The 69,893-nt window shown below is 32.5% G+C and overlaps 10 protein-coding genes across 14 annotated transcripts; 6 read left to right on the forward strand and 4 right to left on the reverse strand.

Moving 5' to 3' along the window:
• Positions 1–1,345: 1,345 nt before the first annotated feature.
• On the forward strand, positions 1,346–8,560 carry LOC108326087 (ACT domain-containing protein ACR12). Its single transcript, XM_017559356.2, has 10 exons — positions 1,346–1,592; positions 2,987–3,041; positions 4,167–4,289; positions 4,818–4,912; positions 6,159–6,243; positions 6,433–6,492; positions 7,621–7,676; positions 7,810–7,915; positions 7,993–8,061; positions 8,202–8,560. The coding sequence occupies exons 1-10, from the start codon at positions 1,456–1,458 to the stop codon at positions 8,262–8,264; spliced, it is 849 nt and encodes a 282-aa protein (XP_017414845.1). The 5' UTR covers positions 1,346–1,455; the 3' UTR covers positions 8,265–8,560.
• Positions 8,561–9,193: 633 nt separating this feature from the next.
• On the reverse strand, positions 9,194–10,324 carry LOC108326086 (uncharacterized). Its single transcript, XM_017559355.2, has one exon. It carries the CDS (start codon positions 10,198–10,200, stop codon positions 9,265–9,267), a length of 936 nt encoding a protein of 311 aa, XP_017414844.1. The 5' UTR covers positions 10,201–10,324; the 3' UTR covers positions 9,194–9,264.
• A 4,126-nt stretch (positions 10,325–14,450) lies between these two features.
• On the reverse strand, positions 14,451–27,133 carry LOC108326107 (tubulin-folding cofactor D). Its single transcript, XM_017559383.2, has 17 exons — positions 26,744–27,133; positions 26,112–26,659; positions 25,664–25,766; positions 23,828–24,004; positions 23,039–23,224; positions 21,880–21,996; positions 21,607–21,711; positions 20,782–20,952; positions 20,475–20,690; positions 19,683–19,881; positions 18,740–18,945; positions 18,398–18,622; positions 17,743–18,318; positions 17,393–17,662; positions 16,612–16,656; positions 15,259–15,444; positions 14,451–14,935 (listed from the first exon to the last, which is right to left on the reverse strand). The coding sequence occupies exons 1-17, from the start codon at positions 26,924–26,926 to the stop codon at positions 14,645–14,647; spliced, it is 3,804 nt and encodes a 1,267-aa protein (XP_017414872.1). The 5' UTR covers positions 26,927–27,133; the 3' UTR covers positions 14,451–14,644.
• Positions 27,134–29,076: 1,943 nt separating this feature from the next.
• Positions 29,077–32,374, forward strand: LOC108324305 (uncharacterized). The gene is made up of 2 exons (XM_017557223.2): positions 29,077–29,763; positions 31,831–32,374. Exons 1-2 carry the CDS (start codon positions 29,217–29,219, stop codon positions 32,007–32,009), a joined length of 726 nt encoding a protein of 241 aa, XP_017412712.1. The 5' UTR covers positions 29,077–29,216; the 3' UTR covers positions 32,010–32,374.
• Positions 32,375–33,733: 1,359 nt separating this feature from the next.
• Positions 33,734–35,818, forward strand: LOC108324971 (ferredoxin, root R-B1). Of its 2 annotated transcripts, none has more exons than XM_017557933.2 (2): positions 33,734–33,891; positions 35,133–35,818. In XM_017557933.2, the coding sequence occupies exon 2, from the start codon at positions 35,154–35,156 to the stop codon at positions 35,622–35,624; it is 471 nt and encodes a 156-aa protein (XP_017413422.1). In that variant the 5' UTR covers positions 33,734–33,891; positions 35,133–35,153; the 3' UTR covers positions 35,625–35,818. The 2 variants fall into 2 exon arrangements, with proteins under 2 accessions (XP_017413422.1, XP_017413423.1); XM_017557934.2 differs by having other exon boundaries at positions 33,749–33,891; positions 35,146–35,818.
• Positions 35,819–37,802: 1,984 nt separating this feature from the next.
• Positions 37,803–39,261, forward strand: LOC108325513 (replication protein A 14 kDa subunit A). Of its 2 annotated transcripts, none has more exons than XM_017558593.2 (3): positions 37,803–37,957; positions 38,345–38,603; positions 38,882–39,261. In XM_017558593.2, exons 2-3 carry the CDS (start codon positions 38,348–38,350, stop codon positions 38,944–38,946), a joined length of 321 nt encoding a protein of 106 aa, XP_017414082.2. In that variant the 5' UTR covers positions 37,803–37,957; positions 38,345–38,347; the 3' UTR covers positions 38,947–39,261. The 2 variants fall into 2 exon arrangements, with proteins under 2 accessions (XP_017414082.2, XP_017414083.2); XM_017558594.2 differs by lacking the exon at positions 37,803–37,957 and adding an exon at positions 37,979–38,026.
• Positions 39,262–42,960: 3,699 nt separating this feature from the next.
• Positions 42,961–44,705, forward strand: LOC108325242 (uncharacterized). Its single transcript, XM_017558280.2, has 2 exons — positions 42,961–43,227; positions 44,256–44,705. Exons 1-2 carry the CDS (start codon positions 43,131–43,133, stop codon positions 44,543–44,545), a joined length of 387 nt encoding a protein of 128 aa, XP_017413769.1. The 5' UTR covers positions 42,961–43,130; the 3' UTR covers positions 44,546–44,705.
• Positions 44,706–45,629: 924 nt separating this feature from the next.
• On the reverse strand, positions 45,630–49,055 carry LOC108325263 (ribonuclease H2 subunit A). Its single transcript, XM_017558305.2, has 8 exons — positions 48,829–49,055; positions 48,687–48,758; positions 48,419–48,542; positions 48,247–48,334; positions 47,700–47,837; positions 47,530–47,617; positions 47,314–47,434; positions 45,630–46,003 (listed from the first exon to the last, which is right to left on the reverse strand). Exons 1-8 carry the CDS (start codon positions 48,908–48,910, stop codon positions 45,820–45,822), a joined length of 897 nt encoding a protein of 298 aa, XP_017413794.1. The 5' UTR covers positions 48,911–49,055; the 3' UTR covers positions 45,630–45,819.
• A 10,991-nt stretch (positions 49,056–60,046) lies between these two features.
• Positions 60,047–61,795, forward strand: LOC108325241 (putative B3 domain-containing protein Os03g0621600). 3 transcript variants are annotated; one of them, XM_052874808.1, is made up of 5 exons: positions 60,047–60,347; positions 60,604–61,108; positions 61,197–61,336; positions 61,440–61,513; positions 61,735–61,795. In XM_052874808.1, exons 1-5 carry the CDS (start codon positions 60,264–60,266, stop codon positions 61,754–61,756), a joined length of 825 nt encoding a protein of 274 aa, XP_052730768.1. In that variant the 5' UTR covers positions 60,047–60,263; the 3' UTR covers positions 61,757–61,795. The 3 variants fall into 3 exon arrangements, with proteins under 3 accessions (XP_052730768.1, XP_052730766.1, XP_017413767.1); XM_052874806.1 differs by having other exon boundaries at positions 60,051–60,347; positions 61,440–61,795; XM_017558278.2 differs by having other exon boundaries at positions 60,060–60,347; positions 60,604–61,069; positions 61,440–61,795.
• Positions 61,796–64,394: 2,599 nt separating this feature from the next.
• Positions 64,395–66,809, reverse strand: LOC108326629 (uncharacterized). The gene is made up of 3 exons (XM_017560232.2): positions 65,860–66,809; positions 65,501–65,655; positions 64,395–65,027 (listed from the first exon to the last, which is right to left on the reverse strand). The coding sequence occupies exons 1-3, from the start codon at positions 66,431–66,433 to the stop codon at positions 64,773–64,775; spliced, it is 984 nt and encodes a 327-aa protein (XP_017415721.1). The 5' UTR covers positions 66,434–66,809; the 3' UTR covers positions 64,395–64,772.
• Between the last annotated feature and the right edge of the window lie 3,084 nt (positions 66,810–69,893).

Genomic DNA, 69,893 nt, shown 5'->3' on the forward strand with positions numbered 1-69,893 from the left:
AAATTTCCATTTAAATCTAGTTACTTTAACCTCCAAATTATTTAAAATTAAAAAGAAAAACTTTACCTTCAAATTTCCTTACTTCTTCAGTTCATTCTCTTTCAAATTCATAAGTGGAACTTAACAACCGAATTATATGCATCTTTAAAGTCAAATTTTTATAATTAAAGCTGAATTATTTATAGTTCTTCTATCATTAAAAAACTCCACAATAGTATATACTTACATCTTAGCCGGTTAATATAAATATGTTAAATATGTTTTTAATTTTTAAATTTTTATGTGAAATTAAAATTCATTTTTGTCCATTGATATATTTTGATCTCAAATTTTAAGAATGATTAAATATACTCCTTTAATATTATTCTTTTTGCATGTCTAACATATTTTTAGCATTGGAATTATTTACAAATTTCACAATAAAAAACTAAAGGAAAATCTAAAATACTTTTGAAGGAAATAAATATTTGATTAGAATGATTAATTTAGTAGATAATCAGATTTTTTTATTATATACTCAAACTCTTTTAAAACGTAAATGACAGTATGTAATATTACGCGACGAATTAATGAAATGTTAAAATTCATATGCACTGCATTATAGTATTCTGAATGATAAATTGATTATTTATTCAAAGTTTTTGTAATCAGAAAACGTTCTAAATAGTCTAAATAATTCAATTACCAAACTATTTATTTTCAGAAAAATTTAAAAGTAAAAAACAAGTAAAAAATACTGTAAAAAAGTACACTCAATCATATATATATATATATATATATATATATATATATATATATATATATATATATATATATATATATATATATTCGATTCTGTACTACAATCAGTAATAACGTATAATCTGTAACACTTGTGAAGGAATAATACATCACATTTTGTTTAAATTTTTATTTTAAAAGTTATTTTTTAATAAAGTAATCATGTTAACAATTTTCACCGATAATATTAATTTAAAAATATAAAAACAGAATTTGTTTTTAAGAAAAGTACATTTTAGAGAAGCAACAATTCAGGTACTTCTTAAAAGCTAAATTTTACTTTCCTTTCCCATTTTTACTTTTACACCATCACTTTCTTTTTAAATACAAACAAAAATATCCAATATTTTGGTAATATGTTATCCAACTCCACCTTTTAAAAATATTAGTAAAATAAGACATTTTATAATCATTAGTGTGAATAATTAGCAAGTTGTTTATAAAAATAAAATGGTGACGTCGATGAAGCAACAGTAGCCGTTGGATCCGACGTGGTCGTCTCATCCGTCCCCCTCGAAGCGATCGTCAGCACCGAGCAACTACACTCATCAACCAGACAAAGCCAAACAACCAAATAGCCAAAGCACCGAGTTTACTATATATATAATAACGTAGCTATAATATACACGCACCTCTTACCAACTCAACTTCCACTCTCGTCAATCATCACAGACAATGGCTTTCACCAATGTTTTCCTCGCTCCTTCATTCGCCCTACACGGTGGTAGGGTTTCTGATCCGCGTTCCATTCCGCTCCTCTCTCCTCCTTCCGACGTCGTCTTCCGTTCCTCAACCTCCTTCTCTAGGAACGGGTGAGAATTGCTCTTCGCCGCACTTTACTTTTCCTGTTTTTTTCTTTAGTAGTTTTTCAAATCGGAGTGTTTACTGAAGCCAATTATTACGGTGTCTTAATCCACTGCGATTCGAGTCACGTGTGGATAGATGAAGACGGAAGTGATCGGATGAGAATAAGAGTGAGAACGAGAAAGAGAATGTGATGTTCCCTAGGGATGGAGTGAAATCTGAAGTGTGATGCTGATTATCATGAAAGAATTGAGTAGGAACTAGAAACCGAATATTGATAGCTGACTTTTGCTTTTTAAATTTTGGTTGTTTTTCTATTCATAAAATTAGTCAATGTTCTTAGGAACAAAATTTGACGGGAAAGTGGATTTTAGTGGAACCAGTATTTAGTTGTGAGCTTATACTGTTCTTGAGTTCAGTGACTCCAGTGCCCGTGTCTAGATATTTTGGTTGAACCTACTCTTGTTGTGTGTAAATTCAGTGGGAGTGATTCGAGTGAGCAAATGTACGGATGTATTTGAAGTGTTTGACTAAGAGTCAAAGTTGGATGACTTTGTCATTCATGCTCCAAGTTATTTATCTTTCCCTTTGACCATTGATCTATTATTTTATTGTCCTGATGTTTTGGAAAAATTTTCACGTCAAGTTCTTTCACCCAATTTGTCAATGCCCCCTTCTCAAAATCAAATTCCGCTTTCAATTCATGATAATGCTAAATAGTAAAAGTTTGGTAGTTCCAAGGCAGTCACCTCAATGCATTGTTGTGATTGAAGCTATCCCTTATTCATTTCATTTGTATATACTGAAAAATTGATGGTAGTATCTTAGTAGTCAAAACTATAAATTCTTTTCTTTGATGGAGGTGGAGGCAGTGGCCTTGGTACCTCAAGCCATTACAGTTGGGCATGTATGAAACATATATAATTGTGACAATGCCTATGTTAAGTCAGTGAGATGATACTGTAAACCTTAAAGCCATGTATCAATCAATCCATACAGTAATCTTTCTCTTATTTAAGGGCATTTCTTTTAGTACCAACGTTTAGTTAGGAATGAACCATTTCACTCCTGCTTTGAAAACCCTTATTCTTGAAAGCTTCCATTTAGCATCCATTCCCCATTATGGGTAAACTCTGTTTATTCAGTTTTTGTTATTGTTTTTTGCTTATTGTGCATCCCTTTGTATCCTATATGTGGGTTCATGATCCCATATATGATTTTAAGATCAAGATATGTTTGATGGTGCTATTTTGTTTAGTTAATGAAGGTTGGTTTGGCCACTTTTATTGATAGGGTTTGCATTCTAGTCTATATCCCTAATGGAACTTTAATATTCTAAGCAGTAGTCACCAGGATGTATCTATACCACTTGTCTCTTATTACTGGTTGGCACGTTTTGCAGGAACATTATATTTGCTTCTGCATATCATGTGAATGCAGTTGGTTCCGCTTCACTGGTCAGTGTTGTGTTTCTTGCTCCCATTGCATTCACATATACCATTTGTTTGGCAGTTGTAAAATCTGATCAGTAAACATCGATTTTATGTGTGATCATCTTTGTTATTATCCGTAAATTGTATAATTTTAATCCACAAGGAACTGAATTGCAAAGAATAAAATAAAAGTGAGGGACTGCATTAGAAGAGAAAAAGTAGTTTCGGACTCAATAGGGCTATTGTGTCATAACATTATAGTACATAGTGTTTTCTGTTTCCTTCCTGATCTTAGAAAGATATCTTTTTTGCTATCATTTTTGCCTCTTTTTCCATTTTATATGAAATATTTTTCTTTACTAGCAGCCAAATGGAGCTGTGAAATATACGTTGAGGAACCATGACTAAAGTCGGAGAATTTCCTTTCCCTTCCCCCTTGCACCTTCTGATATTTTCCTTTGTTACCAAAACCTTTTAACTTTCTGAAATTTGAGTATGATACTTTTAAACAAAAAAAGAAAAAAGAAAAAAAAATCATAGCTTTCTTTTTTAGATTGTTTTGAGCGGTGAGCTATGTCTAATGAAGGTTTTTACTTGAGTCCCTGAGGATCTGCGTGTAGATGATGCAGATCACCTATCTTAATGTCCAAGAGGGATAAATATAAAGTTTAGCTCGGTTTGAAGGACTGCTGCACAGGAATCTAACTTTCTTGTGGGCTTCCAATTATCAATCCTCCAATCAGTTGATCTGTGTCGTTGTAATTTTGTGATGATCATGTTTTCTCAAACTCCTTTTGTTATTGAGAATGTTATATGCGGGTCTCAAGCAATTTCTTTTTTCTTTCTGGGAAATTTCTCTCAAATGTGGATTAATATCTACTGGACTAGATGTCTGTTGCACTACAGTTCAGCTTATTCTTTACATTCGAAACTCCTGTGTATTTTACAAGTGTATTATATTCACCTAGTGTTGGGTGTGTTTGTGCTGGTCTAATATTGTCACTGCTATCATTGATAGATATATTTGCCAAGAGTCTAGGCTTTTGTTAACAATTCACTACATAGGCCCTGAGCCCTCTGGTTTTGTATGCTATGCTTATACATACATCTATTTGAGACTTTTTTTATTGGTTAATTCACACTGTGCAGAAATCCAGTGACAATCCCGACAATGTTCCTATGCCAATAGTTCTAATTGACCAAGACTCAGATTCTGAAGCAACAATTGTGCAGCTTAGCTTTGGGGATCGCCTTGGAGCTCTTCTTGACACGGTGATCTGGCTACAGGAAACTAAATTATGCAATTTAAATGTTTTCAAACCAGTTGGATCTCTACAATGGGCTATCCTTAAACTGATATTTTCTTGTTTAAGTGATGCTGTCACTATTTGATTGTTAGACAAGTTTTATCATGTATATGCAGGTCCCAAGTTTTTCTTCGTTTATTTATATTTCTTCATTGCATATGTCATTGCCCCTTAGTAAACAAGCCTCATTGGTTTATTTCAAGTTGGTTTTATAAAATTCGCCCGAAAGTCACAGAGCATTATAGTTTAGTTTTTAAAGAAAGAAAAGAAAATGGAATCATCATGAGTGTTGAAAGGCTTATTATAATCAATAATTTTTTTGAGATTATATTGGAAAAGATAATATTTTAGGGTTTCAGATCACTGTTTTTTTCTGTCACAAGAGGGCTTCATTTATATAGAACTGTATTAGAATTTTTAGCTCATTTTCTCTCTCAACGTCATTTCATGTTTACCGTCAATAATTGATCTTTATTTGTTCATATCAAGGCAGATGAAAGCATTAAAAGATCTGGGACTGGATGTTTCAAAGGGAACTGTCTCTACGGAGGGATTAGTCAAGCAAACGAAATTTTTCATTACACAATCGTAGGTCTCACTTTCTTTTTCTTCCAGTTCTTTACAGTGTTTTCTTTTTATTGAGTAACAATTTCTGCAGTAAATGAACAACATGAGTGAATTTGCTATTAACTGATAATTATTCCTTTTCTTTGATAAATTAAGACATTGTTCAGTCTTTTTCATCTTTAACTGAAATTTCTCTTATCTGTGAGTCATGGTCATGTTCTCTCTAAGGAGACGTGTCTGGGTTCAGGAAAATCATACTTTAACTCAATGGATCACCCTGTGTTCTTGGATGTTAGTTTGGAAGGTGATTTATTTTCCTTAAGTGGTGTTGGAAAGCTTCCTTAGTTGTGGTGTCACCTTTAGCCTGCCTTTGTTGTGGTCTCTATGCGGGCTCCTTAATTACAGTCTTAGTTCTGGCTGAAAGAATTGGGAAGCTTATATGGGATTTTCTTTTGTATGGGGTTGTTACTTAGGAAATTTGTTGTAGAACTTAACAGGAAATCAAGTTTATCTATTTGAAATTTGGTTTCCGAAAACTATTCTTTGGCAGACAAAATGGGTTTTTGGCTTTTCCCTACATGGACCTGTTCTTTATGCCATCAAGTTATCCAAATTAAGTGTGGCTGCATTCAGATGGGAGGGATGTCAGTTCTGTGGTCACTGCTTTGTATGTTAACCCATTGAAATTTATATCTCAAGGTTATGCTTCTTCTGGATCTCTTCATTCCTTGGATTTGGGTGATGATGGTTTAAAGTTTGCGAGAGTCCACCATGAAGCATTTCCCATTTGTAGTTTGGTTTCATTCTTCATCTCATTCTGCTACGTTCTGTAATTTTCACTTATTTAGAAATGAGCATGTTAAGGAATTTTCTGAATTACAGTCTTCGATGTTGCTAAATTCAATCAATCTTTCTCAAGAGTCCACATGAGAAAATTTGTTCTCTTGAATGCTTGAGGTGTAAGTTGCTCTTAGACTCCCACCATCAATAACTTGTAAAAGTTCTATTTTTATTGACCTAACTGTCAAATTATAACCGTATGTTACTGAGATTATTCATATCAAATCTTGCAAACATGAACAACATTAGAAAGGTGATCAAATTATTCTTAGTTTTGTATTTTCTAAAGTATGTTAAGTTAATCTCAATGTACTTGAATGTATGAAAATCATATAGATCTCACTGTTTATTGATTGTCTATTTTGTTATCAATGCTTCATTGAAGCTTTTTAGTCTTTACAGACTTATTTGATGTTCATATTCTCAGAGATACTGGGCGCAAAGTTGAAGATCCTGATATGTTAGAGAGAATTCGACTTACCATCATTAACAATCTGTTAAAATATCATCCTGTAAGTTTGTCTGGTAGATTCTTGCCTATGGGTTTTTTAAATGATTACTTTTACATACGAAAAGCTTGGTTATAACTAACAATTTCTTATAAACACAACTTTTCCTAGTTACTTTTTCCCAATATACCTTTTTTTTTGCTCTTAATTTTCAGTTTTTCTTTACTCACAAATATTATATAATTTTTGTAGGAGTCAAGTGAACTACTAGCGATGGGTGAAGTGTTTGGCATAAAGTCTCCGAAGAAGAAGGTGAATTGTACTCTTCCAGCTTTGGTTTCTTGAATAAAATAAATATTACTTATTTAATGAAGACCTCTGCTTTGTTATTATTATTATTATTATTTTACCTTTTTGAGGAAGAACGCAACTATTTATTAACTGTTTCCTAATTTATTTGATAGACCAAAGTTTTGTGTGCCTGGGTGAATGTCAAGGCCTCGGAAAAAAAAAATACTGACATCATATCTGATTTATTAATGCATCCATGTTGCCATTTCCCAGTAGATGGCTTTGCCAATCTTATGTGAATATTTATTCTATAAATTAAATAGAATGTTGTTGTCGCTTTATGTTCAGGTAGTGGATAGTTATTTTTTCACTTTTTCCTTTTTAATTATCTAGTGTTTTCTATTGTTAATTAAAATTTTTGGGAGCTGCCTCCTGATTTTGACCGGCTAGAGATCAAACATCATTATTCTGAACGCAGACCAATTATACTTATTCCTGTATTTGTGTATCTCTTTCTATTTGAAAAATTGAGTGTCTGCATTGGAAAGCCATTTGGGTTTCTCTTCTGCAATCTTGTCAGAGAGATTACGTGATCACCTCTTTTTTAGACTTCTTGAGATTATTCGTATTAAATGATAAAGATTCATTCTTCACTTCTCAGATTCCATGGCCACTGTGGCTTTCTTTATATAATTTTCCATGTCTAATTATTGCCTGCATTATCACTAGCTGACTAAGTTGGGGCTGCTACATTTATATACTGGAATGTTCAAGTTATATAACATGCCACACTTTTCGTGTTTTTGGTGCATATTATCATGCTGTATATAGATTGGATTACCAAAAGATGATTGGTTCTTTCTATATGGAACAAGGGTTTTGTTAGCTTTTGATGGGATTAAAATAACTTTTATTACTCAAGTCTTTATTAATATCTTGAGTTTTTTTATTAAATGTTTGTAATTTTTTATTAGTTTCTATTCTCATTCCCTAACGAGTGTCCTAGCTACATATTCACAAAACCCTAGACAAAGCTCGGTTCTACCAGATTCTGCTGGTGGCAAGTAAACAATTCAATGAACTGATTTATGGGTTCGATGCATGGTCTCAGTCTTGCTAATTTAAACTTTCTTTTGCTGTTTTATCCAGCGTAATGAGGATATCAAAACTCATATACAGGTTAAGGAAGATGGGCCCAAGAGGAGGTTTGCATCTTATAACGACTGGATGCTGTAGTCTTTGAGCTGTTTATTACTTGCACGCGCCAAATAATATTAGCATAATAAACAACCCAATATGAAATAGGTGTCTAATTCTTTTTAATTCAATATTTATCAGCTTGCTATGTATAGAGACGGCAGATAAGCCTGGATTGCTTGTTGAAATCATCAGAGTCATTTCAGATGTGAACATTGATGTTGAATCGGCTGAGATTGATACAGAAGTATCTTCCTCTTTGTCTATGTCGCCTTCTGTTTGCCCCATTTACCCTTAAGTAACTTTACCGCTCTTTTCTCTCAGGGTTTGGTTGCTAAGGATAAATTTCATGTCAGTTACGGTGGGGCTGCATTGAACAGTTCGATGTCTCAGGTAACCCTTTGTGTTAAAAGAAATGAAAACTATTTAAAATCTTGATTTTATACAAGTCGCCTTACCTTTTATCCAACACCATGTCATTCCGCAGAATTTAATTGCACAACAAGTTCATTTTTGTGATTTTGAATGAGCAGGTTTTGGTGAATTGTCTTCGTTACTACCTGCGGACGCCAGACACAGATATTGATAGTTACTGAAGGAACCACCTTTACCTGCTAAGCAAGCCACTATAACTGTTCGCACACCAAATTAGCCGTGACCTCGTGATCACGAGCTAGAGTCATACGGTAGCTTTACTGCTACCACATTATGGAACGGGTACGTGTTGCTCTTGTTGCTTATGGAACCTATGAATGAATACCTGTAACTAATTATGGAACGAATAGATGTTCTGTTGCCTATGGTATGGGATCTATGGATACCTGGAACTTACTGATCACCCCTTAAATCAGATATGAAAGCTAAAAACAATCGGAACATGAATTTTGCCTCATTTGTTTATTGGTTTCTACGATTTTCATAATTTCATTTTGTAGTGAAACACAAGCATTGCATTAGTTTCAATAGAATTTTTTTAAGATCAAAAGGAAACAGAATTGGAGAATTTAGGGTCCCTTTGAATACTATTTTCAAAAAGAGAATATACTTTTCTGTGTAAAGAGTAAATAACACTTGCAAAAAAGAAATACATCAGAAGTCATAGTTAAACACCATCTTGCAACCAACAATCTTCGCTCTAGATTTGTCATTTAAAAAACAGGTAATTGCAAATGATACAATAGACAAACTTCACAAAATCCTGCGAACATAGAACGAGACCGGGGTTATGTTATCTTATGTTTGGTTGAGCTAAGACTTGTGTGCTTTCACTTATCATTGTCTTATAGTTGAGATGTTGTCTCTTTCGTTCTGATAGGCTGCTATGCTGTGCAAGTCGTGGTTTTGTGAATGGAGTTTTCCTAATTAACATTAAGTATACTCGGAATAACCGCATTGTCACGAATAATTTATCTCAAAGTAGAGTTTAATTTAAGCAATATATTTGCACTCGAGTTAATTTGTTATCCTACCAGACAAATCTTTAGAGACTACAAGTATTTTTCAACGAAAACAATAAAATTATTAATTTTTACAATAATTATGTTGAAAACGGACCACTTACACCAGTAATGCCTTTGGTTTCACAAAGTGCTCTATTTAAATATGCTCTTGCTTGCTTTTCTTTGGAGATTGGGATTCAACGTCCATGCTATTTTCAACGTTGTCTATAGAGCCCTTATGTTTCACAAATCCATCTTCGTCACGGTAATGTTCCTCCTTTATCAATGAAACATACTCCACCTTTTCACCATATCTTCTAACAATAATCAAGTAGAAAGACATGGCGAAAACGGTGACTACAATCAACAAGAAGCTGAATTGAATGTTCACCAAGGAGATAGCACGATGAAGAGACTCATCGTCACTGCATCTCACCACATATTCATCAGATTCTTCAAGGTGCATGAAACAACCTTTGGCTTGAAATCCTGGTGTCCAAAGCAAGAACCCCATGATCATAAGCCACACACCTTGGAAGACAATGCTCACAGAACGTACAAAGCAGACCAAGAAGCTCTTAGGCCTGCCAATTCCCATGAGGGTTGTAGCCAAAGAAATAAGAATCAAAAGTTGCAACAAGAAGTGGTATTGGCCTTCTGGTCCCATGTGATCTCTAGAGTGAAGGTGGATAAGAAGAAATTGCTGTGTAAAAGCTATGGCTCCCAGCAAATGAGTTAGCTCATTTTGAGCTTTGCTGCATTTTCTATCAAGAACTATGGCAAAGATGGCATACACCAAGAAAGCCATGGCCATGGAAGAGTGTTCAAAGTTGTGGAGATGGGTGGAGGGAATGGTTCCATCAACGTCAAATGGTTGGTGATGAATGGGAGCAATGAAGAGCTCCATGGCAATAAAGATGGTGCAGCTTGCCATGATGAAGTGGAGCTCCAAGTATCTGGATATTGTGGTGGGAAACCATAGGGTTGATGTGTAGGACTTATAACTAAGGGCATGGAGCTTGACGTGGTTGAAGAAGTGCCATAAACCAACTACAAAGAAGCCAAACCCCAAAAGTTGATGCCCCTCTAGCATAGTGCCTGCTAGGCCAACCCAAGAAAGAAAGAGGAAATGAAAATTCCAACACAGTAACTAAAGAAAAAAAAAAGGAAATGCAGTATCGAGTTAGTTATGACGAGTAAACAAACACTAACACAAGTGTTTTATGTTCCAAAGGTCACACCAAATGAGAGGATCTTTTATAGTGCTGTTATTTTGGAAGTGGATGAAGTTAATTATGATGAGTAAGTGAAGCCAAGTGACACGGCCAGGAACCTCCTTTCACAAGGGAAAAAGTTGGTGTGATTGGTGCGTGTCTCATAAGGCAAATAAAGGGTTTGGTATTTTACGCCAAGTAAGAAGAGGTTTTGTTTTGGGTTGTTAAGGTGCTTTTCCATTAAGGAAATTTCAGACTAACAGCCACATCCTTACAATACCAATTGTACCATTCTCCAACTATCGACAAAACGTAAGTGTTGCATTGGCCGTTAGAGACGTAAATATGGATTTATGATTCAAATTAGTAACATAGAGAGGCTCATTGTTTCGGAATAACTTTTTAATAAATTATTATGCTCTACAACGGAATTTAATTAATATATATTTTTATAATAGTTACTGCACTCAAGTGTGATTTAGAGTGAAAATATATTTACACAAACTACCAAAATTAAACTCAACAAGATATACGTTGTTAAATAACATCTTTCAAGAGTTTATAAGACAATGACATGACCACTACTTTAATGAAACTTGCGGACTGATCCATCGATTCTTAAAACAACATTTAACAACTTGTTTTACGGCACTTTTAAGTAGATTCATATGACACTATTTGCGTGAATGTTTAGTTTATCTTATATATAAGATTATTATGATAATATCACATGATTTTGCAGTTAAATCAATATGAATTTACATTTTTCTTAAAAAATATTTTCTCTTTTTGAAAAATTAAGCTCGTTTATACGTGACGATGATTATATTTTCACAAATGCGGAGTTTAACACGGCAAGTTACTTCACGTCAGCATGAACAACTTGACTTAAAAGATTTATTCTTCAGATAACTAAATAAGGCTAAACTTTTCCCATTGAATTATTATATTATTTGTACAATCTTACTTGATTGTACCATATGCGTGAGAATAATTGCGAACGAAGTGGCAACATTCATATTTTTATTATTGAGCTTTATTACAATACAAACTAACTAGTTTTTTTTTTTTCATTAACATATGTGCAGTAGAAGATTATCTGAGTTTCCTTTTAAGATAGAAATTGCAACGTTTTGTAAGAAAGAGCCACCTTGAGAAATTTCTTAGAAATTTCGCTTGTTATAGTTTGTAGTAATGTCCATTCGACTCTTATCTTCTCAATTAACAAAAACACTCTTTGTATGCATTATTTTGGACATCCTATTGAAATACCTTGTCCATATTGAAATTTAAAAACATGTATTTTTTAAAAAGTATTTGAAATTTACGTGGCAATAACTCTTATTTTTTATGGTGGTGGAAATGAATTCTATCAAACTATTATATTCAAGTACCATAGTAACTCCTATACATAATTTAAAAACAATCAGTTCAATATTGAGGAAAGCAAAGGGGTGACATGGTACTGCATTATAATTTCTCTTTGCAAGTTTCTGAATTTAAGTCCTACAAAAATGTTTTGGATGCCAAATTCAAATCCTGAATTGAATAATACATAGATAGCATTCCGACAGCAACGAAAGTGGTAAGAGACAAACAATAGTCCAACGACCGAAGAAGGGGAATCTTCGTCCGACTCAAGTTTGAAGAAAAAGGTTATTTGAATTGTGCATTTATGCTACTTTGCGTATTGGATGGGTAAAGTGCTATGTCTTTTACACAAAATCCACATGTAATTATAATTGCCTATTAGAGTTCCAGCAATCTTCCCTGCTTTCTTATAGACATGATTTCACTCAAACAACAAATGAACATCACAAGGCACAAGTTACATTCTATACTTTGTCTCCATGCCTCTGCCTCTTACACAAAGATCACGATGTTATCAATGCCAAAACAATCTATTTCAAATCAATAGTTACACAATCCTAGAATATACAATACTAGAATATAGACGTAAACAATAGTTGTAAAATTGGTTCAATTTGTACCATATACTCTTTACTATGCCATTTTGAATTTTCATATAAACATGGATAAGAAACTCTATCATATATTTGAAGAATAACATTTCTGATAGAATAGTAAAGAGCATAAGTTAAGTTGAAAATTGTCTACAGATATCTGTTTTCTATTTGAATACCTCCTAGTCTAAGCCTACCAAACTAACTACAAAACTCTGGTAAACAATGTATCATCTGTTCAGGATTTCCTACAAAAAAGAATTATTACCTGCAATATGAAGAATTATACATTATTCCTGCATATTTAGATAGTAGAGAACTAAGTGGATTCTGTCAAATTAGATAAACATATACTATATATTAATTTATAATAAAAGGAATATGTAAAGGATTTTCTGGATCACGCATCTGAACCGATCCATCATCTACATCTCGGCCCAGTCCTTTTATACTGCATTAGCAATGTTCAGTTGAGAAACCTGAATTAATAATTCTCTAATCGGAAAAGGATTAAAAAATTGGGTCCAGTTCTTTTATACTGCATTAGCAATATTCAGTTGAGAAACCTGAATTAATAATTCTCTAATTGGAAAAGGATTATAAAATTAAATGTTTAAGTATTTAAATCTGAATTACTATATAAATTATAAGATACAAAATTAACAAAAAATAATTAACTCTAAATTTATTATTTTTTGTACTGACCTCTATTGCATTAATTTGATGTTTATCTGTCAATCTCTGAAATCCTATGAGCTCAAATATTGAGGAAATTTCTGATACAATGTCTCTTATCATTCCATTTTCGGCTAAATTAATGTTAGATTATTCACTTCATTGAGACCAAGAGTTGAATTCGAGAATCCATCATACTAACTGAACAATTTAGATGTGAGTTACAAATTTAAGTTAAAATTATAATTGAATATAATTAAAATTTTGTTCATATATAATGCCGCAACGGAAATCTCAATATGATGATGAAAAAAATAAAACATGATTTGAGTAAGATATATTACATTATTATTATATTATTATTTTGACTTTGTTCAACAACAACAATAATTAATAATAATAATTTATATTTATATATAATAAAGATTCTTATTTTCCGTGTACATTTGCTTTCTAATTTTTAATTAACCGTTATTTTAAATTAAAATAATTATATTTCAATTTCATCCAGTGGCTATTAATTTAAATTAAATTATTTTTTAAATTAAAATAATTATTCCACTATTTTATTTTTTAAATTATAATTTATTTAAATTCAGTTAATTTTCTAATTAAATTAACTATCTATAATAAAAAAATTTGAACAAACATATCCTTCATCAACTAATAATAATTAATTTATTTTATATTAATTTTAACCGTAAGAAAAAATATAACCTTATATTTTAATTTATTATTATATTTTTTTTATTTATAACAACCATCAAAATTTTCATAAAATTTATCTCAATATCTTCACTTTTACCTCTGTCTCTTAAAACAAATAACATCACAATCTTCTTTTTATCTCTATAAATATATTGATTCACTTTCCTTAAATCTATTATAGAGTCTTTGTTTTTCTCAAACTTTTTGGATGAAATTTTCATTTTTTTCCCAGATTCAGGAATTTATCCCAGCATCGCAACCCTATTATTATTTTCAACTTTCTTTAATATAGCTTTTGCTGGTAAAAAATGTGAAAGACTTTCAAAACCTCATTCAACAAGGGATAACACGCAGTGCCTAGGATGTGAGTGACTTTGGGACCCAGTAAAACACACCAGGACTCTAAATATTGTTTAATTAGCATTGTTACAAAGTGCTTTTCTAGCATTGATGTAAAGATGGAAAAGTCAGCATGTAATTCTAACATATTCTAACAGCAAATTCCATCACGAATAGAATAGATTCCAATACCTGCAAACAATTTAGGGCAAAAAATTGCACAATTGATATGTAAGAACCAAAATCACACATGTAAAAGGTGATTGAAAGTACAAGTTAGGAATTTCCAGAACAGCTTAGAGCAATGATTGATTACTAATTAGTCATTATCATAATAAGGAATGATCAACTACAAGTTAGTAATGGTCAATAAGGCACGATAACTCTGAAAATATGAATCGTGTAGGAACTACCATTAGTAGAACAAAAGACAGACAGACATAACAACTAAGAAACCCCATCTTAACCTTTAATTTCTTTCCACTCAGCTCCATGACTAAACATTTAACTTAGTAAGTGCATAACGGCATTGAGGACACGAGTGTGATTAAAAATTAACCAATGCCCATGAAAATTTCATATCAACTATAGCAAGTTACATTATACAACAGCAAGCCTGGTATAGGACCAACAAGCATTAAAACCCAGATGACTCAACTAAAGAGGAATATGATGCATTTTCATCAAGGTTTGAAGGCTTCTTACTACCAGTTTTCCTTGATGTGCCATCACTATTATTGCCAAGAGGCCTCACCTCCAGACCAACAATCTCGTACAATTTTAATCTATGTTGTTTAGCTAAATCCACATCACCATCCCAACAAGTCTCAGAAATAATTTCAAGTGCTTTATCAATCTCGTCTTCACCCACAAGATTTCCATTTTCCAAGAGGACAAGGTACAGCTGTTCAGCTGAAGCTTTTCGAATCTGATTATCATACACAAAGAAACATAGTATGAGAAGCCACAAAGCAAGCAACATAAGTAACATGACCCACTTATTCAAGATTAATAAAAAAGTAATTACTTTTTCAACTTTCGAGAAACACACTGAAACACTTAATTTAAAAAAAATAAACAATCATCATAATTTTTAAATATATTTAGTTAAATTATTTTATATAAAACAAGTACAAACAAACAATCTCCTAATTGTGAAAAAATAAACTATCTGATTTGCATGGGATTGCAGTTAAGGGAAAACAAGATGCCTAGTCGTGAATCTCATACTGGTGAATATCCAGGAATCACCTTAGGGTAGCGATGACCAAGAAAATCAAGAAGTTGAGCAAAGGCCTTCTTATTGATAGGTTCCTGCACTGAAGCTATGTAACCTAGTATTGCAATACCAGCATACAACTTAGAGAAGTCTTTTGATCCCTTCAATTCAATTGACAGACAATCCAAAACAGCAGCACAAAAAGTTGCAGTGTGAGCCTGAAAATGCAAATTATTTATCCACATGTTCTCAGCAAGCATTTGAAAAATTAAATTCAATAAATGGAAGTATAGAACAAGAACATCCCATATCACATTGTCATAAATTAAAAATATGCACTATGATCAGTTTTCACTCTATTGCATTCCGATTCTTTCCTTATCTTATTTATTCACGGCAATTCTTAATCTAATTTTAGCTCGCATGATGTTGTGTTATAAAATTATTTTACTTCTTGATTGTCCCAGTTGTTTAAGCACTGCTACCTATTATATATCATACTAGTTATGAGTACAAGAAATATTTAATTATATTATCTTAGAATATTTTAGAGTATCTTTGGCTATCTCTTAAGATTTATTGTTCCTTTATATTTTGATTTGTTTCCTTATTTAATTAGGATCTTCATAATTATAGGAATATCTTATTAGAATCAGACTTATTAGAATATAATTTACAGGCATATCATATCATGTATTTATTGTCTTCAGCTTATATATATATAAAGTGCCGTCCATATACACAGTTTTCAACATCTCTTCCATCTATTTTTTTCCCTTTCAACAATTCCCGTAACTCCTCTACCTAAAAAAATTACAGTTATCAAATCAATGTCGAAGTTACTAAAATTTTAGATATTTTCCTGTCATGATAATAAACTTTTGTAAAGGTTGCCACCACTATATACGAAAGTAAAACCATCATATTTCATAAACAACAATGGAGGTTGCACAGATAACCTTAATATGTAGTGGCTGAGTTATGTATTTATTATTTTCTTAGAGGCACTATTTTCCGACATTTCAACATTATGCAAAGTATATTGGTTTCAGTGCACAAACAACCAACAAGGTTAAATAAGAAAAGTAATTGAGAGAGGTTAAATGAACAAATTAAGTAGCTACTTTGGGTGCATGATGAAGCTTTAATGCATCTTAGAGACTTTGCAGAAAGTTTCCTTCTCGTATTAGCCATTATTCTTTTTTTCTTTTAATATTTTTCATTGTTTCCAATAAATTTAAAGGATGACCACACAGCCCACAACTAAATGTAAAGGAATACTTGATCACCAAACCAATCCAGAAATATTAAATATATATAAAAGTAATATTAGAAAACCTACTCACAAGGGATATGAAATATAAAGAATAGAAAGGCACACTAACCTCCATATTAAAGAATATTTTTTTGCTGAACAGAATCTCAATGGTCTGGAGTGCAGAATAAGCGCATCAGTATATTAGAAATTCATGAATAAGCTTATAAAAGAAGAATTAATGAGTTCATCAGTATAAACACGAGTATTATATATGAAACAAAAAGAAACATGCTGAACATTTAATGAAATCATTTTAGAATTCAGTTTGGGTAGGGCAAGCAGTTCGTTCAGCCAGTTGGCTATGACTGTTTCTGTTCCTTGTAGAGCAAGCTACTTAAAGCTCTATAATCTTTGTTGAGACAAGATTCTAAAAGCAATGAGAAATAAATACATTCTTGATTCAATTCTCTCTCCTTTCTATTCGCTGCGAACTCTAACAACAAGTACTACACCTAACTTGTTACAATAAAATAAATATGAACTTGAAACATAATTAAAATGGAGACACAGAAACATTCCTTCTCTTTCAGGCTTTCTCTCTCCCACACCCTCTTTTATATATTTCTATATGGAATTGATACTCAACTATCAGACTCCTTCCTCTGTAAAAATAAAAGAATCCATGTTCAGCCTGGAATTGACTGCTAGTCTTGCAATGCTAATATGCCTGTGGTTGCAACTGTCACATAATGGGCTGTTGGTATAGAGCTTCGAGACAGCACTTTGTTCACATTCAGAATTTTTGTTTTCTCCAAGAGAAAAAATGGTGTGTGTGTGTAATAAAATTGCTTGAAGCTTCAATTTCACAAAAGCGAGAATAATGAAGTATTGTTTAAGAAATTTAGTACCTTTAAAGTGGGTACAATAACTCTGTCACTTTTCTTGAATTGTTGGAGAACCCACAGGATGTCAGCAGATAGCATGTAAACCCTAGATGTTCTTGCATTTGGATCTTCAGATCCAACCCCTTCTAGATACTCTAACAGGGCCAAGAGTGATGCCCTCTTCAAAAAATCTTGCAACCCACCAACAGATATAACCAAACCTGATAGCACATCTCTGCTATAACAACCAAATTGAAGTAACTGTATGAAGCGTGGGTAAGAATAGGAAGGAACCTGCAACAAAACAATAGTCTTTCAACAGAAAAATTCTATGCAACCAACCCTGAACTGATGAAAGATCTACTTAAACTTACAGCCCATTGTGCATCTGCCTCCTTGGGAATGATTTCTTCTAACTTTTCTCGGAAAGGTATATAGGGAATATATATCATCCGGTTGTACAGAATTCTGTAGAGAACTTTTGCTGCTGCTTCTCTCAGCTTATCCATCTTCTCCACAGCTTGCTTACAAATAGCTCCAACTAAATTGGTAGCAAGATTTTCATCAAATAAAGAAAGCTCTCGGTTGTTCTTAAGCATGCCATCAGTCAAAGGATGTGCCGTAGCTTCATTTTCATTTGCAACTGATCTTTCAGACAAACAAATCGACTTGTCTGTCTTACAGAGCATGTATGTACATTTTTCCAGGCCATCTAATGCAGCTTCACGAACCCAAGAGCCTACATCACCTCTGTTATCAACAGAATAGTCATCAAGAGCTTTAAATAAACTCGTCATCACCTCATTCTTTATCAGTATAAACAGAGAAAAATCATCTTCGACAAAAGAGGTGGCAGTATCTTCTCTTCCATCGATTAATGTTTCACACACTAATGTGAGCCCTTTGACAGCATTTACTCGTGCTTCAGCATCTCTGTCTTCAGGGTTTTCCTGCACATGATAAAACATTGTTTAACACAATCATTGAACCTAAGATGGTGTAATATATAGCATTTGCAACATGAAGCACCTCAATTTTACACGGGCCACAAAGCTTCAAAAGCACATTTCTCCATTGATTGGCTAATAACTTATATGGCAAAACCCCTAATGCCAAAGCAGATCCTCTCCTTACAGCTACGTTTGGATCAGTTAACATACTGAGGTACTTTGTTGTCACGTCATTTGTACCTTTGTTATCTGAACCATGCATGTAAGAACAGATGAAGTGTTTCAGACCTTTAACAGCAGCATTCTGAACATCAAATGATGATATTACTCGTCAATTTATAATGCCGAATTAGCATAAGCTGACAATATTAAACAAAAGATAAAATGGTAACACAAATTGATTATATCCAAGGGATAGAACCTGTATCTGAGAATTAGGATGTCTCAAATTCTCGTTGAGAGTATCAAGTAAGCTTCTCTTTATCTTCTCTGATAACACTACTTTATATATGGAGATGCACTCAATAAATCGAGAAACAGCAGCACGCATTATCTCTCCTCCCTTTCCACGATAAAGTCGTGCTTTCTCAATGGCAGGAACAACACCAGAAAGACTTTTCTGTTTATCTGGCAATGACAATTTAAAAAATGTGACAGTTCAGTTGGCATCATCAATATTTTGAAACTAATCACCTTCATTAAAGAAAGGTTTAACCATATGACCAATAGTTGGCGAGAAAAACTAAGCCAAACTTAGCATATATCTAACCTCAACCACAACTACATATCTATCACCCAGTCAAAGACTTTTATCCATTTTATTATCATGTTAAGGAATGAACTCAAATAGTTCTGGCTATTTAATTTGAAGGCTTCTTCCTGAAAATATTTTGTTTGAAATAATTGATATTCTCCTTCAGTCTCATATAAGAAAAAAGAAAAAAGAAAATTACTCAACTCGTTTGTGTAACAAATTGTGCCTTGGTAGTCATAATAATTTAAAATTCAGAAGGAAAATCGGCACATTTACAAATGAGAATATAAAGTTGAGACAGAGAGGGGAAAGAGGAAGGAAGTGCATCTGATACTTTAGTCACTATCTGAACAGTTAAGTCACCAAAGACTGGGGCTCCAAGTGTTTATCTAATCTTAAAATCATCCCTTCAATTTCCAAAAACAAGTTTAAATTATGGACCAAACATATGAATGTGTATAATAAAAAATATATCACCATAAGGAAGACAACAATTCAATTCGATAGCCCCCATTTCTATTTTGATTCTTTGGCTTTGATAGAAGAAAACTCTTTTAATTTCATTACTAACAGGCAGCAACAAAATCAAAAGTCACAAGAAATTATCAACCTGAAGGAAGAGCAAAATTGCATTGGTGTAAAGCTAAAACAAGTTCTCCTGTTGCCAACGTTGCTCCATGGCGCATGCATAAATCAGATGAAAGAGTGCAAGGAATTAACTTTTCCAAGACAGTGCTTGCAAAATACTGAGGGTCATATTTTACAAGAGATGAGAGGGCCTCTGCGGCAAGTTCTCGCAAGCTTTTATCCTGAAGGTGTAATTTCCAATAACTTCTCTCAAAATAAATTAAGAAACAGGAAGCAAACTATAAACTGTTGATAAATGCCAAAATATGAACAAATTTACACCAATAAATATACAGAGTGACATGAAATAAGAAATAAGAAATTAAATATAATCGAAATTAATGGCTAGACCATCCTCTTAACTCTTTAGTCATACCTATGGAATAGCAAATGTGTGCGTAAGGCATGACTCCTTTTCATCCTTTGAATTTTTTTGAAGAAAAAGTTTACCGAAAAATAAAACTAGAAAGAAAAAATCTTAATGTATACTCCTGAATAGAAGAAACTTCGTCAAATATCAAAATATTAACCAAAACACATACATACACTGAAAATACCTGTCATCTCTCGTCTACTAGTGATTTCCCTAACAAAATTTTATTCTATTCAGCATCCAGAAATCAGGCTACAGTGATATATGTATGGCCTTCAATTCGAAAGTAAACCAAAAATCCATATCACAATTGCAATAGGGTCAACATAGGAGCAGAAGAATAGGCAGCTCAAAGAGAAAGAGAGAGACAGAGAGACGGAGAGAGGTTTAATCAGAACATACCCAGTGACAAATTTTTCTGTCCAGCAGGTCATCCACAAACGGAAAAAGATATCCTTCATACTCAGCAATGGAAACAGCAACATGAAGATAAGAATTTACTCGTGAAGAAAGTGAGAAATAGTCAGCAGTATTCACTATGTCAATTCCATGTGGATAATTCCCTTGTCTTCCAACATTCTCTTGAAATGCAGCTGCCGCCGCTCTTCTGCAGTTAACCTAAGTATCACAGGTTAGTCAGTCATTCTCTCCCCATGTGTGAATATTCTAAAACAAATGTCAAGAGAAGGACGTAAAAAGATATAAGGACCTCACGGTCATAGCATGCAACTGTTAGGAGGTGTGGAGCAAACTCTTCTAAGATGTTCCTCATATCTGTATGATAATACGCACGTCCAAACGCCCAACATACATAAGCAGCAGCATCACGTACATGAGAACCAACACTGTGTGGACCTCTACGAACATCATAATGTAGTGCCTAATAAACAAGTCTTATACTTAATACCACTGCTATACAGTAATGTATCTCTCAAATAAGGGTTCAACTCAAGTCTTATTCAGAAATAAAATTAAATAAAAAGTTTGGAACGGAGGCAAGAAGATCAACTACAAGATGCAAAACTACGAAGTACCAACCATAAAATGTATTGCCAAGGAAGCTTAAACTTTATATGCATTATAAAATAAGAATAAGAATAGTGAACATTTAAGGGAAAAATTGCCTTTTTTCTTTATTTCCAAGGTCAAGAACATTTTTATCTTCTCCTTTCTTCTACAGCCTTTCCCTCATTTTTTTCTAAATCATAAACATCTGTTGAATTGAACACGTGCCTATAAAATTTGGTTCAATTATATAGTTTATTTCCTATTAAGGAATTTATTTAAGCTGTTTATGTTCTGAATGTTAGGTTGTCATGGTTTTTTTTTTAATTTCAAGTAGTCAATGGCCATAAAATAAGAAATTGCAATCTGGTATAGATTATGCTCTTCATATTTAGTTACTACCCCACTTTTTAAGCCACCAATATAATAAAACATCGTCTAAGAAACAGTTGTAAACAGCCAAGATAGTTTGTTGTCACAAAACCTACAGCCAGAAACCTATGCATACAATCTATCCATTATAAACCACCTTCACAATAACAGGAACAACTTTGGGAAGACTAGAAGGTAAGAGCAAGCCTCTACGAGCAAGTTCAGCCAAAGCTAAACAGCCTCCGTGCCATGAACCATCACCCTGAAACAAGTGTTACACGTGAGTAATAACAGTGGTCCCAGACAAATATAGTTAACACAGTAAACCTATAATACAGTAACTATATATATGTAAACTTAGGTGAATGAAAATTTAACTAGTAAACTCCAGTTCTCAAGAACATAAATAAACATGTGCTTAGGATCACACCTCGCCGGGAGAAAACAGCTCCAAAACAGACAATAAAACCTCTTGAGAAAGAGATGATGTCAGATGTGAACTTATGCGCCCAATACCTTTTGCTGCAGACCAGCGGACAACGGTGTCCTACAATCCAATGCCAGCATAAGTTGTTCATTGAAGTGATAAAAGCACTTGGAGGGATAATACGATAAAGAAAACATGATCAGCTTAATTACTTAGCACTTTGTGAATTCTTGTGATGTTTAAACGAGTATATATTGGGTAATGACATGTCCTTTTTATCATCATAATTGACAATTCACTTATTTTCACTTCCCTTGCTGATATTTTTCAACATTAAAAAAAAGCATGACAAGTACACCAATTAAATATAGTCCGCATCAATTTTCAGACAACAATCCTTAAATGAAATGAGCTAAAGGCTTAAGCTTTTAAGCAAGATATTAATTGTGGTTGCTACAGCCTCCAATTCTAGTACTATCTCAAGTGAAAGCCAATAGGGTTTTTGACATGGATGAAGTACATGCTCAGAATTATTTGTAATTGTAAAGTGTTATTGATAGGGCACTAGTACCATATCAAAGAACCACTCATTCTAAGAGATTATACTGTTAAGCAACAGCCCTAAAATTTTATTGATAAAGCAACACTGTTTACTCTACAACTAAGATTATAGTATACAACGTAAATCACACAATACACGTACAGGATCTATGGAAACCAGTATAAATAGAGTAGCCAGCAGTGATATAAAGCACTACAATTCAGGAAAAACCCAGGACCGTTATTTTAAGTCATTTGAATAGACTTCTCCATTTTCGTAACTCAAACAAAGACAACTGACTTATATCAAATAATGTTAGAGCTCTTCCATATTCAACAGCATTCATCCAGTTCTATTTGTAGGATCAGTTACTTCATAAAATAGGTACAATATTAGAATAATTAAACATCTCGTACAAATTCATGAGACATCAACATCTTGGTTTTAACAATTTTTGAAATAACAATTTCATGAAGACATTAATTCAACCATCATTTCAGATGCATCGCCAGCAGCAAACATTTAGACATAATATCTTATTTTTCATTACCAGAACCGAGCAATGTAGTATAAAGCTGAAAAACAAAATTCACTAAAAAAAATCTCACCCTTTAGACATACCATATCCCTCAAACCAGATAACAACAACTCAATAATCTCTTCAACATTTTCTGGAACATCCATATCCTCATCTTCCTCCCTGTCTGACATATCATTTGGATTGGAATCATTTTCGTTCACACCCAAATTAGACTGATCAACTCTATTTGATGTACTCAAAGAAACATTTAGTTTGGCAACTCTTCCCTGCATGATGGGCATATAGTCATTAGATACAAAAAACGGTGACAAAAATGAAGCTTCTAGAATTGTTTATGATGCCCAGCTAAAACTAGCCATAACACCTAGATATTTGTAACCCAATACTCATGAAAAAAGTACAAATGTATGTCACTGATAGAGTTAGCATAGATGAAGGGGCCGAACAACTTAAACTAAGTTTCAATTTAACACTTAGTGGTTAGCACAACTCCGTTGACTTGGGTATGTAACATAATAAAAATTATTTCATGAAAAGCAGCCAAATTTTCTGGCTCACAAATTATCTAGTGTGATACCATAGCCAAAGTGCCTAAGGAACCACTAAGTTCAACTCTTCATATATCCATTATCAATAATGGCTCTAATTTCATCCCTTTCTAGACTTGCATGATGAGCATTTTTTGTTTTATCAGCATGCCATGCATGTCTGAGTAATGCATCTAACCATAAATTATTAATTACCGTGGCTTTGTATTCCATCAGTTAAAAGTAAAAATAAACAAATATGCACAAGTGAACAGAAGCAAAGGTGTCATCAAACATTTAAGAAACGAGATCCTATAAAACTTGGATCAGAGAAAAGCTAACCATGTATCGCCATGAGGGCAAACGATGAGGAAGAGCAGTAAGCCCAATTCGTTGGGTTAATTTCATCAGATACTTGCGGAGCAAAGGGCTTCGAGTTGCATCTGAAGACTTGTACAACATTGAAGTGTCATTCCAAACAACAGGACTTGCATCAAGCAAGAGATTCCGACTACCTGCCTACTCAAAGAATTATATTATAACAATTAGAAACATTAAAGGTAACAAAGGGACATAGCAAAAGCAATACACAAAACTAGACATGCAACCTTGTCATCAAGAAAATTGGTTCACCTAATCAATTTAATTATGGTATTTGCCTTTTTGTTTGCCGTTTTTTGTTAAACTCCAGGAAAGAGAGAAACATTTAGCTGAAACTGTGTTTCGGAAACAGCATGGATGCTTTATTTATGATAGGAAAAAAGAATAAATACAATAAATAGAAGAGAATTGATATCCTCTAATAACAACATTATGATATGGGAATGAATAAAAGCGTTCTTAATAATAGATATACAATCTAGATATTACTGATTATGTAGAATCAGTTGATTATTTCTATAATTAACAGTTTTGAAAGCATCATATTTGCACGAAGAGCTATAATAAATCATTAATATTGCTGGAATTGTCAGGTCTATCTGTGTTAGGTAAGGAAGTAGAAAATCGAGACAGAGAATAAAAGGATATTAAATTGAGAGTGTATTATAACAAACCCGGTAGCCTTACTACGTTTTAAGCTTGCTCCACCGCAGTTGGATGGAAAACAACTTAGAGAATTGTTAGAGAAGATGAAGAGACTACTATTGTTAGAGAGATTCGTCAACTTGATAGCTGGAATGACCAAAAACAAGACAGAATTTTCTTGGCAAGTAATCAAGCACACCACAACAAGACCCAAACTCCTCCAATCAAACCGTTCAGGACAGACAAGAACTTTTATCTTAACAGGATTGTAGCTGAGTGACAGGACAACTAATGTTTTTCTCAAGCCCAAAAAGTATGAATTTCAATACCAACTAGAAAATTTACTTGTGAAGTTTTTGCATTTATATTTACACCATCACATTATTCAATTCCAATGTTTTATGGAATAGAAAAACTATTTATGGCAGATATCCTGTATTTCCTCACCTATTTTTGATATATACGTAACCAAATTAGAATGTCCAATGAAATACAAACATCTTAACACTCGCTCTCAAGTTGGTAGATATATAATATATCCATCAGGCTTGGTACATATGTATATTATCCCACAGGAGAATATAACATAGTTGATCATTACAATTCAGAAATGTATTGATTTCTTGGGTAAGAAATTTTTCACAGATGAACAAACAATATCTTTAAGTTAATACACACAAGGAAAGACCAGAATAGAGGCAATGTTGTGCATGGCCACGTGATTATGACAAACCAGATTCATAACATGGACCCTATTTTGTAAAATCACAATCAGTATGGTTCCAATGCTTTGCTGACACTATGCAATCTAAGCAAAGAAGAAGAAGAAGAAGAAGAAGAAGAAGAAAATTTAATAGATACTCAAAGTCGGAATATTGAATTGATCCAGTGTGTACTGAAGATGAGATACAAATACTAACTTAACAGTCCTATTAAATAAGCGAACATAACATGTGTAAGAATAGGTAAGCTTCCAACAAGATAAGATTCCTAAATATAAAGTAACACAATTAACCACAACATGACAAGCTATCCCAGACAATTATGCACCATTATCTACCTAAAATAATTTGTAGAAATCCTTACACAAATGATAGATGAAAACATTTTCATTTGAGGGTCTAAACAAAACAAGGCAAAAAAAACACAAACCTTGAAAATAGCAGCCAGTGCTTCAACGACACCAAGTAACTGAAAATGATGGAGTAAATCTTCAGTTACAGAGGACATGACCGTATGTGTCCACTCAACAAAGCTGAAGCAATTAGAAAAGTCAGAATAAAAAGATGATTGGTAAAACGAGAGGTTTTATACAACACAAATGTGAGCATGCGCACAACCCCAAACATTTCTGTAGTGATAACACATAATGTCGTGAACTAACAAAACTCAAATCTAGACATTTTCAAGAGAAAACAAAACCATTCATTATATTTGTAAACACAACCCAAAAACCAAGGAGTTAATTGATGATTTGAGATAAACTTTGACTAACACGAAAATCATCTTTACACAAACAACACCACGACAAAAGACAACACAAATATATTAGGCAGCCGGAGAGAAAACTTAACAAGCTAAAAAACATGCTGAAATAAACCTCGTAAAGGCTTTCGGCATATCAGGACGGGTAAGTAGCCTCGAGAGAACTAGACCAGCCATAGTTCGCATAGGTCCAGCAGTTGAAAGGTAATCCTTACAAAACCCTATAATTCTCAACACAAGAGGACTGAGCTCAAACTCGGTTAAACTGTCATCATTGGCAATACTGGTGTCAACAGTGGAAATGTCAAAAGGAACCAACACAAGTATATAAAGCCACAACAACGTCACGCATTTAGCTTCCATTTCTCCCGTGCTTTCCTGCCTCAACGACGTCACCGAATTTGTGCTGTGACACTTCTCCAGCAGAGACACGGCTAGTTCGAGATCGGAAACTTGATGCGGAAAGAATTTAATCACAGATTTGTAGCCACAAACCGTGACTAACGAATATACAATTATACATATAGGTTTAATTATTTCGAGAATTTCATCCGAAGCTGTCCCGAGTTCAATTGTTCTTGACCGAATAATGTTCATCAGAGGAGAAACTATGGTTTCGAGGTAGGGTTCCAGAAGTTGACCTTGCTCCTGGTACTTGTCCAACTGCAAATAAAAACAGATAACTGTTCTTCAATAACAAAAATTGATAACCGGATGAAGATAATCGTCATGAACAAAGAAGAGTACAATGGATCTGATTCTGTGGACGGAGGAAGAGTCGGAGACGCGAGCATTGGAAACGATGTCGTCGAGGAGCGACTTGACGATGTTCCATTCTTGGAGGAAGTACTTTTGGAGCACGCTCTCTTTGGAATCCAACTCGTCCTCTTCTTGATTCATCGTCACCGCCGTCTCTTGATTCGCTTCCATCACCTCTGAGGTCGGTGAAGTTTTGGCGGGATCTTCAAATCTTCAGTGTAAGTTTCCAAGACAAACGCAAGCACTATTCGTCGGAGTGCTGAGTTTGAGTTTGATTTGAAGTGAAGAAGGTGATCATGGGCCGGGTCTGGACTCTTCACCGCCGGTATCGTTTCTTTATAATTTTTTATATTTTCAAAATATGGTTCTAATGTTTATTTCAATGCAATGTATTAAACACTTCGTTATTTATAAGTTTTTCATTGTAAAAACAAAAATTGGACGGGATATGGCGCCTTCATTGCCCTACTATAAAAGACCTTTTTATTTCTCATTATAAAATAAAAATCCTAAAAAATAAAATAAAAGGAAATGTGGTGTCGCTCCTTCCAAAGTAGTTTAAGGTTTAAACTTTATCTTTGAGTAAAATATTTTGTTACATTACTCTATGTTTTCATGTTATTTGTTTTTGAAAAAAAAAATTATCTTATTTTCCGGCTTCTGTTTTTGTTTAATAAATATTATTTTATTAATATTGTTTATTGGTTTTAATTAGTTTTGTTAAATAATTATCTATCTATATATATGTTTAATTATGTACATTAGTTTATCTTTTATAACCTTTTTTTATTAAACTATTTTAACTTCAACATATCGTTAGGTAAAAGTTAATTCACTCCACAACAAAGTCACTTATATCTTGTTATTTTTCACTTATCAGTTTGAACATGAGAGCGCGGATTTATTGATGAATGAAAGAATTGTATCATTCTCTCTATATATATAAAGATTTGATGGTATGAGATATGATTTTACAAATCTAATATTTTTTTAACTCTTTTTCATGGTAGACGTTGTCATTATTACACACATATATAATTATAACAACAATAAAAATAATAATATATTAATTTTTTAATTACATTATTTTTACAAAATATATATTATCCATAAATATCATTTTATATTATTATTATCATAAATTATTAATAATTTATATTTTTATCTATTAAAATATTTTTTAATCTATCATATAATTAATTACCTTACTAACTCTACTTTCAAATTGGTTATAGTCACTTTCAAATCTTTTACTTTATTATTAAATTCTTTTAAATTTATTCATTTACTCTTCTTTAAATTCGTAAACACAGTCTTAAATAAAATTGAATGTCATAATTAGGATAATAATATATTGGTTTTAATATTTCATTTTTATTAGAGTTGGTTCTAAAACAGCGATGTAATATCAATTAAAGTGTTGAATTTTATATTTGAGTTGGTCCTAAAACAATGATATAATACTAATCAAAGTTGGTCATAATTTATGTAAAAGTGTGAAAATTTATAATTTTGATTTATAAATCTCATTGCAGGGTGTTCAATCCATGCCCAATAATGAGAAGGATAATTGTGTAGGAATTACAATATCATTCTTTTTAGTATAAAGTATATTAGATATAATTTTTCGGTTGTCATCTAATGGTGCGTGTTATAAGACCACCCATCACACTTACAAAATCAACTTCCAATTCATAACAAAAAAGGTAGTTTCAATTGATACTTGTTAGTTTCCAAAATAAACCCTAATATCATTTTCCTTTTGTGATTACTTCTCCTAACTTTGTCACAGACTACTTTGTAAATAAGTTGAAGTATTATGGTTAAACATCAACTTAAGTCAAGTTTAGTTTAACATTTGAATGTAGTCGTTATTTTATGCATATGTTATTGAAGTACTCGTAGGAGTTTGAATTAAGAGAAAGTTGAAAAAAATACGAAAATTAGCTGAATGTCATCTCCAAAAATATTTATGGGAAACATTGATTTTTTTTTCAAGTTAAAAATTACTTTTTCTTATTCATTCTGTTTAAACAATGTTATTTATACATAATAGTTTTTGAAGTGAATGCATTTATGTATTCCAGAAATTCAACATGTTATTTGTATACAAATTTGCAAGGTGAAAGTGTTTTAAAGTATTTGTCTTTGTTCATCAACAATGTGTCAAAGTTTCTTCATTTCTATTATTATTATTATTATTATTATTATTATTATTATTATTATTATTATTATTATTATTATTACTATTATTATCTATTAGTTAAATGAATTTATATATATTATCTTTTCCATTCTCCTTTATGCTGAACGCGCCGAAAATGACAGAGAGAGGAAGTGGAATAACGATCCATAAAATAATAATTATAATAAAATAGCAGTTCCTCGCCTGCTCCACAGTTCTAGGGTTAATTCCTTCTTCCCCTAGATCACCAATCTCGTCCAGAATCGGAAGAAAAAAATGGGGGTGGGAATATCATTTCTCATAGCGGTGAAAGCAACAACGCTTTTTCTATTCTTCGTTTACCTGAAGAACCTCGGTTTCACTCTCTTCTCCCTCCCTTTTCTCTACGCTTCGCTCATCTCATTCTTGGTCTCAATCGCCTCTCACCCTTCCATCGACCTTCCCATGCTTCTGGGAAAAACCACCGATGGAGCTTTCCCACTTTTTTCACTGATATTTTTCGGCCCTTACATCTACTTCGTTCGCGTTTTCTCCAAGCTCCGAAGACTCCGAAGCGGAGAACCTCCTTACACACAGGTTCACGACTATCTCTATGTCGGTGGCTGGCCATCCTTGCCTCACATGCTGCCACCTGGCGACCCTGCCATTATTGATTGCACGTGCGAGTTCCCGCGTGTCAAGGACTTCACTGCGGGCTTGCCCTACCGCTGCATTCCGACGTGGGACACGAGGTCGCCTCAACCTGCTGATATCGAATCCGCAATTAAGTGGGCCTCTCGACAGAGAGACCTCAACAGGCCCATTTTCGTTCACTGTGCTTATGGTTAGTCAGCTTTATTAGCTTGTTGAAGTTAAATTCATGGTGAATATGAATGCTCTTAAGATTGTTCTTCTGTTTGTTCCATGTAATCTGCAGTGAGAAATGTGTAGTTTAGAATCTGTGTGGGATGACTCAAGTTATTTATACATAGTCTTAATCTGTTTTTATGTTGGTAAATTTATTGATAAGTGGTCTCAATGTAAATTATATTCATTTAGATGTAATATAAATCAATTTTTATGATATGGAAAAAGAGCACGTGTCAAAGTTGAAGGGGAAAAAATTGGTTGGAGGGGAGTCATTGTTCTAAATATATACCTGAAATTGGTAACAACTTTTTATCCCAAAACAGCTGCTGGAATCTCTATAAATAATATTTTTCAAACATGTTCTACACATAAAATCGCCGCGGAGAACTATGTGCTTTTGAAGGCATACATTGTTTCTTTTATATTAAAATTTAAAATTTGTGACCATTTTTTCATGCCCCCAACCATGACTATCTGTTATGCAACCATTTTTAGCAATTGATTGGTGTTTCTCTTGTGTTAGCGTTTCTGCTTGTCTTTCGTGTGATGTGTCTTGTAAATAGTTTATGCAAATTTTAGCATTAAGGCCCTGTTTGGATAACAATATTTTCGATAAGAACTTAAGTTTTTACTGGAAATTGAATGCCCTCGGAATGAGCTATTTGTGGGCCAAAGTATTGATTCTAATGAGGATTGAACATAACACCGAATGGATATCTACTTGTGGAAGATGCTCTGGTGATCAAGTCAGAGCTGAATAGGAGAGAATTATGAGTAAAAAATATGTATAAGATTGAGATTAAGTTGAAGTTTAAGTCTTCTTGGTGTGGACATACAAATATGAGATTTGAGAACTTTATCCAAATAAAACATACATGAAACGTGACCTCTCAAGTGATGAATTTTTGTTTTTATAGACATTAATAGTTCGATTTGTATTCTGTAACTCAATGATTATATAATGAACGACAATTTATTCTGTCTTATATTTGTTTTAATTGCTGCTGTCCAAACAAGGGACTTGAATTCAGTAGACTTTTGAGAAAACCAATGATGTAGGTCATTGCTATATTCTCTTTACTCTGAATGACTTATTGAAATTTAGAAAAGGGAAAGATAGCAGAAGCAGCGTTGGACAAAGAGTTAAACTGGGAGTAATGTAACCAATCAAAGGAAAAAAACACCTTTCCAATTCTGTAAGAGGTTGTAGATCTTTGAACCTCGGCATCCCTAATTGAGAAAATAGAGAACTGAGACAACCAGGAGAGGAAAGAATCTGATTACATCAATAATACGTGTTTTGGGTGTAGTATTCTATTTTCATCAACTCCAGCTACAAAAGGTTTGACATCGCATCGCCAGTGGATTGGCATTTTGCTTCCTTCATGAAGAATATTTTTGGTTTCATACTGCTCTGGTAGCTTATCTCAGGTTGACTCTTTGATTGTCAGTGAAGATTGATAAATGCAATCGTTTGGCTCGACAAGAAGATAGTTGTTAGTTTTGATATTGAACAAAGTTTTTCAATCACTACGCATGAAGTATGCCCTTGGAGGGTTCTGCATTGGAGTGTTAAACTAGGAATAGAATCGACTCAGAGGGGATGTACATTGTTTTGAAAGGAAGACCCAGTGAAAATGAAAACTAGGAATAGAATGAAAGGTGTCATTGGAAGGTTGAAAAAGAAATTCTCACTAAGTATCAATCCATTACCAAGTTAAAATTTTTAAATTATGAGAAGTTATTAAAGAGAAACTGGTTTCTTTGCCACTCATTATTAGTAGCATCAACATATTCTTTTATGTGTCGTGTTTTAATGGTCACCCGTGCTTTTAAGTGGGTGTCTGTCACTTCGTGGTTGTTCTTCATTATTATGAGCACTTGCATGAGCCTGCAAATACGAAGATATTATTTTAGTTAGGCATACTATTAGAACTGTAGTTTTATCAACGAGGTAGATTATATGACATTATAAATGTTGCCTTTATACTCATTTTAGATTATACAACCATCTTTAACTTTTTTGTTTTTTGGTGTAAAGGTCATGGAAGAAGTGTAGCAGTTATGTGTGCACTGTTAGTAGCACTAGGCATCACCGAGGATTGGAAGACTGCTGAGAAGCTGATCAAGCAAAAACGACCTTACATTCGAATGAATGCTCTCCATCGCAAGGCCCTTGAAGAATGGTCCAGACACCGATTGTCTGCGCCGAAGAAGTAGATTAGACATACATGAGCGTGGGTTCCTCCTGTTAATCTGATTCTTTCGATAATTTTATAGTATCATTGTTTTCCTTACAGTTGCAAACGAAGAAAGACTTTAGAAACGTAGATTCTCCTCGTGCCATTACTTTCTTAGCGTTCTTGTTACTGAACCCAAGATCTAATTTGGTTCTAATTCATGGTTGCCAATTATTCTGTTGTCAGCTTCTTCTGCTTTGGTCACGTTGAAGCTGATGCGCGGAATAGTGGGATTACATACCGTGAGAAGCTGTAACATCATCAATAGACATCATTTCATTGTGTAATGTCCCATGATGATTCCTTGTGTAGTTTTTGATAAATACGAGTCATGCCTTATGTCAATTGTTTTGAGTCTAAGAACTGTATCAAAACGAGGCATCAGTTTGAAAGTGATACGTATAATTGCTGAAGAGAGTTGGAATCAGATACACCAAAATAGAACGAGACAAATCATTTTGTTTCTTTTCGTTAGTCCCCAATATTTTTTAGTTTTTTTTTCATTTAAACCTAAAATGCATAACAATGTAAAACAAATATATTTTTCTTCTATTAATTTTTTGTTAAAATATACGAAAACAAAGTATGAGAGGATATACTAAATTTGAGCTGATTTTCCATTATATAAGAGGATATAGTCCCGTATCCTTGTTTGTATGAATATTTTAAAAAGTTTGATTTAGTTATTTTTACAAAAATCATCTAAAATTTAAACTATATTATTTTTCAAAAATATTCTTCATCAGTGAATATAGTAAAATAATTTTTGGACTCTTTTCTCGGATAGAGATAAATTGTGGGCTGTATTACTTAAGACGCATTAATTAATTAGATGAATATAATTAAGAAAATAATTTTGAGAAATTTAACAGCATTAATTTATTTCACTAAACTCATTGATTTCCATTAATTGATTAAAGAGGTCTAAATTAATTAGCGATAAACTCATTGATTCCCATTGAATGATTAAGGAGATCTACATTGATAGCAGTAGAAGTTAAGGGTCTACTTTAGTTTTTTAAATATTTTTATTTAATAAAAAAAATAGGTTCACTAAACCGAGAGAAAGTGAACATGTTTAAATCTATTCTGAACTAGGTCATTGAAAAGGCTCAACTTGGACAAATTTATCCCTGGTTCCAATAAGCACTGACTTAATATCTTTGGATTTTTGGAGCTGGAAATAAATAAGCCATGTTGTACAATTTTACATTCCTTTTTGTTTCTGGGTCTAGGTCCCAGTTACGTACTGTGAAATGTTTGGTTGTTTATCAGAAGATGCACCATCACCTGAGAAATGTAATAGACACAAAAAAGATATCTTTAAATATCAATCTTCCTCAGAGGTTACAACCATCCAAGTGTATTCGATTAATGCACTGAAAACTAATTTATGCTTAGCTAATTGTTCAAATTCAATAGAGTTTACTTGGTTTATTTATTTATATATTTTTTAGTGCTATTAAAAGGTGTACTATTTTGACCTCAATTCCAAAGTTATGCGCGTCATGGTGGCCTAAAAGTTATTGGGGCTTATTTTTATTTATTTTTATCTATTAACCATTATAATTAGGAGACTAATCTTTAATTCAAAACTTAATCACACGTAAAACCCCACGACCCCACATGGGGAATTCAATGAACTTGGGCCTTTTGCAAAGGTCACATGAAACATAGGCCACAGTGGTCTTAACTTCCTGCGCCGACTTCACATCTCTGACTCGCCGAGCCTTCAAAGGGTCACTTTCCCCATACCCACCCCATCTTTTGTCCATTCCACTGTCCTTAAATATAAAACTCTCTTTGTACCCTCATTTTCGTTCCCACTTCTTCAAAGTCACAATCTTTGTCGTCTCTTGACCGTAAGTCTCTCCCCACTTTCCATAGCTTCCTTTTTTCAATCTCTTTCTTGATTTTGGATTTGGGTTTAACCTGTTATGCATATTGCTTGCATGCTTTTGCTTTTATATGTTGTGTTTGCTTGTCATGAAGTTTTGTTTTATTGGGTGGTTTTTTTTTTTGTCTCATGCACAGATCTTCTTATGTTTCGATTGTTTGATCCACACCCTCTTTTCCATTTCCTTTGATTTTAATTTTTTTTAATTGTTCGTCAAATTTTTAATATCTGCTGCTGGGAGGAAGAGGGTTAAGATGGGGATCAAGATATGGTGATAGGAGGGCAAAACCTTTGATGTGGAAACAAAAAGGTTGCGAGCTTTTTGGTCGGTGTTCATTCTGGAGGAGATCTCTGAGTTTATGATTACTGCATCATTTTACAATTTCATCAACAAAAAAGTTGCGAGCTTTTTGGATGCTGTTTATTATTTTGATATGCAGTACTATTTACAGCTGGAATTCACGACCAAAACACCTTTTTTTATAAACTTTGATTTGGTTACTTGAAAATATTTATGATAAAAGTTAGATTAACTATAAGGCTGTGCTTATATAGTATTATTTCTGGTCCAACTTCACCGAGTATCTTTTTACCCGCACCAACACTGATTTTTAAGATGCAGCTGATTAGATTTTCATAATTTAGGCTTAATATATATAATATACGTTCAAGGTGTCTGGTAATAATACTTGATCTGACTTCGTTATTGAGAAGCAATTTCTGGTAATCTGAGTTTCCCTATATCCTAGAGTGGAGCAAAAGCAAAACCAATTTCTTGAAAAATCTACAACCTTCTAATCTTTAGTGCATGATAGGCAATCTTGTCGTTTTTTACTTGTAAAAAATTCCCAAGTACTGTCAGTATGTCGCTGATTTTATAATTAGTTTGAATATTGTCACCTTATCTAATCAGTAAGTTGCTTGTCAGTTCATATAACAATCAACAAAGTTACAAGAGCATATCAGTTATGTTTTTTTATGTGAACTTGAAAATCAAGGTTTGTACTTGACTGTGTTGAGTCGTTTTAATGGCAAGTTCTTGAGTCTTTCACTATTTTACAAGGAAGTCCAGTCTTGACAGTTAAATATTTTTGATGTATTGTGTTCCGTTTTGGGGTAAATTGTTTGCTGCTCACTGTGCTTGTACAGATTACTTTTATTTGGATTTAATTTGATAACAATTTTTCTATTTAACTTGTACAACAGTTATTGGATTCAGGTATAAACATGTCAGCTGTGAACATGTCCACCATGACACTTCCAATAGCTTCCTTGTCTGGAGGATCTGTGCCTGCTGGGAGGAGATCTTGTGCTCTTTTTAAGAGTCCATCATCTTTTAGTTCTGTGAAAAATGTGTCTAAAGTATTTGGATTGAAATCATCATCCTTTAGAGTGTCAGCAATGGCAGTATATAAAGTGAAACTGATTGGACCAGACGGTGAAGAGAATGAATTTGAAGCCCCTGATGACAGTTACATTCTGGATTCAGCTGAGGATGCTGGAGTGGAACTACCATACTCATGCAGAGCTGGAGCTTGCTCTACTTGTGCAGGCAAACTGCTTTCAGGTGCTGTGGATCAGTCAGATCAATCCTTCCTTGAAGAACAGCAAATGGAGAAAGGTTACCTTCTCACATGTGTCTCGTATCCGACATCAGATTGTGTGATTTACACCCACAAGGAGGAAGATCTCTGTTAAGTGATCATGTTTATCTCTTAATAAGGTTTATGGTCACTGCTTCATTGATGTTTGTTCAACATTTTTAGTCGTTTAGTATGCAGCCATTGGATTGGTTAAGCCAATAATAAGGCCTTGTTTTACCTATAATATTTTCAAAATTTACTTCAAAATATGTTTTAAAATTAAGAAGTTGCTTTGGTTAGTATTGTTAAGGTTGTTTCTCCCATAAAAATTAATTAAATTTGCAGTAGGTTTTTTTCTAATTTTTATTTATTTTTTATGTGGGTTTTATTTCTTGGAAGAGACTATTTACACTTTTTTTTTTTCTCTTCACAACCACTTTTTTGACATTTTTAAAATATCTCTACGGTCATTTTTCACATCTTCTAATGAATTCTGGAAATTATTTTTCTTAACAGAGTCATTTTGTAATATAATATAAAACATGGTGGACAGTAGGAGAGAAAATAAAAACAGGTTCTTTTTACACTTTCATAAACTTCTTCCTCGTCTCATAAAAAAAATTGTTTTTTTTAATTGTGCAATATATTGTTTATTAGAAACAAACCTTACAAATATTGTAACATGGTTAAGATTATTTTATGTTCAATCTGAATAATGAAAGTATTTGATAATCAAAAGTAATAAGATGAGTCATGATCTACAAATCAAAATAGGAGGATCATGTTAATACTTTAATCCATCAATTTGTGTGTGTCCAAAATAGGATATATCGCGTTAATATTTGTAACCTATCAATTTATTTTGGTCCAACTAACTTACCCACCAAATTAATAGATCAAAGACAGACACAATGAGCTGGTCCGATGACCTTTTATATTATATATATATATATATATATATATATATATATATATATATATATATATTAAAAATAGATTAAAAGATTAAATTTTTTATATTATATTGTTTTAAGAATGATTTAAGATACTAACATTTACAAAATAAATTATAATTGTTAGTTATAAGAGTAATTTAATATGTAAATTCAATAATTGTTTTAATTTATCCAAATTAAAAAATTAATTAATCAATTAAAAAACTTAAAAATTAATTATATGATTAAACATGTTTGCAATATTTATTTTTATATAATTAAAAGAAAAAATTTCACATCTCTATCAATCTTTAATTGAATAGGTTATAAATTTTGGTTTGTTTTATTGTGACAATTAGCCTATCCGGGATTTATTTTTGACGAGACAAAAGAAAAGTCAAATTAAATTATGACTTGTTTTTATCACTTTATTAATAATACAAATTCATATATATTTGATAACTATTGTAGAATATTGTAGATTGATATTTTAACCTTTATCTTCTCTTAATATATGTAATATTTTTTCATATTGATATTTAATATTTGCAGGTATCTTACTTTTGTATTTTTTAATGTTATTTTACATGTACCTGTGATACGAGATGGAGATGAACATATTTCATTATAAATTACTCGTAAATGGTTTAATTTTGATGTCATTGATATTTAAATAAATAAATAATTTCATCTTTTGACTTATAACTTTAGTGCGATAAATATAATTAACACAATACAAAACTGTATGTTTTTCTAAATTACTAATATATATAAAAGATTATATTATGACTAATGTTTACTCAATCTTAAAAAAGTTATTCTCAATTTGTAATTAAATATATATACAGTAACAAGAATACTATTTTAACATGTAGTTACTAATAAATGTTTTAAGGATAAAAGTACATCAGTATAAAAATGTTGAGTTATGTAAAACACGGTTTAATAAAAAAAAAACACTACAAGTTCATGAAAGAAAAATTGTCTATCCCATGGAACCCATAAAGTCAAACAAACTTTTCAATTAATAAAAAAAAAAGTACAAAAATCACAGGCTATGTGTTTTTTTTTTTAAGTTTCACCCTCAAGTTAAATAATCTTCAAATATAATCAAATTTAATCTATTAATTTTCACTCCATTAAAGTATGTTAAAAGAAGCACCACAAATTTATTTATCAATCAAGAAATACATGAAAAAAAAAGGAAGATTGGAACGACAAGATAAATAAGAAAGAAGGAAATACAAGCATAATATATATATATATATATATATATATATATATATATATATATATATATATATATATATATATATATATATATAAAGTGCGTTGTTGGGATCTGAGGGAGAAAAGGGTAAAAAGAAATATAGTAGTTTCCCGCCAAACGAAGAAGCAATCGTTTAAGGTTCCCGCTCCTTCTTACGCGCATTTTCCGTTTCAAATTCCATTTCTCAGTGTCTCTGCCAAACTACTCAGCAAACGCAAAGGGTTTCTTTCCAATAATTCAAAGGTTCACTATTCCCTCTCTTATTCTACTCTGCTTCGTTTTTATTTTTCATTCTGAAACAATCACTACAGCGTAATTCTGAATTATTCACCTATTCCGTTAATTTCGTTCGTTTGAGTTTTTATATTTAGACTTTTATTCACTGATTTGCATTAACTTTAGGGTTAGGCGATCTTTGTGCACTCAACATGTTTGTGTAAATTTCTCTTAGACTATAATTTGTCGCAGTTGTTCGTTTTCTCTTCCACTGTTAAATGTATTTGTGCTTCGACGAAAATGGAGACCAGTTTATTTTTTCAGAACATTCAACCATTATTTCCATGTAAGCAAATAAAACATTTGTTTAAGCTTTGCTTTCAAAGCTTGATTTTTCCCCCCTTTTCGTTTCAGGCCATGGACACGTCAAATCCTGCTGTATTTGTGAATGCTCAGTTGATTCCCAACTTCATAGGGAAGAGAGTAAGAACAGTGGTTCAGGTGAATCAATATGGTGGTGAGGTTGCCACAGCAAAATCCACCGATGACTCTCAATTAACAATAAAAGGGTTGCCGCAAGTCCCCATTATGAATTTTATTGAGGTAATCGGTATTGCTGAAAGCAGCAACTCTATTGATGCCGAACTATGGACCGACTTTGGCAACACATTTGGTACGAAGCATTACAATTTACAAACTTTCTCACATGTCGTCAATTGATATGTTCGTTCTTATGTTCTCAAAGTAGGAAAGGATTCACTCGAAGTAAATATTTCTCCAAACATGTGTTTTTGTTCAAAATTAAAATCCAACTTAGATTTGTTTGGCGATTGCTTTCTTCCTCTGCCGTTGGCGCAATAGAAACTAAAACCGGGAACTGTTTAGCATTTCTAATTTTCTAATGTTCTGTCCTGCTCATTTATGTTTGTTTTGATGTCGCACTCTTTGTAGATACCAACTCTTTCAATCAGTTGTGCCAACTAGCAAATGGTGAATTCAAAGGCCTGTTTCTCTAGGGACATCAAAGAATGCCGACTCAGCAACTGGATGACGTTTGAAGCTTTTGTTTTACATGCCAAGGCACCCGTTTACATGTAAATCTAGGAATTATATTTGAGTTTATGGTATCCCCAGAATAGCCGAGCAAGCATGCTTTCTACAAACTATTACGCTTTTCGAAATCTCCTTTAACTTACATCGTGTTATATGTCTAGTTTGGCTTATGTCTGCAACTGTCTCCAGTGTCTTCAATTACACTCCTATGAAAAAGGTATTATTTAGATTATTTTACTCTTCACCTAACTAAAATATATTGGATATTTTACCTTCCATTCATGTTTATTGTTGTATTTTTTTAGTACTGTGTAGATTTACTCTAGTCCATAGATGCTTTACTTTATTAAGTACCTATGTAGCTTATTGGCAGTAGTTTTGTTCACTATTTTAATAATTCGAGATCATTATGCTCATTTAACATTCAAAGCACAAAATTTTAGACCTCAACTCACCACACTCCAAAATGTATGCTAAGATAAAGTTAAGAGTATTGCTCACGGTTGGTGCTTTTATTGGATGCATCCCAACTACGTCATAAACTTCCTTCACTTGGTGTGTTTTAGAGCGAGTCTTTCAGGAACAAATGTAGTTAGTTCAATTCTAGAAGGATATGAAAATGTCAAAAATATCCTGATAGTTAGTGACTTTTTGTCACATGATCAATATCTTCTGTAGTTTTATCCCGAATCTTTAGTGCTTTATAGTGAAAGAATTTGGTGGTATGAGACCTTTCTCTTTACCATATATCTTATTTTGTTAGGCAAGCATCTAGCTTTCTTTACGCCTCACATGAGTTTTTTCACCGATCAAGGATAGAAAGTGATTCAACGCATTTGATAGTTTCTTTGTATTGAGAATATAGTATCGTCGCCCCCTTCATCAAGGTAAGTTCGCATTCCCACACACTTTTCGGATAAGAATAAAGTACGAAGGAGGGCAACAGCAAGGGCAAAAGTAAAAGGAAAATAAAGTAAAAAATGACTATTGTTTACATAAATAAAAAAATAAAAGAAAACTCTTTATTAGTTTTTATGATTAAAATAAGGCAAAAGGTAGGAAATAAATTACATAACTTGCATTATTTGAATGTAGAGGAATTTCTACCTTTAATTGAGATATATTCTTCTGTGTATCAAAAGGATTTTTATTTTTAGAATAAACAGTTGGATTAGAATAATAATTATTGTTATATTTAGTTTTTAGTAAAAAAAAAAACTCAGTCTTAGCTTAATGATTATAGTGTAGGAAAATATGTGTATTTTGAATTTGTCCTAAAAAAATTATGGAAACTAAATAAATCAATTTAAAAAGTGTGTTTATTAACTCAATTTTGTAAAATTTGTTTGTAAAATGAGATGTATTATTCTCATTATAATTTATTTTTAGATAATTGTTATTATTATTTTATTAAATATTAATATTAGAGTAAATGTTTACAGATAATTTGATATGGAATGAAGTAATAAGTTCAATAAACTTGTTATGCTATACTTTAGTATCATGTTAAAAAATAAATTTATGGTAACTTAATCTTATAACGGTAACTTTTGATCATATATTTAGTTAATATAAAATCTGATTCAAAACATTTCATTTTTTATCAAACACACTTAATCTATTTATCATAGGATTTGGTTTACACATTATAAAGATCAGTCATTATTTTGAAATATTTTTTAGTTAAAAATATGGTCTGACTGGCAACAGAAATTAATCAATATCTTTTGAGATTGCACATACAATTAATTAGCACAATAGTCAGTGAATGTTATTGTCGACTGACTAATACTAAACAAAAATTGAGTAATCTTACAGTGAATGAATTTATGGCTAAACAAATTGATTAATATTGTGCCTTGGATGCTCACACTTAGGAGCTAAAAGGTTTGGAAGATTTCCTTATCACTGAATCACGAATATCACAATGCTGCCAATGACTTTCTTTTTGGCTGTTTGGCCTTTATGCTATTCTCTCTCTAAGGACTTTAAGGAATCTTCCTACATTCCTCGCCTTTTCTTTCTCTCTTTTTATCTCACACTTCACATCGTTTAAAAGGAATACAAATTATTTAACTCCATTCATTCATCTTTATGTTACATACCTATTATCAATTGCCCTTAATCCTTTTTCAATTAAAACATTTTAGGCTAATTAAATTAATGTTAGTGATTAATCATTAATTTGGCTTAAAAAAAGGAGTACTATTATAGCCACACAATCCACCCTAATAATTTACGAATAATAATAATAATGTAGCATTTGCTAATTGCAAACCATAAAAAATCTAAGCTAGAAATAAGTGAAAAATAAACGTAAAGATAGTCATTTAAAACATAAGTCAAATTATTAATTTCCTTCAATGGCAGGCACTCTTTCCTTCTGATAAGATGGAAGAAAACAAAGTAATTTCTTACACTCTCTTCATATTATTATTTTTTATTTTTATAATTATCTATAGTTTGTAGACCTGTTTATGAGTTTTTTAAATTCAGTAAAAGCCACTTTTATGCGAGTTTACCGTAGGAGCGAAACAATTATTTTATGAAAGCGTTCCTTATATGACAGTTTTTTAAATTTTTATAAATGTATCATTGAGAAGAAAATTCTTAAAATTCTTAAATCCTATGTAATAGGACTAAATAGAGTTATAATTGACGATGATGTTATTGAAACAAACAAAAAGGTGTTGAAAATAGGTGGTAATGACAGTCTGATTGATTTTCAACATCGATCTGTATTCAATGTTTTGTCTCTTATGTTTCTTATTGTTCTTCATTGAATTCTTATGTCTAACATGAATGCGACATCGCGTGAGATTTCATACTATTACAGCTAAAAGCAACTCAGCTTAACGTGCACATTTCACGTGAAAACATGGAATAAATTATCGATTGGATTTGGAGTTATATAATTTCTTCTGTGAACTTCATCATAACATTATTTTATTCAACTTTATAAAATTTAGATTATCTCTTCTCTAATAATTCAACCTGTCAAACGAGTTACATTGTTTATTATCTTTTCATCAAATGAGTGTGAATCCTAGTGATATATACTTTTTTTGTCAAGCAAATGTCTTATGTATTGATAAATGGAAATGCAACATGGTTTAAAATGAAAATAATAATAATAATTTGAATTTCAGAAGTGCATTGTGAAGGATAAAAGTAATGTGGTTATGAGTAGTATTATGAAAATTAGTCATTTGATATAGTTTGATCTAGTTTATTACGAATTGATCAGAGTTAATTTAATTTACTTATTAACAAAATTAAAAAATTCAAATTTGATTTATCCATCATATTGATGAATTAAATAGATTAACTTATTAACTTACTCAATTATAATGTTTTTTTAGTCTAAAAAATAACATTTTTTTCTAATTAAAATGTAAATAAAATTCAATCAAAATATTATTCAAAATAATATAAATTTCATATACAAGAATAGAAAAAATTAAATATAATCCAAAATTATGTTAAATTTTTAATAAAATTCAAAAGCAATATAAAACAAATCTTACATTAAATTATTATTATTTTTTTTATCTATTTATAATATTTGAAGAAGGTTTAAGTTTAAAGTTTTATTTTTTAATATAACTTAAAATTTATAGATGAATTGATAAGTTAATTTGACTTATTATGAATTTAATCCAAATAAATTGAATTTTTAATTAATTGGACTCAATTTCAATCCATGTCAAAATTTATAATTTTTTTAAATCATGAAAATTGTGATGGATACAATGGGTTTTAACCCATTTCAACATGATATGAGCTTGTGTGGGACACGTAACGATGGTGGTTGAAGATTGTAATCAGTGTTGAGTGTTGAGATGAGAGTGTGATTGGTGAGAGATTCGCGATTTAATATTTAGATTTTGGACCACCCATTATACTTTACTTTCTTATATTAATTAAAAGGTTCACAGTGAAACCACTTTCTTCAAAAGATAAGGCCAAACTTCCTTTTATATATTATTCTTAATTCTGAAATTCATTCATTCATTAAGCTGCAACCATCTCCTTCTGCATAATCCCTCTGACCCAGAAAGTGAGAAGATGCGCCAACAAATTTTCATTTTCATATAAAAAGGAGTCATCTTGAGCTAGATTACTAGCTAGAGTCCTATACCTACAAATGGGTTTCAAAGTCTTAGCATTTTCTCTTTTCATCTTCATCTGCTTCATTGCTATTACTTCTTCTGCATATCCTCTTCACAGCACCTTTTCTTCAGGTAGTCTTCTAATTTCTATCTCTTTTTAGTAACTAAAACATGTCTTAAAGTTCTAATCAAAGCAGCATTTTATGTTTTTTACTGATTTCCAATCAAAGCTGATGTTTTAGTTCGATAAAATTTACATTAAAAGAGTATACGATGATCGAAGTGAAAACTTTGATTTAATTTAAAATTAGTAAAAATAACACTTCAATTATTGTATTTAAGTGCTTTCTTTTTTTATAATTTTTCTTCACTACAGAAACAGATATGAATTCATATACTGTTGCTTATAGTTATAGCTATAGCCCTTTATTCCATTTGTGGGTACCTGCTCTGTGTATGCCAGCTAATAGCTGTGGTGTTCATCTCACAGTAAACGTACTATAAGTAACAAAGACAGGAAAATATCATATCAAGATTGTGGAAAGGAGCTTAATAATAATTTATGAGGTTCACAGGCATAAGCTTATTGTTTAATAGAATTATTATTACAGGGTAATCAAGCTGAGTTTTCTAATTGTAGAACTACTGAGTAAGGATTGACCCTTTCCAGTGCTAAACAATTCCTATTCTGTATCAAGAATTTCAGATGGTTTAGTATAGTATTAGTTTGATTCTATTACTGTCCTTCTTACCTTAATATACTATCTTCTTTTCTTTCTGTGCATGGACTGTTACCTTTTCGATGTTCCTTGTCTCCCACAATTAGAAATCTCAGATGCTATAACAACCTTTTGCTGAAATTCCATTGCAAGACAAGGCATATAAATTTTTGTACAGGTCGGTTAGAAAAGAAAAATATGCTTTTGAAAAATATTAGTGGTCTTTTGGGGGTATCCAACACCACATCAAGAACTCACTTTGGATAACTAAAATATGTGAAATTTAGTCATTATATAGCACCAACATTTACCAATGGAATGTGTGCACAAGTGTTTTTAGTAACAGACCACGTCATTTTCTGCTGCAATTCTCATTTGGGCAGAATTTATGACCTTGTTAGTTTCTTTCTTGAGCATGTGGTGATACTTTTTTTTACGTAGAAATTATGCAGAAGAGAAAGTTGGAAGATAAGGTAATAGATGGAAGTAAGATAGAAGGAGGTGGTGGTCATGGTGGCAATTCACACGGAAATGGAAATTCAGGATCATCTGACACACGAGGAGGAGGTGCAGCAGTTATACCTGTTTATGCAGCAGGTGCAGCAAACAAAAATAACCAACATCAGACTCGTCATGGTGCTGCAAGCTGCAACCTTAACAAAATCAGATTTTCCAATATGCTTATGATAGTCCTGATCTATCCTCTCATACTGTCATTTCTGTTGATATAGAAAGCGAAAAAAATGGTTCATTGTATATTCTGTAACAACTGTTTGAGGGAATATAGTATTTGGTGATCTAGCGATGTATTTTCTTTAGTTTGAATTTGTGACAATTTATGTTACGTGTATCTGTTTCTTATGAATAAAACTTTATTCAGATTGCACCAAATATATTCAACACTCAAAATATCAAACAAGGCACTTATAAAGACCGTGAGACGGAAAGGGCAGGGTTGACTGAATTATATGCCTACCGGAAATTGCAAGTCTAGACTTCATAAATAGTATAGGTAAATTGTACAGAATATTAACCTTCCTTTTGATGTCCCTCCACTTGAAAGAATGACACATGGCTAAATACGAATTCTCTTTCAAATGTCAAATTTTCTATCCTGACTATATTCTTTTATTAGAGTGAAACAAAAGACAAACCCAGAGAACAAGTGGGTTGATTTTAAACATAAGGCTGCATGAACAAAACTGAAAACAAAGTTTTGCTTTGCTCCTAGCACATTAAAAGTATATTATCATTTTCTGGAATCTAATATGAAAGTTGTTTACAAGAGTTTCTTTTATATATATATATATATATATATATATATATATATATATATATATATATATATATATATAGGCTAATGTCAATTTCAGAAATATGAATTTATTTTATAAAATTGAACAAAGTTGTGTAATAGACAATTTTCTTCCATCAAAAATATTATTTGTAAACTTCACATTAAAATCTTGCTTATATTATTAAGAACCCATGCAAAGAATTTATTGAAAATGTTCAAAAGAAATAGAGTTTGCAAGTTGAATGCAAGCATTTCAAACTAAACAAAATTTATTGTTTGCCATCTTGTTTTGCACAAGGGGAACACAAGTGATTTTGGAAACAATCATCCAAACAGATGGTGTATTCAATCAAAATCACTACTACAAATTCCTTGAAGAAACTCTAGATTTTAAACTAAAGGACCAGGAATTGAAGCATGTAAGCCTGTTGGGGAGAAATAGTATCCCCAGGTATTTGCCTGGGGAGCTTGGTAGAAAACATTGAGTCATTAATAGAAATAGATGTTTAATACCACGGTTTAAATTTTAATCCAATAGATATACTAATTTAAAATTTATACAATACCCAAGGCAGGCCTTGTTAGAGTGAAGTATCATCTAATAAAGTCTATATACAGAAAATGTTACCCAACGATGAAATTGGAATGTTAACATGGCTAAAAATTACTGGAACAACGCAAAGGGGGGACAATATTAAAGCATCGCTCTTAGAAATTAGTAAGGTGCTCAAGTTTACGAGCCTGAAAAAACCTACAGCGTCCTTTACCACTAGATTCTATTTCTTCACTTCCCCTCTTGGATGAGGTGAAACCCACATTGCTTAATTTCAATTGCCGCTTCCCATTACTATTTTTTCCACCTCCGCCATCTTCATCCAGATTGTCAGAGTCCCTGTAAACAATAACAAGTGTTCATGAAGAGTGATAATCATAAATAACTCTTGCATGAATCTTGGAACATTAAAACAGAGAAAGTGGAAAGATGTTTTCGCCCATATCCAGGGTGCGTGACCGTTCAGGTGATTCAAATTTCATCAAATCATGGATATGATCATGATGGGCGGCAATAAATTATAATTTTCAAAGGATTAAGCTATCAATTTCAAAGAGGGAAGCCAAGGGATTGTGTTTCAACAGAGATTTACAAATGGCCAGGAGTTCAGAGTCTTCCTACCCACTTCATAATTAAATTAAAGCAAAAGGTACAAAGGTCCTGTTCATTTTTTATGCTTCAGGCTCGAAGCTCAGGTGAGGAGTTTGTGTTAAAAAATATTATACCACACCTAACACCTTAGGTTTTTACAAGATTGCTAATAATTGTAGCAAGTAAACCTTGAAACCTTTAAAACACAAAAATAGTATTCTTTGGAAGATACCAAAGAAATTTAAAGGAAATAATAGTGAGAACAGGTTTTAGTTTGTAAGTTGAACCAAACACAGGACTTAGGTTGCCTATGGTTGTTACAAACAGCACCTAGCAGTATGTTAGCATTGTTCCCGAATGATCCAGGGTAGTCAAGTAGACCCTAGTTCAGGAACACAAATGGAAAGTGTCAATAATATATGAAAAACTCTTATCGTATCTTCGAATATCCTTTAGAACTAGTTTCCTCATTCCTAATCATCTCTTAAAATTGGTTACGATATTTCCTTATCCAATCATTTGTTTCCTGTTTAGTTAGGATTAGTTAGGATCAGTATATAGTAAGGGTCGGTGCTTTAAGGGTTAAACTAATAATTGGATTTTAGCAGATCTCATTAAGAATCAACCTCTTTATGAAAAACCTTATTCCTTGGAGGGCGTATAATGACTAAAGTTTTTCTGGGACTAAAACATCAGAAACATAGTAAAAATAGGGGTCAATGACAGTAAGAGGCTAAAACTAACTTTTTTTAATGTAGGATCTAATTGTTGAGTGTCACTTATAGTGACCAAATGATTAATTTGACCATATCCTTAAGTTTGGCGAGCATATCACCTTGTAATATATATATATATATATCACACCATACCAAAGTAGTAACAATTTAAAAAGTATTTAGTGTCTTTTATCACCATTTCCTTCCTCTATACCTAAAACCCCATAATTCATGTTAAAAAATGATATGAAGAATGCATTAACATATATTAAGCAGAAGAAGCTACGGAATCTTGTTCTCTAAAGTTAAAGACTTCCCCAAGGCTTAAGAAAGCAAGTTTACCATAACACTTGTGCAACGTCTTTAAAATAAGAGTTGCAGGTTCCCCAACTAAATCGAACCAATGTTGGAAATCCAAAGATACGATGTTTGTGATCCTCCAGCCAAGCTTTGGTTTGAGGGTCTATACAAATGAAAACATAACCAGATTTATTGTAAGTACAATGTTAATCGGAATGATAGATACTGCGACATTTGATAGAATCACAGCATTCTCACCTCCAGGATATCCAGAACCAAAGTCCCTCTGCATGTTTTCAGCAGTCTCATCAAGTACCCATTCTCTTAAAGCACGGTCCCTTGTAACCTGAAAGATTGGATTAAAGTTGTAATTAAGCTATGGGGCTGTGAGACTTCACCCAAGGAATTTTTATAAAGGAGATCAGTACCTTTGCAACTATACTTGCACCACTGACAACGGGGTAAAGGCTGTCAGCCTTCTTTGCAACCACAAATTTGATGGATGGAAAATTTCTAGACAGCTTCATTTCATATTTCCCTGCATCTCCAACTGTGTCTATATACACCTGAAAGGAACAAATTATGTGTTTCTCACATCAGTAATTGAATTACCATTTTCTTAATATCACCCCTATACACTTAACGATAACAATTTTTAACAGACTCTCTTTCGGTACACAATTCCACTACATGTTCCGAAGAAAAGAAACTAAACAACCAGTGCCCATTGAAAGTGAAATTCATGAATAAGAGCTTGTTTGAAAGAACATCCAGTTGAACATAACTAACATCTTTCTCAATATATCAACATTGTAGCTCATTAGTTATTTGAACTGAAAAATGGCCTCGTGGTAGGGAGAAACGGCCATCCAAAAACACACAAAAGAAGTGGCATGGGCACCAGCCTTATTGAACCTCAAATCATTTGAGCAATAGATAAATCAACTTATCATATAAATTGGGCAAGGTTTTGACCTCGGTTAGAAGCACTCCCATTTTTAGCACCCTATCAATGAGGCCCATGGCAGAGTCATGTGAAATCTCATTCAAGTTTATCTTATTCCTGTCAAAAACACAACAACAAAAAGTCTAGCCAGTAAACAGAAAACCCAGTGAAATCCGGAATGAATAAGCTTGATCAGTTTACTTCTTAAGCATTTTAGCAGAGAGTTCCCGGGCATCAATGACATCAACAGCCCATCCAATAGAATCATTAGTCTTTAAAGTTTCAAACAATTCTTCCCTCTTCTCTTCCTTTAGTGTCTTAGAATCTGCACCAACAAAATTGCAAGGGTGAGACCTCCAATTTCAATCGATTAAACTACTAGGTGAAAATAGTAACACATTTTGTAAAAATCCTACCAATAATATACGATATTGAGAACAGATAATAATAATTTGTCATTGTATCGTACCCGCAAAACTCAATGTGGCTAGGGTTTTCAAATAGGACTGAGCACAGTACAAGCAACCGTAAACCATAGGTCCTGAAATGATTTCCAAAATATGTTAAAAGTGAAACGAGAAAATGAAAAATTGGAAAAAGGGAATGCAAACCTAAAACAGGGCCTCTTCCAGCTTCGTCGATTCCCATGGCGCAGGGTTTGGATGCCCATTGCGGAAGAATTTTGGATCCCATTCTTTATTTCTCTGTAGTGAAGTGAGAAGTGAATGAGAGCGAAAAATATATTTTTGCTGTGAAATGGTGTATTGTCAAGGCAACTTTGTTTTTGTTTCCCGCCACAACCCGGAATTAGGGCATCCTGAATTTTTTTAGCAACGCATGAGAAATTTAGAGTTGTGATTTTTTTGTCACATACCATAGGACTTGCTTCTCATCACGTGGGACTAGTCCAGAAAAATTAACATTGGAAATTTTAACGTGGAAAATCTTTTCGGAAAAAATCACGGGAACTAGTCCAGAAAAATATCTTCACTATGAAAGTAGGATTACAATATTTTTCTCACTCTCTAAGGATCTCTATGTGTAAATCTCACCCTCTCGGATGGTATACAAAACTCTCACTTTTCACTCACACTCACAATAACAGACTCTCTCTGTATAAATCTCTCATACAACAGAACTCTCTATTTCTCTCCTTCACTGTGGCTCTCTTTTCTTCATGGTGATATTCTTCTTCTCTGTTGGTTTCTTCTCACTCAAAAATTTGAGTGGCTTTGCTTCTCTATGTTCTGTCCATCTTGCTGCCTTAGCTTCTCAATTTAAGAAGCAAAGAAAGTGCAAGAGTCCAAATAGAAGGTTGGTGGCTTGGAGCATTTTACAAATGGTTTTTCGGAAATGAGTGGTGCTTTTGGGTGAAGGTGGCACACAAAAGCAAATGCTTTCCATCATGTTTTGTTTTATTCAACAAAACTTCCCCATAAAACAAATAAATGGGTCTTCCATCTTTCATCCCATCTTTGCATCTTGTCTTAGTTGGAAGGTACCATGACACCAGCACCTTGACAACAATCTTCAACCTTCTTGGTTGGTACTGATTTAGTCATCATGTCAGACCAATTCAAGTCTGTATGGATTTTCTCTATCTTCAATTTCTTCTCATCCAGCGCTTCTCGTATCCAGTGATACCGCACGTCGATGTGCTTCGAGCGTGAATGGAACATGGGGTTCTTGGTTAGATGAGTGATACTTTGATTATCACAATTCACCACATAATCATCTTGATCATGTCCTAATTCACTTAGGAAATTCTTCATCCATAGCATCTCTTTAAAGGCTTCAGTCACTGCTACATACTCTGCTTCAGCGGTAGACAATGTCACACATTTCTGTAGTTTTGACTGTCAAGAAACAGCTCCCCCTGCAAAAGTAATCAGATAACCTGATGTTGACTTCCTTGAATCGACATCTCCAGCCATGTCTGAGTCTGAATATCCGATTAGCTTTAGATCTCCATTGCCAAAACACAAGCTTCTTTTGGCAGATCCTCTTAGACACCTTAGTATCCACTTAACAGCTTCCCAATGCTCCTTTCCTGGATTCGACAGGCATCTGCTCACAACTCCTACAGCATAGCCAATATTTGGCCTTGTACAAACCATTGCATACATAAGGCTACCCACGGCAGAAGAGTAAGGTACCTTGTTCATTTCTTCCTTTTCTTCTTCATTCTTTGGACATTGAACTTGCTAAGTTTGAAATGTCCAGCAATTAGAACACGAGCAGATTTGGCATTGTGCATGTTGAACCTTTTGAGAATCTTCTCAATGTAATCTTCTTGAGATACCCAAAACATTCTTTTAGAACGATCTCTGGATATTTTCATTCCAAGTATCCTCTTCACTGCACCCAAGTCTTTCATGGCAAAAGACTTACTCAATGCCTTCTTGAGAGCAGCTATTTTAGTTTTGTTCTTCCCTACAATCAACATATCATCAACATACAAGAGAAGTATGATAGACTTACCATTTTCATAATGCTTCACAAACACACAATGGTCTGCGGAGGTCTTCTTGAAATTATGTTGGATCATGAAGGAATCAAATTTCTTGTACCATTGTCTTGGAGCTTGCTTCAGACCATAGAGACTTTTCTTCAGACGACACACCAAGTGTTCTTTGCCTGGTTCTTCAAAACCCTCTGGTTGCTTCATGTAAATTTCTTCCTCTATATCTCCATGTAAGAATGTTGTTTTGACGTCCAGTTGTTCAATCTTCAGGTCTAGTGTTGCTGCCAGACCAAGAATTGCTCTAATGGATGTCATCTTCACTACTGGAGAAAATATTTCGTCGAAGTCTATTTCTTTCTTCTGGTTGTACCCCTTCACGACAATTCGTGCTTTGTACCTTGGGCTTGGGTTGTTCTCTTCATTCTTGAGCTTGAACACCCATTTGTTCTGCAATGCTCTTCTTTCTTTTGGTAATTCTACCAAATCATAAGTCTCATTTTCCTTTAAGGATTGCATCTCCTCTTCCATGGCTTGCAACCATTTGTCTTTATCTTTCATCTCAATTGCTTCTGCAAAGCTTTGAGGTTCACCTTCATCAGTAAAATTAACATATTCATCTGAAAAATACCTTCTTGACGGTTGCTTATGCCTTGTTGATCGTCTCAATTGAGGTTCTTGCGGAGCATCCTCAATTGGTTGATCTTCTTCCATCAGATTAGGTTGATCAGCTTCTTCAGCCATTTCATCAAGTTGTAACTCTGGTTCGGCTTGATGAGTCTCTCCCCCTGAGTTGTTTATCACAATAGGGCTTTGATCTCTTATCACCTTAAATGTTGGCTTCACCACTTTCTTGATGTCTTGGATTGTCTGATCTTCAAAGAACACCACATCTCTGCTTCGAACAATCTTTCTGTTTGCAGGATCCCATAATCTGAAACCAAATTCATCTCTCGGAGAACCAAGGTATACACATTCTTTCGCCTTAGCATCAAGCTTTGCTCTTTCATCTTTCGGAATGTGAACTGATGCCTTACATCCGAAGACTCTCAAGTTGCGATATGAGGCCTTTTTACCAGACCATATTTCTTCTGGAATCTTTCCATTTAATGGTCTTGAAGGTGATAAGTTTATTAAATCAGCTGCTGTCAGCACTGCCTCCCCCCAGAATGACTTGGGAAGTTTTGCGTGAGACAACATGCTCCTGACCTTCTCAGCAATCGTTTTGTTGAATCTTTCAGCTACACCATTCATATGAGGTGTCTTGGGAGGTACTTTCTCATGTTTGATCCCATGAGTCTTGCAATAGTGATCGAATGGACCTCTATACTCTCCACCATTATCGCTTCTCAAACATTTCAACTTTTTACCAGTTTCATGTTCAATTGAGGCGTGAAACTCCTTGAAGATTCGTAGAACTTCATATTTTCTCTTCAATGGATAGACCCATAATTTTCTGGAGTGGTCATCAATGAAGGTAACAAAATATTGAGCACCACCAAGGGACTTTTCAGATGTTGAACAAACATCTGAGTGTACAAGATCCAAAATATGCTCTTTTCTTCTTCCACTTTTAGATCTACGGAAGGACACTCTACACTGCTTACCTGCTAAGCAATCTTCACACAGTTCAAGTGGTTGCCCTTTTATACTTTGGAGATGAACTTTTGCGAGGATCTCTAATCCCTTCTCGCTCATGTGGCCCAGTCTTTTATGCCACAACTCCTTACTTTCTTCTTGAGCAACATTCGTCTCTCATTTGTATATTTTTCCTTGCATGCAGTACAAGGAGCCTTCCTTCTTGCCTCGAGCAACAATCATGCTTCCTTGACAGAGTTTCCATCTTCCATCGCTGAATTGGTTGTTCATTCCAGCATCATCTAACTTACCAACTGAGATAAGGTTTAGACGCATTTCTGGTACATGTCTTACCTCCTTCAGCACAAGTTTGTTTCCATTTTCTGTCGTCAAAGTCACTTCTCCTATGCCTACAATTTTGCTTGTGACATGATTTCCCATCTTCACTGTTCCAAAGTCTCTTTTTTGACAGGATGAGAAGAATCCCTCATGAGGAGTAACATGGAAAGATGCTCCGGTATCTACTATCCAAGTGTAGTCATCAAAAGCAATATTTAGATAGTTTACCTCAGTGATAAGGAACACATTCTCATCATTTGATACCACCGAGTTGTGGTCTTTTCTTCCAGCTTCTTTTTGGGATCTACCACATCAGGGTGTACAGTTCCATTCTTCTGATCTCTCTTCAGGAATCTACATTCTGGCTTCCTGTGACCATCTTTTCCACAATAAAAGCATGTCAAACATTTGGAACGAGACTTGAATCTTCCTCGTGACTTTTCACGTTTTCCTTTGCTTCTATGTTCACTCCTTCCTCTAATCTCAACAATGTTGGCTTCTGAGTGACTACTCATTCCTCTTTCTTTCCTTCCGGACTCTTCATTCAGCAAACTGTCTATAATGTTATCCAGCTTGAGTTTTCCATCTGGTGTTGAGTTACTGAGAGTGACCACCAATGTGTCCCAACTTTCCGGTAGAGAACTAAGGAGTAAAAGAGCTTGTAGCTCATCATCAATCTTCATATCCGCCTTCATTAATTGGTTCACAATACCTTTGAAGGTGTTGAGATGCTCGATCATATTATGGTCGTTAGTGTACTCCAACTTTACGAGTCGTCTGACAAGGTGAGCTTTATTTCTGGGAGTCTTCTTTTGAATCAAAGATTCAAGCTTTGTCCATAACTCATATGCATCGGTATAAGTCGATACATGCTCAAACAAGCTTTTGTCGATGTATTTCCGAATCATAGCCACTGTTTTACGATTCAGAATCTCCCAATCTTTTTCGGCCTTCCCTTCTGGAATTTCCGGATTTGTGATCGGCTCATATAAATCCTTGCAGTATAGATGGTCTTCCATCATCGGCTTCCAGTAGGAGTAATTATCCGCAATTAGCTTGAACATGTCTCATTCCATCTTGAGTGTCAATACCCAATTTCGTCCGGGTAAATAAACTTTCACAAAAATAAATAATAAAAAAAAGAACAAAAGAATAAAAAAAAAACATAAAAAACCAAAATGAAAAAATACTATTTATTTTACTTTATGCACCCCAAATTTTCTTTTAAACACTTAATCCAATGGCCCAAAATAATCTCTTACTTTTTACTTCCTCACCACCCCTTTTCTCTTATCACACCCCACTCTCCACATCACCATCCACATCACCCTCCACATCTCATTCCACATCATATACCTTTTTCATTTATTTTTTCCACCTCATTTCCATATTAATTTTTAGGTTTAATTGCTTGCATTGTCCCTAGTTTGGCTGCAACGTGTCAAAGTAGTCCATCTTTTAAAAAAATTTCAATTACGTATAAACTTGGTTTAAAAGTCTCAATTTCGTCCAAACGTATGTAAAATTTGCTTCAATCAAGTCCCTCCCGTTAAATTCACCAAAACGGACGTTAATTTTTTAGTTCTCTCTCCTCTGCTCCTCTGCTTCTCTGCTCTGCTCCTCTGGACATTATAAAATAATATAATAATAATATAAAATATAAAATAATACATTAAGCAATTATTAGAAAATTTGAAGATGAATATTATTTTGTTGAAGATGTACTGACACGTTGGTTTATAGAAAATATGTGTGATTGAAAGTAGTATTTTATACTGTTTGAATAAAGATATATAAGTAAAATTATTAAGTGTATAAATTAATTTTAACGATATTTGAAAAAAATGCATTTAATTAAAAATATTTTATTTACTATTTAAACACATGATTACATATAAAATTATTAAAGTGAATAACTTTATATTAATTGAAATAAATTTAATAAGTATATGAATAATTTTTTAATATTCAAAATAGGAAAAGTAGAATGATTTTATTCATCTGATTGTATGATTAGAGGAAGTCAAGATGAATTATATGGATAGTTTTTTAGATTTTTAAAATACAAACTTCTAATTATGTTAAATTTATTAAATCATATATGCATTAGAGTGTGTTTAGTTTTAGAGTTTTTAAATGTTTTGGTTGGAGAGTAATTATTATTTTTGTATCTTGTGTGATTTTTTCATAAATGAGAAAGATGATATCAATACCTATGTTTTTGTAAATATGTACAATTTAAAGTTTTTATATTTTGCGTGAAAGATATAACTGTAGCCATGAGTTAACTAATTTAGTTTTTTATTCATAGATAATAATATAAGTGGCAATATTTTACTGTCATGTATTTATTTTTTTTTTATGATAAATATAGTTTGTAAATATTGTGCGAAATATAATTTTTATCACGAATTTAATATTTTATTTTAAAATAAAAGTAATATTCATTTTAAATTGAATTGTATTTGATGAAGTTTAAAAAAATATTAAAGTAATTATGTATAAAGAATCAAAACAATTTAATCAAATCTATTTTACTGCCGCAATTTGTTAACAAAATAACATATCAACGTGTCAGTAGATCTTCAACAAAATAATATTCATCTTCAAATTTTCTAATAATTGCTTAATGTATTATTTTATATTTTATATTATCATTATATTATTTTATAATGTCCAGAGGAGCAGAGCAGAGAAGCAGAGGAGCAGAGCAGAGGAGAGAGAACTAAAAAATTAACGTCCGTTTTGGTAAATTTAACGGAAGGGACTTGATTGAAACAAATTTTACATACGTTTGGACGAAATTGACACTTTTAAACCAAGTTTGTACGTAATTGAAATTTTTTTAAAAGGATGGACTACTTTGACACGTTGCAGCCAAACTAGGGACAATGCAAACAATTAAACCTAATTTTTATATACCAACTTTTCTAATTATTCCACTTACATTTTTTTTAATTATATCTTCTCCATCAACATTTTTATTATCCATTTTTCTCCACCTTATTTTTCCACCCACTTTTTATATTATTTCTTTCACTTATTTTCCACATTAACTTTTACTATTCAGTATATTTTATTTCACCTAATTTCTCCACCAACTTTTTATATTATTTCTTTCACTTATTTTCCACATTAACTTTTACTATTCACTATATTTTATTTCACCTAATTTCTCCACCAACTTTTTATATTATTTCTTTCACTTATTTTCCACATTAACTTTTACTATTCACTATATTTTATTTCGCCTCATTTCTCTACCAACTTTTTATATTATTTCTTTCACTTATTTTCCACATTAACTTTTTTTATTCATTATATTTTATTTCACCTAATTTCTCCACCAACTTTTTATATTATTTCTTTCACTTAATTTCCACATTAACTTTTACTATTCACTATATTTTATTTCACCTAATTTCTCCACCAACTTTTTATATTATTTCTTTCACTTATTTTTCACATTAACTTTTACTATTCACTATATTTTATTTCACCTAATTTTTCCACCAACTTTTTATATTATTTCTTTCACTTATTTTCCATATTAACTTTTACTATTCACTATATTTTATTTCACCTAATTTTTCCACCAACTTTTTATATTATTTCTTTCACTTATTTTCCACATTAACTTTTTCTATTCATCTTTTTTTATTATATTTTATTTCATCTAAATTTTCCACCAACTTATTATATTATTTTTATTCATCAACTTTCTTCATCCTTAACTCTATAAATATCTACATTCTCTTCACTTCACACACACACAATTACATAATATCCATCTCTTCTCTCTTAAAATCTCTTCATTCCATCCCAAAACTCTACTTCATTTTTCTCTCACATTTTACTATTTCCTAATCTCTCTATACATAGTAAATCCCATACCACATTTCTACTATAAAGCCATCTTCTTCATCTTCCATCTATCTTTCTCACAACTTATTACAAGTAAGGTTTTATTTCATCACACAAATCTTCAACAAGGTACACATTTTCTCTTCATTCTATTTATATATGCATTTTGATCATTTTTTTTAGTTTACAAATTTATCTTGTTTTCTATCACAATTTTTCTTTATGCTTTTCACATTTTTGTGTCATATATATTTCAACTCATCTATCCTTCTTAATAAAAAATATGAAACTTTAAAAAACATGTAATAATATAAATATCGGTATGAATACTCGTGCGATCGTACCTATCAGCCTAGTATTCATTACCCAAAATATAAAATAAACAAAAAAAGCCGTATGAGTACTCGTGCGATCGTACGCATCAGCCTAGTGCTCATTACGCAAAAAAAATAAGGAAAAAGCCGTGTGAGTGCTCGTGCGATCATACGCATCAGCCTAGTGCTCATTACGCAAAAAATCTAAATATTACATCAAAAAATACCAAAAAATATAAAATCTTCAAAAACCAAAAAAATCAACACTTTCAAACAACAAATAATCTTTTTAGCCAGAACTACGTGATCCTTGATTCTCCATCAAAAGTGGAGATACGTAGGAGCAAGGCTAGTCCTTGTCAGGTTCACTTTCCCAAAAATCCAAATTTATCCAAAATCATTTCCAAACAAAATTCTCAAACAATTTCCTAAACAAAATTTCAAGCAGTTTTCTTAAAGAACTACGTATCCCTGATTTCTCACATGAGAATACGTAGGAGCAAGGTCAATCCTTGTCGGGCTTCCTAAAAAATAAAAAATATATTTTTCTTTGCATTGTCTTGTAATCTTATTTTCGGGAAATAATAATAATTTTGAAAACCACATCGACTTTGCACATTTAATTAAAGGTACTGCCTTCAGGCAGGCGTTGTAGGGTGCTAATACCTTCCCTTCGCGTAATCGACTCCCGAACCTAGAATCTGGTTCCTGTAGACCATGCCTTATCAATTTATGGTTTTTTCCGTAGTTTCCCAGAATAAACTATGGTGGCGACTCCAATCTCTTTTTTTTTTCAAAACCATCGCGTCTCTTTTTTTTTCGGGTCGTCGTCCCGTCGCGATTCCGGTTGCGACATTGAGTTTTATGGGATTCTGACTTTTTCGAACCGGTAGCTCTGATACCACTATTGGGAAACAGCGGTACTTGTTGCCTCCTCTGTGAACCCCAAAATGGGCACTATGCGGAAGCGTAAAAAATGAAAGCGTAGGGAAAGGGAAAATTAACACTGGGAATTTTAACCTAGAAAATCCTCTCGGAAAAAACCACGGGACCTAGTCCAGAAAAATATCTCTACTATAAAAGTAGGATTACAATATTTCTCTCACTCTCTGAGGATCTCTCTGTGTAAATCTCACCCTCTCGGATGCTATACAAAACTCTCACTTTTCACTCACACTCACAATAACAGACTCTCTCTGTATAAATCTCTCACACAACAGAACTCTCTATTTCTCTCCTTCACCGTGGCTCTCTTTTCTTCACGGTGATATTCTTCTTCTCTGTTGGTTTCTCACTCAAAAATTTGAGTGGCTTTGCTTCTCTGTGTTCTGTCCATCTTGCTGCCTTAGCTTCTCAATTTAAGAAGCAAAGAAAATGCAAGAGTCCAAATAGAAGGTTGGTGGCTTGGAGCATTTTACGGATGATTTTTCGGAAGTGAGTGGTACTTTTAGATGAAGGTGGCAGACAAAAGCAAATGCTTTCCATCATGTTTTGTTTTATTCAACAGTTCCAGAATCAGGTTTTTCAAGTCTCAGAGAGATCTTGATATTTACTGGCCCTTGGATGCATCTTCTAACTTTGAGTTCTAGGCTCTGTCCAAAATCCTATAAGGTTATAATCCTAACCTTTTTCACAAGCTGTTTTAGATAATAATAGTTAAATATGAAAATGTAAATCATTATCTGTTTCTGACATGCAATAAGATTTGCAATGTTTATTTCCTCTATTTTGTGATTAGTATTTACTATTTTATTATTGTACACAGTTGGTCGTATTTTCTTGATACTGTTAAAACCGTCTTATCTCCAAAAGATCAATAGTAGTGCAACTTAGGAAGAAGATGAATAAGATGAATGAAATCTAACCTCAACCCATCTTTTAAAACTCAATTACAACCAATAGTAGATCAATAGTATTGATTAAAACCATTACAAACACGATTTCATTGAATCTAATTTAAATTTAAATATTGAATTATTTTCATAAATTTCTAGATTATTTTATTGATACTAAACATATTTAGTTCACTTGCTGAACTTGATTTTGAATTAGATAAGTCAACAAGTTTTTTTCTTTGGAGATTATTTGATTAAGATAACAGAATATTTATAATCAAATTAAATTGTTATATTAATTTGTAGATATATAAAAATTAATAGACTTACTCATATTTTTTTAGCTGTTATATAACATGTTCTACTCAACTACTTGTTCTTACATGTAAAGAAGAAAATAGAACCAGATCTTCCTATTGGACTTTGAAATAAAAAAACAATTTTGAGGTTCATTATAATTTCCAATCCAATCTATGTAGTATAATATTTATAGTCTAAATGGATGTAGTATATGTGATTTTTTTTACATTGATAGTCTAAATAAATGTAAACAAACTTATTGATTTAGTATTTTTTTTCTTTTATAAATTTGGATTATTTTAAAGATTTATATGATGGTTTAATATTGATATATCCCACCCTGAACCACCAGTGTCATTTAGGTTAAATCTCTAATTGATATAAAATAAAATACTAGAAACATCCAACATTGAAGGTCTTTTGTTTAACATGATATATAGTCTCAAAATAAGCTGTAAATATTATTGGCACTTAGCTGCACCCACAGGAAGGAAATTCTTACCTGTGATAATCTAAAATAAAAATTATAGGCTTAAACATTATTTTCAATTTTATTCTAATATAAAGTAAACAATTGTGTACCCGAAAAAGTTATGAAATGTAAGTATTTGAACTAACATTATTAAGTGTTGCATATGAAGTGTTTATTGTGCAAGACAGTGCAATTGGCATGACGGAGAAATTAAATTTAAAATATCATATTTTCTCTAATCAAACAACTAAAAACTCTATTTATTTAAAAAATTTAAATTACAAAAAAAAAGGTAATTAAATCAAAATTTCACATAAGCAGTCACTTACATAACTCAAATTTTTTTTAAAAGATTTTAACTTCAAAAGATGATATATATATAGATAATAAACTGAAAGTATCCTACTACAATATTTTTTTTGTATTCTATAAATTAACAGTAGTATCTTTTTCAATAATAGAATCTCAAATTTAATGTTTTTTTTATGGAAAATATCTTTTTAATAATTTTTTTTTTACTTTTTATAAATTAGTGTGTGATTGATCCGTTTGAAATAGTGATACGTTGTAAAAAAAATATCATGGTCTTTTTTTATATGTTTCAACCATCTTTTAAAAGCTTTACACAGACAATGAGACAGCTAGAGCACGCCTACTTTGACTTACAAGATTAGGTGCAAGCATTTACCATAAATGAAGATTTCAGATTTCAAATTCACTGGAACGCATGCTGAGCCCGATGACTTTTTAGAATTGCATAATTGCACACACAGTCATTGGATTGGAAAGCAAGCTGCCAGATTCGCATGCTGCCCGGTTGAGTACAGCAGTGCAAAACATTACTTATATATATATATATAATTCCCAACTTCAGATTCCTCTCATGGCTTCTCATCTTGGTCAGATAAGTGCAACTCTTCCAATCCATTTTTTCAAGATTATTCTTGAAACTAATATTGAAAGGATAGTAAGTGTTATTCATATTTTAGTATACTTGGCCTTTCTAAGCAAAGTAATTTAGGTGTGCTTGCATGAGATGTATGTATCTGCATCAGATGTTTCATATTCTGTTTTTTTTTTTTGCTTAATTTGGAATAGATTACACCTGCATAACATGCATTATAAGATTTATTAGAACAGAAGAAAAGTTCGAAAAATTGCTTGTATATTTATGATAGAAACATGAACCCTTGTTTAGGATACTAATGCTTGGTTCTTTGCAGAAAGTACCTAGTAAGTTTACAAGGAAACATGGGAGTTTTCTGCCAAATCCAGTGTCTCTTAGGCCTCCAGATTCAAAGGAATGGGTAGTATATTGGACACAAGAAAATGGTGAGGTTTGGTTAGATAAGGGTTGGAAAGAGTTTGTTGAAAATTATTCCTTGAGTTATGGATATTTTGTGATGTTCAAATTCAAAGGAACATCCCAAATTGATGTAACCATACTTGATCCAAGTGCTGTAGAATTAGATTATTTTTCTTCTGGTAAGGAATCAGTTAACACCATGAATGTAACTCAGATGGAGCAAGAGCCCAGACCAATGTCATCAATGGTCCCTTCTCAACCTTGTGGAAAAACCCAGAATGTGGAAAGAGACGCCAATGTGCAGCAACAAGTGTATGCAGATAAGGGTGGTCCTTCTCATCAAGGGACAAATGTTCAAAAAATAATCAAGCAGCAACCAAACTGTATGTTATTCATGAAAATATATCTACTGCGCATAACATGTATGAAAACATACAGTTAGTTAACATTGTTAAATTCAATAGGGGTCTAAAATTTCAAAATGACGAATTCTACTTGTGTAATTCACAGGGGTGAAGTCTACTCTAAGTGGAAAATGTCTGAATAAGCCAAGGTCACTAAAAGCTCAGAAAATAACCAAGAATTTTAAATCAAAATATCCTTACTTCACATCTTTGATAGTGCAGGCTAAGTTGGAAGAGAATGCTACGGTATATAGGTTTTGATACGAATGATGGTCATTGTTTTAATGAGTTTATTATAGGTTCTGTACTGAGTTTCTTTCTAACTGTGTAATATTGTTTCTTTATGCAGAAGCACGTGCCCAAGTTTTTGAATTGTATGAGGGGCCAGAAGGATGTGATGTTGCAGATGGAGAATAGGGAGTGGTGGGTGAAGTTAATCTGTTGTCGTGAAAAATATGATGTTTTCTCTTCTGGTTGGTCTAAGTTTGCAAAAGAGAGTAATTTGGAAGTGGATGACGTTTGTATCTTTGAGTTGATTGATCCTGCAATTCCGATGCTTCGAGTTCATGTTGTCAAAAGCTAGCTATGTCCATTTACCTTATGTTCTTGTAACTCTTTTAATTTCTGAATTTCTGTCATTTCAGGTTAATCATGCAATGCTTCTGAGGAATTTGAATGAAAATTTTATGTTAAGTGATTCTCTTACTTGATTAATATCTGAATTTCTTATTTTGTTGAAGTACTCGAATTACATAAATAAGCCCTTCCATGTACCCTACTGCAAGTATTTAGTGATATACAAGATCATGTTCTTCCCCAAACTGAGTGGCCCATGAATGAAGATGTGTTTTCATACAAAAATGATACCGAGAAAGTTTCTTCCAATCCTTGCTCTGATACAAGCATATGTTTCAGTATCAGTTTGTTTATACTGATAAGCATAGTCATGTGTATCCTGCAAAATAGATCGATTATATTAATTCTGTGTATTCTGCAAAATAGATCGATTATATTAATTCTGTGTATTCTGCGAATTATATTAAAAACAATCAATTATATTAATACAGCTTCTTCAAAATAGATAAATAACTCGCTGTAAGTGTCTGCAAAATAGAACCATTCATTAATTCTGTGTCTTCTGCAAATAATATTAAAAGCAATCGACTATATTAATATAGCCTTGCTTCAAAACAGAAAAATAACTCTTGTAAGTTGCGATACTACGCTTATTGTTTTTGAACAAAATGGTCATTCAATTTTTCATTTTATTTTTATTTCATTGCAGAAGATAGTAATAGCTATTAATGTTATTACAGTGAACACATATTTTGATTAAACTAATAAACTAAATCAATAGATTTTAGGCAAACTTTAATTTATATAGATAGAGTAATTCATTTAATGAGTTATAAATGTGAAAATAAAATATAAAAAATGTACCGTACCGTTCTCAGGGTGATGTACTGTACGGTCTCCTTCCGAGTCGACTGTCCGAGTGCGCCGTCCGCCCAACTAGTTTAGCCGACCGGCAGGGCCAACCATCAAGCCAATCATTCTGGCCGACCGTCCATGATCAGACTGCAAATGATAAACGACTCATTAAAGCCCTTAATGAAAAATTAAGGTATGATTGGACTGTCATCAGGCTAGGCCCACGAAAAATAAAATTCCATTACAACCAGTATAAATAAAGATCTTTTCATACCAGAATGCAATATATACATGCATTACTTACTGCTTGGTTATATTATTAACTTGAGCGTCGAAGTGTCTTTGACAGATGTCCGCCTGTCATGAAGAAGAAGGAGGAGGACGTCCACCTGAAGTCCGTGGAGCGACACCCGATCGGTCTTCAACCTAGAGCATGGAGAGACACCCGTCTGGCCGCCCACGAATCCGTCTACCCTACCAAAGGATCATCCAGTCTTCAGTGCAACCAAGAGTGTTTTAGCGGGAAACATCAAAACCTTACCGAAACAAAAAACATGCTCATGTTCTTTTTTTTTTTAATGCTTTTCTTTTTTCTCTTTTTTAATGCTTTTATTTTTTTACGCAAGTATTTTAGATATTTTTATTGTTTTGTCCAAATGGTGTTTGTCTAATACAACCTTTAAATTTTTATGATTATTAGTTCTGTAAATACTTAAAAATTTGTGTTCGTTATATATATATCATCGGAGTAAAATTAATCAAGTTTACGTTTATTTTTTATTTTGTTAAATTTGTATCACCTCTTAATAATTTTGTTTTTACACATGTATTTTAGATTATTTTTAGCATTGCTCTCCTGTATGAATCATGGGACATGTCAAGTGTATTGTATTTTCTACCTATACATGCGTATTAGTATCTGTCTTATCCTCGTAGTATCTTTATGTTTCCATCCTTGTCCTTTTCCTTTTATCACACTTCGTGCAACTATTAAGATGCCAAACTGCATTTCATTTATGCACCATTTTCCCACTTTCCGTGGTTTTAACCCAAAAATGGAGGATCAAACCTTGAAACAGAAGTAAGAAAATAAAACAAGAGAGGTTACACTGACGAAAGCATTGTAAAATATTACACGATTGCTTTGTGATAAGTTCACCATTAGGGCAAAGGTAACAATCAAATTTAGGGAGTTTATGAATAATAGGTGAGAGTGTTTGGTAGTACTGAATGTTGAAGCGGTTGTTAGTGGTTAGAATGGTTCTGGTGATAGTGAAGCTTCTCCAGTGGTGACGTTGTGTGATTGTAATGAATGAAGATGAGTGCAGTGAAGGTAACAATAATGAGGCGATGATAAAAGAAGTGTGTCGTATATTGTTAATAATGACAGTGAGGTGGTTAAGATAGGGAGAGAGTGGATTGTAGACACCAGTGACAATGATAACAATAACATAAAAACTATGACAAAGGTGTGGAGGTGATGGAGGAGTTAATGAAATTTGGTAGTGCCGTATTGGCAATGTTTCTGGTTCAAATTGGTAGCCAAATGACCATGGTTAGTTATGATGTTATGACTGACAAAATTATGCAAAACATTTATAGATAATAATGAATTTATTCTTCTAGGTACAGGAGTGTGCCAAGTCATAATCCATTATACTTAATCTGTCAAATATCTCAACCCCTGTTAAATTAACACGCCATTGAAGTTTTACACCAGTTTTGAATCTGTAAGGTTTTGAACAGTGGATCCAAAAAAAAAAGAGACTTACTGTTTTAATGTAGTAAGGAAGGTAGCTTTGAATCTGATGCTTTGGAGATCAGCTAATGGACAAAAAAGAACTTGGCTAAATGATTTCAACAAACTGTGGAGTTAACAATCAAAACAATCTGGCAAACTTAACTTACTTTTGAGTATATTTGAATGTACATTATTTAGGAACATGTTCATGACAACCTTATCCAAACTATGATGAGGAAAAGGAAAAGAAAAAAGCAAAAGAAAATGCCCTGCTTTTCCAAGTGTTGTCCTTGCTTTCTGTTTCCTTAACCGAAAGGCCAGGCTGACACGTTGAAGCAGAATGTCACAGGTCACAAAAGCCGAACCATGAAACCCCACACATATGCTGGGAACTTGTTTCCTATAGAAGAAGAACTCGCTAAAAAAAAAAGCAATTTTACATCTATTGACAAAGCAAGCCTGACAGTTCATCCATGTGTGCACAACCATTGAACCCATTAACAAGATCTGTCACTTAACTATCGTCTTGAGCATAGATTCCATTTTTTCTTTGTCCCTACACTTGCTGATCAAGTCTAGATACTTCATAGCATCACAAGAAGGGAGACCTTCAAGAAGAAGCTTCAATAACCGACTGTGTGTTCCTTGCATCACGTCAAAACACTGCTCTAATGCACTCAATTCCTGTTCTTTGCTCAACTCCAAAGCCTCCATTAGTGGAAGTATTTCCACCTCCTCTTCCGCAAAATGTTGTTTGCATTTCCCCTAAACGAAATCACACAACAAATAAACACACACAACACACCCAGATATCAAATTGACATGGGTAAAAAGAACTACAGAAAATGCAAAAATCAAGTACAATTGACAGTCTTTTCCTGCTGAGTAAAATCGGTTGTATGGATCACGCCACAAATAGTTGTGTTTGGTTCCATAATCCAGATGTTTTTCACGTTCAATAAGAAGCTAATAGTGTTATTTTGGAAACACGTTTTGCCCTTAAAAAACACATTCATGGTGTGAAAAGCACAAACTAAAACCAACGGTGTTCACTTTTTACCTAAAATAAACAACACATCTAGATCCGTTTCCAAACACAGAGTAATAGTTACAGTTTCCACATCCCAGATTTGATTTCCTATTTCTCAACAGGTTTTCAACCATGGCAAAGTCAAATAGAATTCAAAACATCCAAATTTAGAGCATGACAAATAGAATTATCTGGGTGCTGAACATACCAGCAATGACTTCAGCCGAGTAAAAACACTGTACAAAGCCTCTTGGTAATCAGGGCTGCCAGAGTCCAAAACCCCAACAGATTTGATGACTTCTTTTATGCCATTCATAAGAGGTAGGTCCCTAGCATGTTCTTCTTTTGCAGCTTTAGCAAGCCCTGCATTTTTTTTTCTCAAAAACAATTACCACATAACAAACATACATTCGTTCATCCATTCACAGCATTGCTTCAAAGGCAAGTAAAATTTCACATGGGCTATACGACCAAACCATACACAGCAAACTATGTGGCAAAAACTTTATAAAACCATAACTACAACAAAATATATATAAAAAGAATGAAAATTGTGCCGGTAGCTACCTCGATCGGCGTGATCGAAAATAGGGAAGAGGACGGTTTCTTCCATCTGTGCGTGCTCCATCATGATCTCAAGCAGCTCCGAGTAGCTCCTGGCGAATTTCCTAATCTCCATCCTGGGAGTCCCCATGGAGGGATCAACGATCTTCCTTCCGCCACGTGTAGTCAGATCCTCCGCCCACCTCACCATCCGCTCCAAGTGCCACAGCATGCTGGTGTGTTGCACCCGCGTCAAACTCGTCAACAACGGCGCCGTTTCATCCTCCCTCACGTTCCTGCTCCCTACGGAGGGCCCAGGGAACCGCGCGTCGATGAAACGCAGCAACGTTTCGCGTGACCCCGACACAACCTCCGATCCCACCTGCAGCGTCACCGCAGCCTCATGTTCGTTCCCTCCCACGCGCTCCGTCTCCACGAAGTCCAACGAAACCTCCCTGTGGAGAAGCGCAAACCGAATGTACGCCGCGAGAATACTCTTCGGCGAGCCATGTAACCGGACGGTGGGATACACTCTCGCGCCGTCGCGTGAGACTATCTCTGCAGTTAATTTCTCGGACTTCCCGCAACAGTTCCCCATGAAAAAATGGTTGGGTTTAGGATTGGATTGGATTAAGATACCCGTTGTAGTGGAAGTGTCTGTTCTTCCTTAATAGGAATAAAATTGAGATAGATGACTCTTAAACGAACTGAAAACGACACCGCATTTGAGATTCTATTGTCACGCTATTGCTGTGCGAGTGAAGAGAAGGATTTGATATGGTTTTGACCCGAGTCTGATGCGTTGGCTTCCATGTGAAGCCATGAATGGATACTATAACTCTGTTTTATGCTTAGTTTTGAAGAAACAGAGAAAGCAAAATCTACTCCTTTTTTCTGCACTCAATTTTACAACGTGAATAGTTTTGACCATAAACATCTACAGGATGCAATCTCAATCTCACACTTCTCATTTCTTAATTATGCAACAACAAAAAAAAGTGTGTGAGTGGAAGCATCTACTGGATCCTCAACCTCAGCACGTGCCAAGGTTTTTGGGCTTAGTTGATCCTTGAGAGATACGTGATCTCGTAAACTACGTCCATGTATTATTATTGTATTATTATAAATAATATTATAAATAATATAAAATACATTAAAAACAGTACACGAGGAAACAAGAAAACTGGGTCAGATTAACTTATGCAAATACTGTTGGTCAACACCAAATTTTCCATGCATTTAATACTCTCTTTTTCTGAAATTTCATTAACAACTTTCTTTACTACACACAGGCTATTTTTAATTTTTCATATGTAATTTATTTCTAGTTCTTTTAAATATTAAAAAAGAATATTTTCTTTTTTTTTAATATTATATGACATTTTTAACTGTTCGTGAATTAAAAGAATGTGAATTTATAATTTTTAATAAATGTTTATGATACAGACTTACAATTAAAATTCACTGGATTTACATTAACTAAAATTTCATTTCAGTAAAAGAAAAAGTTATTTAAGAATTAAGAGTGCTTATTCCAGTGCATTATTTAAGTGAGTCAATGGGATTTTTGTGATGAAGTATTTATTATTTATTAATTTTACTTGTTCCTTTATCGATTAAGTTAAAAATAAAAATATTTTTTATTTTTTTATTTTAAAAACTTTAGAAAAAGGAGATAAAAAATTATATAATTATTTTTTCTTAGAATAGTGGATGGCTTATTGTTTCCTCCAAGTAACCGTTAGATTATGTTCTGTTGTCTAGTAATCCTTGGCTCTGGTGCCAACATTTAATGAGTCAAGATGAACAAATTCTTTTATTTCTTATTAAAAAAACATTTTTATATAACATACAGATAAGCATTTTATAATTTTAAATTTCAGAGATAAAATTTGGAAAATGCTGATAAGCACAATCACAAGTTGTAAAACTGAAAGACCTATTTGGGTTTGGTGAATTTGTTTCAATTTCTAAATCTTTTTTTTAAAACAAATAATACTTTTAATACAACTATATAAATTTACATGGAAAATTTCCTCCTGAAATCCAAAATTAATCTTTTACAGATTAAATTACAGCAAAATGCTAGTCCAACTCTACTTTCCTTCCTTTTCAGGTTTAACTAAATCTTAAAAATAATGGTGATAATTGGAGTCATTAATTTATATTTAATGTTACTAAATTAATGTTCTGATGGAATGAACCAATCAAATTATTTAGAGTGGTAATCTTATGATACTAAAACTATAATATTTTAATTAATCATATATAAACACTCTAAGATCATGTTTTTTTATTTATACTTATATTATTTTTAATTTTTATTTATAACTAAAACATATAGATCACAATTAATTTTTTCTGTTACACAACAAAGTTTGATATTTTATTAAAGACTTACTTAAATTTCAACTTTTTTTATAAATTTAAATATTTTGAGTTACACTTTTATTAAATTTTTAATGATATATTGATAACATAAAAAACTTTATCTTGTTTTAATGACATTCATATGATTTATTTATTTTGTTAATAAGATGACATAAATGTGACATTAAATTATAATCACGTTAATTAATGGAAAAAATTAAGTTACAAGAATTCAATGAGAAAATATATATTTTTTTAATACCATTACACAAACTTATTTAGAATTCAATTGAAAATATATAATTCTTAAATAGTTATATATAAAAAAAATGGATACAAACATATAGATAATAAATATATATTTGTTTAAGTGTAAGTGTTAGTAGTAGAAATTACACTTTTATTGACATGTCTTACTTGTAATTATAATAATATAATTAGGAATCTAAGTATGACTTTTAAAAATTTCATTAAGTACAGATAAAAAAAATTGAGTGATATATTAATGAATATTAAATCTAAAATTTATGTTAAAGATAATGTCAAATTTCTTACACATGTATCTAACATAAGTTCTGGAATTTATTAATTTTTTTCTTAAAAAATGTTTTCAATAAATATAAGGCAGTTTTTTTCTCTAGAGTATTTTAACTTTAGATACTTAAATTCATTATTAAAATCATATTTAACTTGATTATCACACTCACTGAAAACTTATTTTCAAATATAATTAAAGATGACCATAATAACAGTTGCAGAGTTTTATTGAGCTGAGACTCCGATATTTTTCATATTATTAAATTAACTTATAAGTAAAAATTAATTTATTTTAATTTTAATATATTTTTATATGTTTGACATTTTAAAATTTGTGTACATCTATGACGATCATAACATTCTTTTTGAAAATGATCACGACATACCAATACAATTTATCAATTTATGTATAGTTCATTTATGTAAGTGGTACTTTGTGTTATATATATATATATATATATATATATATATATATATATATATATATATATATATATATATATATATATATATATATATATATATATATATATATATATATATATAAAAGTATTACTTGGATTAAAAATTAATTAAACAGTTTAATCTAAAATTAGTGTAATATTTATATAAAAATTAAACTTATTTTAAAAAAATATTGTTTTATTTTTAAAAAATTAAATAAAAATAATATATAAAAATTTAAATTAAATATAAAACTGGATCATTATATTAACATGTGTCATGGACCTATTATTATTATTATTATTATTATTATTATTATTATTATTATTATTATTATTTTTATTTCTATTTCGTGAACATATGTTAAGAAAAAAATAAAAAGGTACGACATGAGTTTCATTATTTGTCAATTATTTAAATAATTTTATAAAAAAATTAACTAAAAAAATAATAAAATTTAAACTTTAATAAAAAAATAATATTAAAACTAAATCGATAAAATCTATAAAAATAAAAGTAAAGACTAAATTAATATTTTAATCTAAAAATTTTTGTATACCCTGTACAAATACAATTTATGTAAACTAAATAGAAAATTCTGGTTGCGTATGGTTGTAGATAGTACTAATAATAATGTGCATTGGTTGAGAGTAAAGTTGATTTATGAGAAATAGAATGGGCAAAGTAGCCGTTATAGGGAATGAATG

Source organism: Vigna angularis, chromosome 3, assembly GCF_016808095.1.
Source record: "Vigna angularis cultivar LongXiaoDou No.4 chromosome 3, ASM1680809v1, whole genome shotgun sequence".
NCBI classification, from domain to species: Eukaryota; Viridiplantae; Streptophyta; class Magnoliopsida; order Fabales; family Fabaceae; genus Vigna; species Vigna angularis.

What these genes read in the sequence shown, in the direction of transcription:
- LOC108326087 (XM_017559356.2), top strand. Translation starts at nt 1,456, where the DNA reads ATGGCTTTCACCAATGTTTTCCTCGCTCCTTCATTCGCCCTACACGGT. An exon ending in TAAAGTCTCCGAAGAAGAAG is followed by an intron (nt 6,493 to 7,620) that starts GTGAATTGTACT and finishes TGTTTTATCCAG; the next exon opens with CGTAATGAGGATATCAAAAC. An exon ending in CGGCTGAGATTGATACAGAA is followed by an intron (nt 7,916 to 7,992) that starts GTATCTTCCTCT and finishes CTTTTCTCTCAG; the next exon opens with GGTTTGGTTGCTAAGGATAA.
- LOC108326086 (XM_017559355.2), bottom strand. Translation starts at nt 10,200, where the DNA reads ATGCTAGAGGGGCATCAACTTTTGGGGTTTGGCTTCTTTGTAGTTGGT.
- LOC108326107 (XM_017559383.2), bottom strand. Translation starts at nt 26,926, where the DNA reads ATGGAAGCGAATCAAGAGACGGCGGTGACGATGAATCAAGAAGAGGAC. An exon ending in CACTGGCTGCTATTTTCAAG is followed by an intron (nt 24,005 to 25,663) that starts GTTTGTGTTTTT and finishes TTCTTTGAGTAG; the next exon opens with GCAGGTAGTCGGAATCTCTT. An exon ending in TGCCCTCATGGCGATACATG is followed by an intron (nt 23,225 to 23,827) that starts GTTAGCTTTTCT and finishes CCCATCATGCAG; the next exon opens with GGAAGAGTTGCCAAACTAAA.
- LOC108324305 (XM_017557223.2), top strand. Translation starts at nt 29,217, where the DNA reads ATGGGGGTGGGAATATCATTTCTCATAGCGGTGAAAGCAACAACGCTT. An exon ending in TTTCGTTCACTGTGCTTATG is followed by an intron (nt 29,764 to 31,830) that starts GTTAGTCAGCTT and finishes TTTGGTGTAAAG; the next exon opens with GTCATGGAAGAAGTGTAGCA.
- LOC108324971 (XM_017557933.2), top strand. Translation starts at nt 35,154, where the DNA reads ATGTCAGCTGTGAACATGTCCACCATGACACTTCCAATAGCTTCCTTG.
- LOC108325513 (XM_017558593.2), top strand. Translation starts at nt 38,348, where the DNA reads ATGGACACGTCAAATCCTGCTGTATTTGTGAATGCTCAGTTGATTCCC. An exon ending in CGACTTTGGCAACACATTTG is followed by an intron (nt 38,604 to 38,881) that starts GTACGAAGCATT and finishes CACTCTTTGTAG; the next exon opens with ATACCAACTCTTTCAATCAG.
- LOC108325242 (XM_017558280.2), top strand. Translation starts at nt 43,131, where the DNA reads ATGGGTTTCAAAGTCTTAGCATTTTCTCTTTTCATCTTCATCTGCTTC. An exon ending in TCACAGCACCTTTTCTTCAG is followed by an intron (nt 43,228 to 44,255) that starts GTAGTCTTCTAA and finishes TTTTTTACGTAG; the next exon opens with AAATTATGCAGAAGAGAAAG.
- LOC108325263 (XM_017558305.2), bottom strand. Translation starts at nt 48,910, where the DNA reads ATGGGATCCAAAATTCTTCCGCAATGGGCATCCAAACCCTGCGCCATG. An exon ending in TGGGAGTGCTTCTAACCGAG is followed by an intron (nt 47,838 to 48,246) that starts GTCAAAACCTTG and finishes TGTTCCTTTCAG; the next exon opens with GTGTATATAGACACAGTTGG. An exon ending in GACGTTGCACAAGTGTTATG is followed by an intron (nt 46,004 to 47,313) that starts GTAAACTTGCTT and finishes TATTGTTTACAG; the next exon opens with GGACTCTGACAATCTGGATG.
- LOC108325241 (XM_052874806.1), top strand. Translation starts at nt 60,264, where the DNA reads ATGGCTTCTCATCTTGGTCAGATAAGTGCAACTCTTCCAATCCATTTT. An exon ending in AAACTAATATTGAAAGGATA is followed by an intron (nt 60,348 to 60,603) that starts GTAAGTGTTATT and finishes GGTTCTTTGCAG; the next exon opens with AAAGTACCTAGTAAGTTTAC. An exon ending in ATATCTACTGCGCATAACAT is followed by an intron (nt 61,109 to 61,196) that starts GTATGAAAACAT and finishes TGTAATTCACAG; the next exon opens with GGGTGAAGTCTACTCTAAGT.
- LOC108326629 (XM_017560232.2), bottom strand. Translation starts at nt 66,433, where the DNA reads ATGGGGAACTGTTGCGGGAAGTCCGAGAAATTAACTGCAGAGATAGTC. An exon ending in TTTCGATCACGCCGATCGAG is followed by an intron (nt 65,656 to 65,859) that starts GTAGCTACCGGC and finishes AAAAAAATGCAG; the next exon opens with GGCTTGCTAAAGCTGCAAAA. An exon ending in CTCGGCTGAAGTCATTGCTG is followed by an intron (nt 65,028 to 65,500) that starts GTATGTTCAGCA and finishes GATTTCGTTTAG; the next exon opens with GGGAAATGCAAACAACATTT.